Below are 72089 nucleotides of genomic sequence, written 5' to 3' on the forward strand. Positions count from 1 at the left end.
CTGTCTATGGATGATTCTGAAGCTCAAAAATCTCTGGCAAAATGTTTTATGACATTAAAACATTTTAAATGAACATTAACTTTGACAGTCCTGCTTTGAATAATGACTAAATTCTCTTCCAGCATCAACTACAACAGCATCACCTATTGTCTTCATAGATGTCCCAAAGATAACAGGTTCCTTGGTCCTCCTAATTTTGTCAATGTCTGTCCTGCTTTTACTGTGGAAGTACTGGGGCATCGTGAAACAAAGTAAGCACATTTTAGAGTCCAAATGCTTTGACTGATTTTGTTTTTAAATGTCAAATACACAATTACACTGATCTAACATTGATCCAATTGAATCCCGGCCTTACAATTACAATGTCAAGCTAAGTGACAAGGTGAACAAAAGGGAACTGCTTAAGGCACAAAGAGTCATTTCTTAAAACAATCCATTATTCATCTCTGTCTCAGTCAGTAATTTTATCAACACAACTAATCTATAAGAAAAGCTTAAACTTTTTAGAATGGTGCAATTAAGCAATTCCGTAATTCAAATCAGACTGGCTTTAGGACCACATGCAGGCACTTTGCTTTGAGGTAGCTGCTGGATACTGTGGGTCTGGTTACCGTAATAGAGTATGGCTACTAGCTCTTTAACGTGAACTTTGGGTAACCTAGCTGACATTACCTCTAGCTAATTACCTCCTGTAACATATGAGTAAGGGAGATATTTAACTTATATATCAGAGTGTTTTTCTAAAACTGGGAACCATGTATGGTGTAGTTAGGCTAACGTTAGATATGAACAATAGTTGCAAATTATATATTAGCTTGCTAGCTTATGTTTTGTTTGCTAGCTAGAAAACAGTCCACTTTTCACTATATTCACCTACTGTACTCTTGACTCTTACTCAAGTATTTATTTTTAAATACATTGTACTCTTTACTATGTTACATTTCATCTACACTTTTGTAACAATTTAGTCTTTAGTCGTTTGTCAGTTTTTTTGTTTCGTGATTTGATTTCAGTTTGGGTCTTCCCTCCCACTCCTTTAAATCTGCATCGGAGTGCGAGCACAGACATAGCTAATTAAATGACAATTTCTATTTGAATTTAAAACAGGCAACACAGACATCATGAAATGTTGTCTTTTTATTCCCAAAGACACAACCATCTATGCAAATAGAGAGTGCTACAACTAGCTAGCTATGAGACATTAGAAAATATAGCTAGCTAACTAACTTGCTTAATAGCTGATCTCTTAACAAATGGGCTAACGTTATACACCGATCAGCCATAACATTATGACCACTGACAGGTGAAGTGAATAATACTGATAATCTTGTTATCATGGCACCTGTAAGTGGGTGGGATATATTAGGCAGCAAGTGAACATTCTGTCCTCAAACTTGTGTTAGAAGCAGGAAAAATGGGCAAGCGAAGGCATCTGAGTGACTTTGGCAAAGGCCAAATTGTGATGGCTAGATGATTGGGTCAGACAATCTCCAAAAGGTCAGGTAAACCAAGAAAGATTTCAGCCAAAACTGCCAGAAGAATTGTTCGGGATACAAAGAAAAACCCACAGGTAACCTCAGGAGAAATATAGGCTGCTCTGGACCATGTGGTTGTTTCAAGGAGCACAATACGACGATACTTGAACACAAATGAGCTGCATGGTCGTGTTGCCAGAAAGAAGACTTTACTGCACCAATGCCACAAAAAAGCCTGATTACAATATTTCCGACAACACCTTGGCACGCCTCACAGCTTTTGGCACACTGTAATTTGGACCAGTGACGAGACCAAAATAGAGCTTTATGGTCACAACCATAAGCACTATGTTTGGAGAGGGGTCATCAAGGTCTATAGTAACCAGAATACCATCCCCACTGTGAAGCATGGTGGTGGCTCACTGATGTTTTGGGAGTGTGTGAGCTCTAAAGGCACAGGGATTCTTGTGAAAATTTATGGCAAGTTGAATGTAGCATGTTATCAGAAAATACTGGCAATTTGCATTCTTCTGCACGAAAGATGCGCATGGGATGCTCTTGGACTTTCCAGCACAACAAAGACCCTAAGCACAAGGCCAGGTTGACCCCCCAGTGGTTACAGCAGAAAATGGGGAAGGTTCTGGAGTTGCCATCACAGTCTCCTGACCTTAATATCATCGAGACACTCTATTTCAAAATAAAAAAACTCCCGATAACCTGGTTGCATAAGTGTGCACACCCTTTATTGAAGCACCTTTTGATTTTATTACAGCCCTCAGTCAAATTGGGTAGGAGTCTATTAGCATGGCATTATTTGGCCACTCTTCTTTGCAAAAGCGCTCCAAATCTGTCAGATTGCGAACACATCTACTGTGCACAGCCCTCTTCAGGTCACCCCACAGATTCAATTGGATTCAGGTCTGGGCTCTGGCTGGGCCATTCCAAAACGTTCATCTTCTTGTGGTGAAGCCAGGCTTTTGTGGATTTGGATGATTGCTTTGGGTCGTTGTCATGCTGAAAGGTGAACTTCCTCTTCATCTTCAGCTTTCTAGCGGATGCCTGAAGGTTTCGTGTCAAAATTGCCTGTTATTTGGAACTGTTCATAATTCCTTCCACCCTGACTAAGGCCCCGGTTCCAGCTGAAGAAAAACAGCCCCAAAGCATGATGCTGCCACCACCATGCTTCACTGTGGGTATGGTGTTCTTTGGGTGATGTGCAGTGTTGTTTTTGCACCAAACATACCTTTTGGTGTTATGGCCAAAAAGTTCAACCTTGGTTTAATCAGACCATAACACATTTTCCCACGTGTTTTTGGGGGACTTGATGTTTGTTTTTGCAAACTTGCTTGGATGTTTTTCTTTGTAAGAAAATAATCTGTCTTGCCACCCTACCCCATAGCCCATTCATATGAAGAATACAGGAGATTGTCACATGTAGCACACAGCCAGTACTTGCCAGAAATTCTTGCAGTTCCTTTAATGTTGCTGTTGGCCTGGAAGCCTCCCTGACCTTCTTGTCTTTTCATCAATTTACGAGGGACATCCAGTTCTTGGTAATGTCTCTGTTGTGCCATATTTTCTAAAAAAGATTTCAGTTTGTTTTACAAATGAATTGTTCACATTATAGGTCACATTAAAAGTAGAAAAATTATTTATCTTTGTCTCATTCTTTTACATCACAAAAACCTGGCATTTTACAGGGGTGTGTAGACTTTTTATATCCACTGTGGTAAGAATTAAGTAATAAACATACCAATAATATACATAACAGTGTAAACTAGCAGCAATTTTAAAAAGAGTGGGATGGAGAGTATGAACAATATAGGTAGTAGTACGGAATATTACCGATATAGCAAGTATAACAAATATATACTTTGTCCTGGTGATGTGTTTCAGAGATGGAACCATGAACTGACCGTACGGATATGGCAACGAGTGATACCTCAAATCTCCTTTCCCACGTCCCTTGTACTTTTCTTATGACCAGGGAATTTTCTACAATCACATATATTATTCTGATGTCCACCAATGAAAATGGGCTAGCTAGGCGAAGCAACCAAACTTCACAAAGCTCGTGGAGGTTAAAGTTCCCGCTCAACTCAATGACATCACTGCCGAAAAACAGAAGCTGTTTATGGCGGCTATTGGAAATTGTTTGTTAGTTTCAGTTTGAATACGGCCAATTGCGCAAGTTGTTTTGTCAGAATCCTGTTTAAATATCAATGCTAACGCGACAGATTAGCAAATGTAAGTTGAAGTGTTTTGGGGTTGTTTTCCGCTTGCATTGCAGCTTCAGTAGAGTGAGACACACAGTTTCCATTCATTAATTTGGATAATGCTAATAATGCTAATTAAGGACTGGGACAGAGCTTAATAATGGATTGTTTTAAAAAATGGCTCTATGTGCCTGAAGGAACAACGAGTGGTAAGTGGACTGTCACCCAAATATGATTTTTGGATGAATAATCCCTTTAATGTTATTCTAATTATTTTAGTAAATCCAGCGGTTGAGTAATTCCTTCATCTTTCTGTTACAGTGATAAGTAGTAACCATGGATCAAGGTAAAGAAAGCCCATCATATATAAAAGGTCATGCATCTTGATTTATCCTTCTAATCAATGCAGGTAAACATATTTTTTACTCTTTCTTTAGTGAAATACCAGACATGGCTCAATCCAACAGTGTAATCACTGTTGTACCAGGTACACAATATCAGTTAATATTTATAGTACCATTCAAAAGTTTGGGGTCACTTAGAAATGTCCTTGTTTTGAAAGAAAAGCAATATTTGTCCATTAAAATAATATCAAATTGTTAAGAAATACTGTGTAGACATTGTTGGAAATAACTAATGTAGCTGGAAACAGCAGATTTTATATGGAAAAACTACCTAGACTTACAGAGGCCCATTATCCACAACCATCACTCCTGTTTTCCCATGGCACCTTGTGTATGCTAATCCAAATTAATAGTTTTAAAAGTCTAATTGATCATTAGTAAACTCTTTTGCAATTATGTTAATACAGCTAAAAAACTTTCATGCTGATTAAAGATGCAATAAAACTGGCCTTCTTTAGTCTAGCAATTGTGGGTTCGATTAAAGTCTCAAAATGGTGAGAAACATAGAACTTCTGTAACTCATCAGTCTATTCTGAAGAATAAAGGCTATTCCATGCTAGAAATTGCCAAAAATCTGCAGTGTGAGGCCCTGGTGCCCAATTGATCAAGAGGACATTAGAGTATGTAGTCTGACAAATAGACGCCTCACAGGTCCTCAACTGGCAGTAACTGTAACACCAGTCTCAATGTTAATGAAGAGGCAACTCTGGGATGCTGGCCTCCTAGGCAGGGTTGCAAAGAAAAAGTAATATGTCAGACTGGCCAATTAAAAAATAAAGCAAAACACAGACACTGGACAGAGGAATATTGGAAAAAGGTGTTATGGACTGACAAAGTTTGAGGATTTCAGATCACTGTTGAAGTCTAACACTTCCCCGAGTTGGTTTGTTGGAAAGGAGAATAAAACACCAGGAGTCAGGTCAATTACCATACCGCATATTCCGTTTATTACAAAAGCTTTTGGAGACAAGTGTCGCCGCACAATGTCTAAGGATCAACATTCAACTGATCATTTTATACTTCTACCACGCCCAAAAGATAGAGGTGTTAACTTACAAAGTGTGTGCCATTGGCCCAATCCCAGTTCTATAGGATAACTGCAAGTATCCCCTTGCCCCCCTTGTGGTTTCTGTGTTGTCTGTCCGACTATGTGTGTGTGTCTCTGACCTGTGACCTGTTTCTCACAAAACAGACATACTAAATCTTTCTCTCCCCAGCAACCGCTTGAACAGGGTTTCCTATTCTCCTACTTGCTCCTTCAGTTTCAGCTCATATTACAAACAATTAATATTTTGTTTCATTGGTTACAACAGCTTACAACAGTTCACTAACTTATATAATCAATACATCTACATCACACAGAGGAGCATTAGTCAGAAGCAGTCTGAATGAAAAGATGCTGGAGGCAATGTAATGGTCTTGGGGTGCTTTGGTGGTGGTAAAGTGGAAGAATTCTACAGGGTAAAAGGGATCTTGAAAAAGGAAGGCTATCATTCCATTTTGCAACACCATGCCAAATCCTCTTGACGCCATTTAATTGGAGCCAATTTCTTGCTACAACAGGAAAATGACACAAAGCTCCAAACTATACAAAAACTATTTAGGAAAGAAGCAGTCAGCTGGTATTTTGTCTGTAATGGAGTGGCCAGCACAGTCACCGGATGTCAACCCAATTGACTTGTTGTAGGAGCAGCTTGACCGTAGGATAGGATGTAAGAAGTGCCCATCAATTCATTCCAACTTGTGTGAGGTGCTTCATGAAGCATGGGGTGAAATAATGTTAACATGTTATAATGTTCAAAACAGGCGAGGACATTGATAAATACGATGATTTGGGTAAGAAATTATTTCATAATATACAGCTCCATTTAAATATATATATTTATGCTAATTTAATACATATTTGGTTTTTCCAGACATGAAAAAAACATACATTAAAAGTATAAACATAAAAAGTGAATTAATGATATTGAGTTTTCTATTATTTTCCAATAAGCTGATAGAACATACCAACATTTGGGTGAGAATCCAATTTCTTAAAATAATTATGCTGCAAATAATATGTAGAATGTTGTATTTCTTTTTCTTTTGACATTTCTGATATATGCTATTATGCTAATTTAATAAATATTAGTTTTTTCTAGGCATGGAAAAATATATAAATGAAAAGTGTAAACATAAAAAGTGATTTAATCATATTGACTTAAAAATAAACACATTTTCTATTATTTTCCAATAAGCCGATAGAGCATACCAACATTTGGGTGAGAATCCAATTATTAAAATAATGATGCTGTAAATAACATGCAGAATGTTGTATATCTTTTGACATTTCTGATACTGAGTCATGAATGAACCAATGGAATTCAATGATTTTAAATGTTTGGTTAAATACAGTACATTTTTAACATGTTGCAATCTTCAAAACAGGTGAGGACATTGATACATACGATGATTTGGGTGAGAAATTATTTCCTAATATTAAGCTCCATTTAAATGCATATATATACACTCACCTAAAGGATTATTAGGAACACCATACTAATACTGTGTTTGACCCCCTTTCGCCTTTAGAACTGCCTTAATTCTACGTGGCATTGATTCAACAAGGTGCTGAAAGCATTCTTTAGAAATGTTGGCCCATATTGATAGGATAGCATCTTGCAGTTGATGGAGATTTGTGGGATGCACATCCAGGGCATGAAGCTCCCGTTCCACCACATCCCAAAGATGCTCTATTGGGTTGAGATCTGGTGACTATGGGGGCCATTTCAGTACATTGAACTCATTGTCATGTTCAAGAAACCAATTTGAAATGATTCGAGCTTTGTGACATGATGCATTATCCTGCTGGAAGTAGCCATCAGAGGATGGGTACATGGTGGTCATAAAGGGATGGACATGGTCAGAAACAATGCTCAGGTAGGCCGTGGCATTTAAACGATGCCCAATTGGCACTAAGGGGCCTAAAGTGTGCCAAGAAAACATCCCCCACACCATTACACCACCACCACCACCACCAGCCTGCACAGTGGTAACAAGGCATGATGGATCCATGTTCTCATTCTGTTTACGCCAAATTCTGACTCTACCATCTGAATGTCTCAACAGAAATCGAGACTCATCAGACCAGGCAACATTCTTCCAGTCTTCAACTGTCCAATTTTGGTGAGCTCGTGCAAATTGTAGCCTCTTTTTCCTATTTGTACTGGAGATGAGTGGTACCCGGTGGGGTCTTCTGCTGTTTTAGCCCATCCGCCTCAAGGTTGTGCGTGTTGTGGCTTCACAAATGCTTTGCTGCATACCTCGGTTGTAACGAGTGGTTATTTCAGTCAAAGTTGCTCTTCTATCAGCTTGAATCAGTCGGCCCATTCTCCTCTGACCTCTAGCATCAACAAGGCATTTTGGCCCACAGGACTGCCGCATACTGGATGTTTTTCCCTTTTCACACCATTCTTTGTAAACCCTAGAAATGGTTGTGCGTGAAAATCCCAGTAACTGAGCAGATTGTGAAATACTCAGACCGGCCTGTCTGGCACCAACAACCATGCCACACTCAAAATTGCTTAAATCAGCTTTCTTTCCCATTCTGACATTCAGTTTGGAGTTCAGGAGATTGTCTTGACCAGGACCACACCCCTAAATGCATTGAAGCAACTGCCATGTGATTGGTTGATTAGATAATCGCATTAATGAGAAATTGAACAGGTGTTCCTAATAATCCTTTAGGTGTGTATATATATTATATATGCTATTATGCTAATATAAATAAATATGTGTTTTTTCCTGATGTAGAAAAACATATAATTGAAAAGTGTAAACATAGAAAGTGATTTAATCATATTAACTTAAAAATACATTTTCTATTATTTTCCCAATAAGCTGATAGAACATACCAATATTTGGGTGAGGATTAAATTATTTTAATTATTATGCTGTATCTTACATATTAAATGTTGTATCTTTTTTTTTTTTTACTTTTCATATGATGAGTCATGAATGAACCAATGCAATTCAAATATTTTGTATATTTTCTTAAATACAGTAAAAAATAAAAGTATAACATTTAACGTTATAATCTTCAAAGCAGATGAGGACATTGATAAATACGATGATTTGGGTGAGAAATGATTTCATAATATACAGCTCCATTTAAATATATATATGCTAATTTAATACATATTTGGTTTTTCCAGACATGGAAAAATACATAAATGAAAAGTGTAAACATAAAGTGATTTAAGCATATTGACTTAAATATAAACTAATTTTCTATTATTTTCCAATAAGCCGATAGAGCATACCAATATTTGGGTGAGAATCCAATTATTAAAATAATGATGCTGTAATTAACATTTAGAATGTTGTATATCTTTTGACATTTCTGATACTGAGTCATGAATGAACCAATGGAATTCAATTATTTTAAATGTTTGGTTAAATACAGTACATTTTTAACATGTTGCAATCTTCAAAACAGGTGAGGACATTGATACATACGATGATTTGGGTGAGAATTTATTTTATAATATTAAGCTCCATTTAAATGCATATATATATATATATATATATATATATATATATATATATATATATATATATATGCTATTATGCAAATATAAATAAATGTGTTTTTTCCTGATGTGGAAAAACATGTAATTCAAAAGTGTAAACATAGAACATTTTTAATCGTATTAACTTAAAAAATAATTTTCTATTATTTTCCCAATAAGCGAATGGAACATACCAATATTTGGGTGAGGATTAAATTATTACTATTATTATGCTGTATCTTATTGAATGTTGTATTTATAAAAAAAAAAATACTTTTCTTATGCTGAGTCATGAATGAACCAATGCAATTCTAATCTTTGTAATATTTTGTTAAATACAGTAAAATAATTTTTTTTAACATGTTATAATATTTGAAACAGATGAGGACATTGATCCATATGATGATTTTGGTGAGAAATGATTTGATATTATATACCGTCATTTAAATGTAAATATGTGCTATTATGATAATTAACAAAATAAATGTTTTTTCCAGACTTGGAAAAAATTAATAAATTAAAATGGCATACATAAAATGTGATTTAATGATATTGATTTAAAAAGAAACTCATTCTCTTCCTAAGAAGCTGATAAAACGTACGAAAATTTGGGTGAGAATACAATTATTAAAATCAGTATGCTCTAAATTCTTTATTGCATGTTGTATTTCTTCTTTCTTTCGACATTTCTGATAATGAGTCATGAATAAACCAGTGCAATGCAATGATTATAATTATTTGGTTAAATTCACTAAAATGTTTTAACATTTTTTAATCTTCAAAACAGGCGAGGACATTGATACATACGATGATTTGGGTGAGAAATGATTTGATAAAATAAAGCTCCATTAAAATGTAAATAAAGTTGTGCTCAAATGTTTGCATACCCTTGGATAATATACAGCTCCGGAAAAAATTAAGAGACCACTGTACCTTTTTCTTTCCTTTCAAAAAAGGTTGAAAAGGAAAGTTTTGAGTGAGAAACAGGAGCGTTAAATTTCCAGTGGTCTCTTAATTTTAATCCTTCTGTTCCTCACTCAAAACCTTCCTCAGTTGTTTTGTAGCATTGGCACCGTAAAGGCTCCTTTCCGGCAAATCGACCATGCAACTCGTTTTTGTTAAAGTATCGTCGTATTGTGCTCCTTGAAATTACCACACCGTCTTTTTCCCCTGAGGTTACCTGTGGGTTTTTCTTTGTATCCCGAACAATTCTTCAGGCAGTCTTGGCTGGAATCTTTCTTGGTCTACCTGACCTTTGCTTGGTATCAAGAGATTCCCAAATGTTCCACTTCTAATAAGTACTGACTGGTATTTGCAAGACTTTGGATATCTTTTTATATCCTTTTCCATCTTTATAAAGTTACATTACCTTGGTACGTAGGTCTTTGACAGTTCTTTTCTGCTCCCCATGGCTCAGTATCAAGCCTGCTCATTGCACCTTTGTGTGTCACCTTGTGTGTCCGTAACAAGGCCAAACATTCAAGGGTATGTAAACTTTTGACCAGGGCCATTTGGATGAATTCTGCTATCATTATGATTTAAAAAGGAGCAAAACAGCAATGTGATAATAAATGTATGATCAGTCATATTTTCAAAATCAATGCCAAAATGTCACAGTTTCTGCCAAGGTATGCACACTTACCAACTGTATATGCTATTACGCTAATTAACAAAATATATGTTTTTTCCAAATTTGGAAAAAACATGTATTACAAGGGTAAACACAAAATGTGATTTAATGATATTGATTTAAAAAGATTTCTATTCTAATCAAAAAAAGCTGATACAACATACCGCCATTTGGGTGAAATAACCATTATTAAAATAATTATGCTGTTTATTGCACAATGAATGTTGTATTTATTTTTCTGATAACTATTTTCCGATACCTAGTCTTGACTGATCCAATGCAATGCAATGATTACATATATTTGGTTAAATAGAGTATTTATTTCAACATGTTATAATCTTCAAATGAGGTGAGGACATGATACATACGATGATTTGTGTGAGAAATTATTTTATAATATAAAGCTCCATTCAAATGCAACCATTATATTTTAAAATATTCAGTACTTGCACCTACAAGTTCTTTGGGGGCTTGGTTGCACTTTAGAGTTGAAATTATACTATGGTGTTGAAGAGCTGTCATTTGCTGCTATCTTCATTGATATTGTATGAACCATTTAGAAAATATAGCCCACTTTCAATTAGCCCCAGTAGTTTGGACAGATTAACATTATGTACAAGGCAATAATCATTAGATACTAATGATCTGAACAAAACCTGTTCATGTAGACTAATCTGTATGTCTAATCTCTCTAAAATAAAGGCAACTGGCCAAATACTAAAACAAGTACTGTAATTAATAAAGGGTTAACCCAATATGGATGAAAATACCTTCAAATTAAATCAGCACTTTAACTTTTCAGTCATTGTATCATTCCAAATACCTGGACAGTGTTTTTTTGTTTTAATTTACGTATTTCAGGTCTTCGGTGAAAACAATTGGCTAATAAATTGTTTTCATAAAATACAATCCTGTTTCCAAAAAAGTTGGGATGCAGCGTAGAGTGCAAATAAAAACAGAATGCAATGGTGTGCAGATCATTTAATCCCTGTATTTAACTGAAAATAGTACAAAGACAACATATTAAATGTTGAAACTGAGAAAGTGCATTGTTCTTGGAAGAATACATGCCTATTTTTTATTTGATGCCAGAAACACTTTTCAAAAGATTTATGAAAGGGGCAAGTTTACCAATGTGTTGAATTACCTCTTCTTTGTAAAATGTTTTTCCATTCTTGCTTGATATAGGATTGTAGCTGCTCAACAGTTCAGGTTCTCCTTTGTCGTATTTTTCATTTTATTATGTGCCAAATGTTTTTAATGGGTGACAGTTCTGGACTGCAGGCAGGTCAGTTTAGTACCTGGACTCTTTTACTATGGATCCATGCTGTTGTAATACATGTATAATGTGGTTTGGTATTGTCTTGCTGAAATAATCAAGGCCTTCCCTGAAAAAGACGTTGCAAGGGTGGCAGCATAACATGTTCCCCCAAAACCTGTATATACACTCACCTAAAGGATTATTAGGAACACCATACTAATACTGTGTTTGACCCCCTTTCGCCTTCAGATCTGCCTTAATTCTACGTGGCATTGATTCAACAAGGTGCTGAAAGCATTCTTTAGAAATGTTGGCCCATATTGATAGGATAGCATCTTGCAGTTGATGGAGATTTGTGCGATGCACATCCAGGGCATGAAGCTCCCGTTCCACCACATCCCAAAGATGCTCTATTGGGTTGAGATCTGGTGACTGTGGGGGCCATTTCAGTACAGTGAACTCAATGTCATGTTCAAGAAACCAATTTGAAATGATTTGAGCTTTGTGACATGGTGCATTATCCTGCTGGAAGTAGCCATCAGAGGATGGGTACATGGTGGTCGTAAAGGGATGGACATGGTCAGAAACAATGCTCAGGTAGGCCGTGGCATTTAAACAATGCCCAATTGGCACTAAGGGGCCTAAAGTGTGCCAAGAAAACATCCCCCACACCATTACACCACCACCACCACCAGCCTGCACAGTGGTAACAAGGCATGATGGATCCATGTTCTCATTCTGTTTACGCCAAATTCTGACTCTACCATCTGAATGTCTCAACAGAAATCGAGACTCATCAGACCAGGCAACATTCTTCCAGTCTTCAACTGTCCAATTTTGGTGAGCTTGTGCAAATTGTAGCCTCTTTTTCCTATTTGTAGTGGAGATGAGTGGTACCCGGTGGGGTCTTCTGCTGTTGTAGCCCATCCGCCTCAAGGTTGTGCGTGTTGTGGCTTCACAAATGCTTTGCTGCATACCTCGGTTGTAACGAGTGGTTATTCCAGTCAAAGTTGCTCTTCTATCAGCTTGAATCAGTCGGCCCATTCTCCTCTGACCTCTAGCATCAACAAGGCATTTTGGCCCACAGGACTGCCGCATACTGGATGTTTTTCCCTTTTCACACCATTCTTTGTAAACCCTAGAAATGGTTGTGCGTGAAAATCTCAGTAACTGAGCAGATTGTGAAATACTCAGACCGGCCCGTCTGGCACCAACAACCATGCCACACTCAAAATTGCTTAAATCACCTTTCTTTCCCATTCTGACATTCATTTTGGAGTTCAGGAGATTGTCTTGACCAGGACCACACCCCTAAATGCATTGAAGCAACTGCCATGTGATTGGTTGATTAGATAATTGCATTAATGAGAAATTGAACAGGTGTTCCTAATAATCCTTTAGGTGAGTGTATTGTTCAGCATTAATGCCTTCACAGATGTGCAAGTCACCCATGCCATGTGAACTAATGCACCCCCATACCATCACAATCACAGATGCTGGCTTTTGAACTGTGCACTGATAACAAGCCGGATTATCCCTCTCCTCTTTTGCCCAGAGGACACAGCGTCCAAAGAATCTGAAATGTTGATTCGACATTCCACAAAATAGTTTTCCACTTAGCCTCAGCCCATCTAAAATGAGCTCAGGCCCAGAGAAGGCACTGGTGTTTCTGGGTGTTTTTTATGTATGGTTTCGTCTTTGCATGATAGAGTACTGATAGGTACTATTTGCCCGTGTAGTCTTTCACAGAGTGGTGAACACCTCCCCATCCTGATTTCTGACAGGCCTATCCTCTCTGGAATGATCTTTTAATACCCAATCATATTACTGAGCTGTTGCCAAATGACTTAATTAGTTGTGTGAAAAAATATATTCATGCAATTTGCAGTAATTGTTTAAATCTTACTGAAACATACACAAATACTGTACGTACAATGGCTTTGGCACGTTTACAGACCCCTTCACTTTCACCACATTTTGTTGTGTTACAGACTTTATTTATGCCTGATCAAACATATTTAGCATTTCCATAAATTGGGTGGTCCCCCCAGTAAGGGGATATGGGCAGAGCCACACTTGCGATTATAAATGTATTTTCTTGTAACCATGTTATAAATTCTCATAAAACTGTTTACCTTTTACTGATTAAACTCTGTCAGGAGCAGTTCTGGCTGTTGGGAAGAACGCCCAGCACTTGTATTGGATATCAATAGCTTTCCTATGGGGAGTACTGCACTAATGGGATATGAAGGAACTGTAACGTTGCAGTTGTGATGTAGTGTTGGTTAAGGAACCAGGCGCAGGCATTTCTCTCGTTCGTGGAGTTTAATCAAAAACAAACAAAACCGAACACGAACGGACAACGATAACTAATATACTGATGAAAAGAAAGGTGCGCGACAACGCGTCTTAACCAGCAAACTTCAACAGTACAAACTAGCAACACTCACAGAGACATGAACAAACATAACAGCAACAATGATCCACAATGTGGGGAGCAGAGGGGAAACATTTAAACACACACAAACGATACAAATTGGGATCTGGTGTGAAAGATTGGAGACATGTGACAGTCTGGGATGTGTTTGTGTGATATGGGAACTTGAGAATATATGGCACGGTGGCGCTGCTGCTCACCGCACCATGACAGGAACTGGATTTTGACCCGTTTTTGATTAATTTCAAATTGTCAATGGATTAATGTAACAAATTAATTTAATATCTACAGAGAGTATTACAATTGTAGTACAAGTATCAAAGATAAATGTTCTCTGGAGATTCAAGTTGTTTGCAAGAGCAAAGATGCAGGCAGAAGTGAGGTATATGCAGTGAGAGTGCTCCCTATACCCCGCTCTGGTTTATATCCCAAAACTAAAGGCATGGGGGTTGGTTTACTGACCAAAGGATAGCAAACTAGTCCAGAAGAATAGACCCCTTCACAGTTAAGAACACAATCTGTTCTGGGGCCATCTCATAAAATAGTGGATGTGACGTCTGCTCCACATGGCACTGCAGCTCCTCTTCCAATCCGGCACTCCACCTCGTCGGTGTACTAACCACTGTCCGGAGAGTAATGGCAGCAACGCACCCTGACGATGCACCTGTTTTCAATTGGTCATTAGTTCAGTATATATTGGTTCTGTTAGTCACAGTGCAGCACATTTTTTTGTGTTTATAAAGTTAGATAAAGTTTGGAACACTTTTTGCTTGTGTTTCGTCTCCTTTTTTTTCACTGCTTTATTTTTATGCACACATTACACTCGCACCGTCACAGTGGTGTTCTCTCGAGAAGCAAGCAAGCTAGGCAATTCAAGCAAACCTTTTTGTCCCAGCATTCACACCTTACAGAAGCATCTATAAACCATTAACATTTCAATGATTGCCTACTAGGACAGAAATTAAGTACATAGGTATACATGTCTATACTAAATAATGAATATGTAAAATAACATAGAATTTACGTTTTTCTGTAACTTCAGATACTAGGGTTTTCATCGCATTACTTTTAAAGCACAGTGTTAATGGAAAACTTGGAAGTTGAAATGAATGAACAGGTTTGTTTGAATTCTTGAAAGTGTTCTCTATATCAGGAATTGCATAGATGGTGCCAAAGTGTAGGCAATATAGGCACTCATTCACTGACATCATGCCAATACCAAAGGGCTAGAAAAAGACAGATTGATCATTTAGACTAGGATGGAAAAAGATTTCTGAAACCAAATTACTATCAAGTTTCTCTTTTGATCTGGCAGTTGGGGTGCAAGGAAATGAAGAAATAGAGAATCTGGACTTAAAGTGCAAGCTGGGCTGTATTCTCAGCATAATGCAAGGTAATAACTCAATTTGTAACTTTCTGAGTTTTGAGAAATATACTTTAAAGCATATTTTGATGAGTTTTGTGTGTTTGCTGTACTACATACATTTTGCAAGAACTGTACTCCCATGTTTCTCAACTGACCACCTGTATAAGCTAGAGAATATCTTTGGTGGTCAGTGAAAGTAACTGCTATAGCTATAGCTATTACATGAACTTGATGTCTAAAAAGAAACTAGTGAGGTAACAGGCTATGTAAAATTAACTATAAAGATGTGGGCTAATAGCATAATAATTGTTCCCCAAGAGTTGGTTCTTGGAACTTTCCTCTTCTCTCTATACACCAATTCTCTTGGCTCTGTCATATCCTTGCATGTTTTTTTCTATTGCTGTTATGCAGATGACACAGTTTTATTCTCATTCCCTGCTTCTGACACCCAGGAGACAACATGCAACTCTGCGTGCCTGGCCAACATCTCCACTTAGATGATGGCCCACCACCTCAAGCTTAACCTTGACAAGAATGGCACCTCTTCGGAAATTGTGGGGGACCTATAAATCCCAATACTCCATCATAACAGATTAGGGAGTGCTCATTTATTGACAATAAAGAACAGCATTTTCCGGGATAGAATTGTGTTGAGGAATAGATCTGGGGAAGGTTATAAAACAATTGCTAAAGCATTGACATTTCTCAGAAAAACTCCATCATTGTGAAATGTAAAATGTTTGGAACCACAAAAACACTTCCTAGAGCTGGCTGTCCGACCAAACAAAGTAACTGAGCATAAAGGACGTTGGTGAGGAAGGGGACCAAGAAGTAAACTGCCCCGCTAACAAAGCTTGGGTGGCTGACCATAGTTCCATGAGCAGCACACTATTCAATAAATCAAACAGAAATTACAAGATCCCTAGTCAACGACTGTATGTTTTGTGATTCTTTTTAGTTCTCCAAACAACCTTGGATTGTTCTCTGAGCTTCACCGTTTTGACAGTGGTACAGAAAGCAGAGTGTTCTGTTTTCTTTTCCTCAAACCCTGTTGACTGGCCATTGATTCCCTGTAGGCAACTGGGTATCAACTTATCACACGTGAAATAAATAACCCAGGAGATATTTCTGTTACTTACAGGTTAACACATTGGAAATACATATTGTATTACTTTACCATGGTGTTATTTTTGTTTGTTAGACATGTAAGTATCAGTTTGCACAGGAAACCACACACTCATTCTGTTACATTTGTTCAGTCATTCACGTACAGCCATGAGAACCAAAATAAAAGTGGTTCATACTGTGCATCCTTCAGATTTGGTTAACCTACATTTACATATTGTGTCTTTATTTACCTTGAGGGTGTAGTCTAGATCTGTGATGGGAAACATCTTCTAAAATGTTGCATCTAACTGAATAAGCAACAAATATCACAAATTCATTACAGTATTTACTTTACGTGCCTGATATTTCCTCTAGCTTTAATGCAACATAATCTAACTTTTGTATGATTTGATACCAGAATATAAGCACAGTAGACTGGAGTATACATCATTCGGTTAGAGCTTCTTTATTTCTGGTTATAAACATGCTGGTGTGAATCCTGGCTGCTGATTGGCTGACAGTCGTGGATTATGAGGCCATATACCATGGGTATGGAGAAGTTTTGAATTTTTTTATATTGGTTAATATATTAGCCAACATATTGTAGTTGCCCAGAACAAGTGTTGGCACCGCCAATGTTAAAGTCAATGTAAAAAGAGAGTGCTCAAAATAGAAACTGCTACTTATTCACTCTTAACCTTCTGGGATGGAAAGAGTTGTATGAACAGAAGGGTCACACATATCTTGTAGCTGATATACTCTTGCAAATACAGGGAATTACATAATTTGTGTAAACTAAAAGAAGTCTAATAAAATAATCCCTGTCTAGTTTCAGGTAAATACCACAAAGGTTAAAAGAGTACAACAATTTGTATGACACTTTAACACAATAATTATGTTCACACTCTCTGAAGTCAGAGGAAAAGGAGTGAATTCCATTTATATTAAGGTGATCGGTAAGGATCTGTTAATTCTCTATATATTATCGTTATTAGACATTTAATTAACATAATGGAAATTATATGATGGCTTTTTGTGATTTATAGTACATATTTTTATGCAAAAAAAAGTACTGGTCAATTGTTTTGAATTAGAAGGGAAGATCTTTGCTTTAGTGTGCAGGGAAAATGTCTGGCCGTTACGCTGCAACTACACAAAAAATAAAAACAACTGATAAATTGCAAGGTAATAGGAGAGAAGTGTCAGGAATACACGGACAGGGGAGAGGATCCAAGTGCAGAGTACTCAGTTAAATAACAATCCAAATCCAGAATCCAAAAATGTAGAGAAATAGGTCAAGCAATAGGTCAGTACACAGGCAGGTCAAATCAGGCAGAGGTACAGAAGGACTAGAGCAGAATCAAGGTCAATATACAAACGTACAGGCAGTGGTCTGTACTCAGGATTACACTTGAATAGACAAGAAAGGGCTCAGTAGAGTGGCGCAAACACATTACCACACAAGGACGCTACAAACAGGACTGAACTATATAGGAACTGAGAGGGGGCAGATGAACAGAAACACAGGTGAAACTTACACAGGAAAGAAGGTTATGTTCAAAACAATACTGAACCAACGTTACAAAATAAAATCAAAAACATAGTCAAACCCAGCCCAGGAAGATCTTTGCTTTAGTTTGCAGGGACGATGCCTGGCCATTACTCTGCAAATACAAAAACATTTAAGTTGAAACTAAATGAAAAGAATACAAATACTGGTAAATTATAAGTAATGGTAAGTAATAGGAGGACAGACATTTGGAGGACAGGAGGACAGACTTACGAACACATCCCGGACTGTCAAGTTTCCCATCTTCCACACCAGGTCCCAATTTGTATCGTTTGTATGTGTTTAAATGTTTCCCCTCTGCTCCCCACATTGTGGATCATTGTTGCTGTTGCTGTCTGTATTCTGGTGAGTGTTGTTTGTGCTACTGTTTGCATGTTAGTTGTTAAGTCGTGTTGTTGCACACTTTATTTTCATTCAGTAGGTTAGTTATTGTTTTTCGTTCGTGTTTGGTTTGTTTGTTGTTTAATAAAACCAACGAACGTGATATCTGCCTGCGCCTGGTTCCCTTAACCAACACGACGCCAACAGAAGTGTTTCAGGGGAATTCAACATTTGAATTATGCTGAAATAACAGTAATGTCTGGAATGTAATGAAATACAGGAGTGCAACATATCCACTGTTGTTGGGTAATTGCCACATTCTTAGGTGGTTACGTGGTTGCTGTCTTCATTCTGTACTGTTTTTTGGAACTTTCCTTGAAGTTTCCTTGTTATTTCAGCAAAAACAAACGATTAATGGGTAACTAGCATGCCCCTACCTAGTGTTGCCCTCTCATTTACAACGCTTTTCCCCCACAACATTCCTAGCAGTTACCTACTAATTTCTGCAGAAATATGCATACAACTGATATGTAGTTACCATGTTGTTGTTCAGTTGTTTCCTCTTTGTTTCTATCTTGTTTCCTACAAATAACCTAGTTTCTAGTTAGTGATCCTCTTTACAGGAAGAGACTGTTGCAAAGCCACTTTAAAATGTCCGCTAACCAACTCAGATTTTAGGTAAAGTGCACATATATCACATCTCAATACCGTGCAACAATACATTGTAGCCACAGGTAGAATCGTTGGACCAGGGCAACACATCTGACAGGATAACCGATTGCAACACGCCGGTATCTCTCAATGTTGATAGCAGTCTACGTCCTGGAATTGTCAGTTAGGGACACTGATCCAGCGAATATGGTCATAACCAAGATCCACCTTTTGATTACGGAACATCACTGTCTTCTGAGCAGTAGGTAGTTTTAATCAACCCTACCAACTGGGATGGCCGATGAAAGGGGCTGGTAGTAACTTGCATTTGCTGCAGCTTCAAACAGTCTGCTATGACTTGTCCCTGTTTGTGACAATAAAAACACATTTGCACCTCCCTGGGGCAAGTCAGAGGAGAACCTGAGGACTTCCTGACCGGCAATGTTTTAGCTGGCACCACACTCCGGAACTAGGTATGGGGCATATTGCAGGGCACTTTGTGATGGGCTCGCTCTGGAATGTTCTTCAGTTACTTGTGAGATCCACACTGGAACATGTGCATTGTTTTTGGCACTTTTAAGACTCACAAGTGTTCTTGGCTTGTGCCAACGTTGTTCTGTCTCTGTGCAGCTGTGAACAAGTGGTGCAGCAAGAGTGTTGGGTAATGAGAATTGTCCCGTCTGGTAAAGCTAACCAACAAGGTGGTTGCACATAGAACTTCTTGCAACTCAAGAGCAGTGGCTTCAAACCACTATCACTGGTACAGAGTGCTTTAACATCAATGAAGAGAAAAAAAACAACAAGTGCAGAAGTGAAAATCCCCTGTAAATTACCACAATGTATCCAGGTTATGACTAACGAGGTGCACAACTCAGGCCCTCAAGGTAGGCCATAAAGACAACTGGAGCAGGTTGTTCAACAACCCTCAGTTATGTATACTCATGAGAGTGATACAATAATCTAGTGATGAGATAAAATGTAAACACTGTCTTGTATATTTGTTAGATACTGTGCAGAATATGGAATAAAACTTTTATGCATAATAGCTCGTTGGCATAATTATATTGCATGCGAACACAAATACAAATACTTTCTGCTAGATTCCCTGTAAGATAGTTAACATGAACTAACTAACGTTAATGTTACATTCGCTGAGTAGCTAAGTAGTTCATTGCTAAACTGTCATTGCCGTGGCACTTACCTCCTTAGTTATGTAGCTTCCTATACAGCTTGAGCCCGTTTTCCTTCTTGCTAGCTGGAGTCTCGGAGGCGGATTTGAATATTCAATGTACATCACCTGGATACATTGTGGTAATTTACAGGAGCTCAGAGTAGAGCCGCTGCTCCTCCACATCGAGAGGGGTCAGCTGAGGTGGCTTGGGCACCTGTTTCGGATGCCTCTGGACGCCTTCCCGTCCCACCGGGAGGAGACCCCGGGGAAGACCTAGGACACGCTGGAGGGACTATGTCTCCCGGCTGGCCTCGGAACGCCTCGGTGTCCCCCCGGAAGAGCTGGAGGAAGTGTCTAGGGAGAGGGAAGTCTGGGCATCTCTGCTTAGACTGCTGCCCCCGCGACCCGGCCCCGGATAAGCGGAAGATGATGATAGAAATCAATCTCCATAGTAACAGACCATTACCACGTGAACACTTTCACTAAATTATGTATTCTCAACATCAACCAAGTAAATATAGTTTTGTATAATTAATACGTTATGGATTAGCAATTATAGTTCCACTCTGGTCATGTCAATATTGGTCCCATCTGTCTTCAATATATATTCCCAGAACTCTGTGTAACTGTCCCAGCCTGAGGGGACCGTTCCACTTGGTGTTTTCTGTTTGTCCCTGTCTTGTCTTTCCTGTTCTTGTTTCAGTTAATCGTTCATTTCACCTGTGTTTAGCCCCTACCTGTTTCTGTTCTCCTCGTTTGTCTGTGTATTTAGTTCGACCATTTTCTCCCTGTCTTGGTTGGTCATTGTGTGTCTGTGTGCCATGTTGTCTGAACTCCTGAACCCCTAAGTATTACGTAGTGCCCGGCACTCTTTGTGTTGTTGCTTTCGAGGTTATTAAAAGGAAACTCTTCAATTCTGTTCCTGCCTCCGTCTCCCTTTATGAAACGTGACACTCAGCAGTTGCTTTATATTTTTAGGGCATCCTGTCCTTCAGGCTAATTAGCTTTATTGTCCAGAACTTGTGTGATTGTCGAAATACATTTGGACTTCACAGATAAATAATAACTTGATCATGTTTCAAGTCCTATGGGAATTTCCATCCATTTTACAAGGAGGGGGAGCTACAGCACCGCTGTTTTGATGTTTCTTGAACCCCTATTTTGCAGCACTTACGCACTTACACAATACATGCATACCTTGTATCTCTGACAGTGTCTTCATACCACAAAAGTCTCATCCTGTCACGGCTGTGGTGGGAGAAGGACACAGGCGCAGACTCGAGATCACAAGGATAATCCAGTTTTAATGAAACAAAAAAGGACTCCAACAAAACAAAAAAGGACTCCAACAAAACAAAAAGCAGCAACCACTGACATGGGCTTAACTGAAAACAGGCAAACCAAAATGAACCACGTTGGCATGGCCAACACAAAGAACTTAAATAGGGTCCCCAATTGGAGGCAATGATCAACACCTGCCTCCAATTGGGGAGACCAAAGAGGATTAGAGGTGGCTAGATGCCCGGAGCTGCCGGCACAGGCCGGGGAGGCGGAGGGCCAGGAGACGGGAGAGCCGGCGGAGGGACAGGAGCCGGCGGAGGGACAGGAGCCGGCGGAGGGACAGGAGCCGGCGGGAGAGCCGGCGGCGAGTCAGGAGCCGGCGGGAGAGCCGGCGGCGGGTCAGCAGCCGGCGGAGGAGCGGGAGCCGGCGGAGGAGCAGGAGCAGGGAGAGCCGGGAGAGTGGCCGGGACCGGCGAGGGCTGCAGGGCAGGAGAGGGCGCCGCGGGACGAGGCGGCGGCTGCAGGGCAGGAGAGGGCGCCGCTGGACGAGGCGGCGGCTCCTGGGCAGGAGAGGGCGGGTAGTCCACGGCGGACTTCCTCCACTCTCTCATACACCACCTCCTTGTCGTCCGAGGAGAGGGAGTCAGACCCCCAATCGTTGAACGTTTATAAGCTATGGACAGTGATCGACTTGGACCTGATAAAGCACATGAGCTGTCTTTTCCAAGTTGGTCCCTTACACCATGGTGTCAAGGAACTTAAATGAACTTTGCTTTTTAAATTTTTTTTGCACATCCTGTCTTTTAGGTTTATTAGTTTCACTGTCCAGGACTTGTGTCACCATCCACATACTTATATGAACTGCACTGTAAAAAATAATGTGATCATGTTTCAAGCCCTATAGGCATGTACCTTCATTCTAACCAGGAGAAGGAGGAGCAACAGCCCCACTGTTATCTGATCCCCTGTTTTGGAGCCACTGTCGCAGCCAACATATCATGGCAGCTTTAAGACTTATATGGCTTGGCATTTGTGAGTATTTTCAAATTTCTAATATTACCAAATAAAGATAAATTAATGTAATTTTTCTAAACAAAATTATTTTACTAAGAAGTTTTTTTTCCCCATGCAGTATCAAAATACATCCTTGTTGAATGTCAAAACAAATGCGAAGATACAGGTAAAGTATACATTTTAATGTTAATGAAAAAACATGGAATGATGAATAGATTACGTTTTTGGTAAGCATGGCAAGAATTATTACCTTAGTTCAACACTTGCAAAATATAAATATAAGTTTACTGCATTGTGAATGCAATTTGTTTTTTAAAGGTAACTTTGTCGAGATCCCTTATTGAAAGCTTGTCTACGCAGGGTCTGAGTCACGTCTCAGAAAAAGAAGTTGTGTATCCATTTACAAAACCTTTCAAAAGTATTCACACCCATTTGACATATTATTGTGTTTCAACGTGATATAAAAATTAATTATATTAGGAGTTATTGCCACTGATCAACACAAAAAGTCCATTATCTCAAATTGAAAAATAAAACCTGTAAATTGTGAATCCTTTTGAAAGGCACTGTAACAGCCTTTAAACAGTACATCAATGTTGTATGGTCATATAAAGTGTACTTTTATAGCTATGTATGTGAAAAAACAACCTATTAAGCTTGGTATCAATATTAGGCTATGACACTGTGTACAATGCACTTATAAAACAAAAATGGTATTCTTAATAATTAGCATACTAATCCTTAAGGCTTTATACTTCATTCAATTAAAACTTAATGGTGGCCTCTTACTGAGTCATTTGTTATATTTAGAGATGTACCCTGCAAAGCCCTCTGGACCATCTAATGTGACTGAAGGGACCACAATACATTTCAAGTGTCAAACTAATAGCATCACTATAAGCGGGGACATGGTTCATTTTTACCTTTGCAAGGATGGAGTTGGGATACAAATGGCACCAATGAAGAAAGGTGCTGAATCTATTTTCTTGTTAAAAGAAGTAAAAAAACAAGACTCGGGCAAGTACAGCTGTGTGTACAGCAAATGTAAACACCCAGTCAGTCAAGTGAAGTCAACAGGGGATTATCTGGTCTTATGGGTCAACAGAGACGAAGATGTGGAAGGTAAGATCATGCCAATATTGTGTGTAGTGTATGTTTTAATGGTTGGATACATGGATTGTTACAGTCTATATTGTTACAGTGCAGTTTACAAAGTTGTTGATAATACAGGTTCTGCATATTGCTTTGTGTTTCATCTTTCAAAACAATTTCAATTGTGATTGACTTTTTAATCAAGCGCAGGAGCTGTCTTTTTCCAAGTTGGTACATTACACCATGGTGTCAAGGAGCTTAAATGTTGTTTTGTGTCAACTTGTAGCTTTTGTAGTGTCAGCTTGTAGTCCATATCAGTTGAATTGGAAAGTTGCTGGTCTCTGATCCCATTGTTCTACCATGTCCTATGACTGCACTCATGATCAAGGCACAAAATACAGTAACTGTTAGGCTACTGTATAAGTTGCATAAGGATGTACGAGCTGCATAACATGCACATAATGTACTTTCATCAAACATGCATACTCCATTGTATGAAATAATCTTAATTTCTACAAATGTCGAATTACCATAACCAAAAGTCTTCTAGGAATAGGGCCACGGTCAACTTGTTTTGAGTACTTAAAATATTAAAAACAGTAGACACAATCAAGTTTCTATTTCATACAAATATTATCTCCAGAAAGGGTGACATTTATACAGCTCCAGAAAGAATTAAGAGACAACTGCACCTTCTTCTTTCCTTTCCAAAAAAGTTGAAAAGGAAGGTTTTGAGTGAGGAACAGAAGGTTTAAAATTAAAAGACCACTGTAAATTGAATGCTTCTGTTCCTCACTCAAAACTTTCCTTTTCAACTTTTTTGAAGAATGTATTCTTAAGTTGTTGGATATTCACAAAAACTTGTTCAGATTTAGTAGTATATTAAAGTACAAGTTAATTTGGTATATACAGAATATCCAGATTTTTTAAACCTCAAAATAATTTGTTTACATTTATCTATCTGAAGAGCTGTTGGTTGTGCAGGCATTTGATCCAACCCTGGATCACACCTAGGCTTGTCAAGTTATTGTCCTATAACTTATACAATGTGGTTAGAGGGAGGTTCAGACAGGGGCCTGTACACCGTAGCTCTCCTGATGGATGGTTGCCACCTTTGATGAATGCAACATTACAACCAAATATTTGTGCCGTTATTTAATTTTTCCCAAATAAAATTACTGAGAAACCAAATGTGTAAGGTGGGATAATTCAAAGCAAAGTGTCTAGAGATGTTTATCTATGAATATTAAACAGGGGAGATCAGTAATATAGAGCACTGCTTGAAATTTGTGAACACTACAGGAATGGTCATTATATTTTATAACATTTAAAAATAAACTCACAGAACCATTACCTAAGCCCCAATATGTAATAAAGTCATTCGAAAGAAAGGATGTTGGGTTTTCACCAAACAAAGCAGTTTCACTGGTGACCAAAATTGTACATTCTGGACTCAACTGTCAAGAATAATATATTTTTTGACAACAGAGGCTTCTTCCTAGCAACACTCCCAATAATGGCCATTTTCATTCAGTGTTCTTGTTAAAGCATGCACAGTAACCTGAGATGCAGCAAGGAAGGTCTGAAAATATCCAAATGTCATGTTTTCCACTACTAAGACTGTTGAGCAACCAGAGTTGCTGTAAAGTTAAAAGTTAAACTCCTTTTGTAAATAATTTGTTTCACAGTGGACTGATGAAACTCAAATCATTTTGAGAAGGTTATATAGACTTCCCAAGACTGATATGATCTCACTACGCTTTTCCTAATGTCCTCTAAGATCTCCTTTCCTCTTGGCATGATGTGTTTTGCATTCACCTGTAAGGGTAACACTGCACCAAACCTCTTTCCTATAGATCTGTCATGTGATCGGTGCATTTGGTACTCAATTATTTTCCCACCAATTTTTTTTTTTGCCTGTAATGCGTAAGCATTTGCTCTAAGGAGAGCAAATGTCTCTGAGTGAGTGTCTGACTGCCCATTGTTATGTAGCATTGTGGTTAGACACAGTCTGCCACACAGGAGACCAGGTATTAAATCTGGCCAGGGACAAAACAAATTAGGATTAGTTGAGGATAAACTAAAACTTCACTGGCTACAAGCTTCAAACCAAAACGTAAACAGTTAATGGTTATGTTGCTGTTGACAAACTGCAACTGACACGTACTGTATGTCATTTGTATCTTTATAAACCTGTTTGTCAAATAGAAAGCTCTGGCTCGGGTTAAATTAAGATTTCAGTGTGAATTTTATTTTTATTTTTATAATTGCAAAAAGGGTTCACATAATTTCAAGCAGCACTGAATGCACAGCATGAAAGTTGCTTATTACCAGAAATTCTGTTTTGGCAGGAACATGAGTGGTGATGACAATAATGGTTGGTTGAGGTTAGCAAAAAAAAAAAATGATAATTTACCATGCTACAAGCTAGGTGTTCAAATAGTTATCTAGTTAGTGTATTTTCTATACCTGATACTGAAGTCACAAACTAAAGTCCCACTCTGTTTTTCCTCTGGTATCAACATACTTGCATACTGGCAAACAAAATGCAGGTGGATTTGCACACACAGAATCTTGCGGGGATAAATTGGAGAAGAGGGTTAGTTGGGAGGCATCTCTGGCCTTCTCGTTTGCTGGGTTTTTAGAGGAAATACAGATCGTTTTGATGTGACATCATACTCTTACTCTGTGCTCAGACTATTCACCCGAAAGCTAAGCTATGCCTCACAAGCATGGGAGTGAAAACTAAGCTCTGGCCCTGTAGGTAACTCCAGCCATATATGCTCACTGGACAGCTCCGGCCCAAGTCAATCACTGACTATGGAAGTTTCTGAAGCTCGAAGAAGCATCATTAGTGGCAACATTTTGTACAATATTAAATATTTTAAATTAATGTTAATTTTGACAGCCCTGCTTTGAATTAAGGCTAAACTCTCTTCCATCAACTAATACAGTGGCACCAATTATCTTCACAGGTGGACAAAAGACAAAAGACGTTTTCTTTGTCCCCATATTATTGTCAGTGTCAATTCTGCTTTTAGTTTTACTCTGGAGTTGCTTGGGCATCGTGAAACAAAGTAAGGAAACATTTTAGAGTCTAACTGCTTTGATTGTTTCAGTTGTAAAATTTCACATGCACAATTACACTGATCTAACATGGATGCGATTGAATCCTGGCCTTACAATTACAATGTCAAGCTAAGTGACAAGGTGAAAAAAGGGAACTGTTTAAGTTTAATGTAATGATTTATGTCTAGAAACACAGCGGTTTGAGTAATTCCTTCTACTTTCTGTTACAGAGATATGTAGTGACCATAGACCAAGGTATAGAAAACACATCATATATAAAAGGACATGCTTTTTTATTTATCCATATTATCAATGATGTCCAACACATTTTTCTTTAGTGAGATTCAGGATATGGGTCAAACCTACAGTGGAATCTCTTCTGTACCAGGTATGCTATATCAGTTCACATTTATATAAAAAATATTTCAAATTACATAACGTTTATTATCTTTGAAGTTCTTTGAGATCTTACTAATATGTTTATGTTTTTTATTTTTATTTGCTGCATGTTTATGTCACAGTTGATGTCACGTAAGTTTCTCTTAAATAAAATTACAGTATGCCAATTCAAAGTATGCCAATTCAAAATTATACTAAATTTGAAGTATTTCAATAAAAAGGTTATATGCCTGAATTATTCATTCTATTTTTGGGTCGAAAATATCTGGTATGCTGTATCATTCATAAAACAACAAAGTTACCAGATGAAGTAGATTCAGTATGCATTAATCTAGGATTTGTAAAACAATAACATTTATTTCTGTTCAGTAGTGAGATCCCTCTTGATGTTGAAGAAGCAGCCTATTCTGTGATAGATAATTGGAGAGGTATGGTGTGTCTAAAAGTATGTATAAGAAGTTACATACTGTAACTTCTTAAAAAAAACGTAAAAAACATAATGTATAAGAAATATGCAAAAAGGTCCATAATTCATGATATATTATTATGAAATAACATTATTTCAAAACAGGATTGAGACCATCACTTACACAAAGGTAAGACATACATTGTTTCATTTTTTTATGACTGAATCTTTCACTGTTAGTTGTTTGGACGGCAATTACTGTGACCAACACAAAGGAGGCTTAAGTGTTGTGTGTCACAGGATTGGAAGCACTATCAGAAAAGGTTGAAATCACCATTCTCTTTTTATTCCAAAATAATTAGATACATTCTGATTTGAAATTGTTTCTTCACACTAAAGCTTATAATCACCAATATTTTAATTCTCTTGAGTGCAGTGTTAGATCACTTGTTCTAGAGTAGTGTAATAATTAACATTGATTTGTGTATCTAATAAGTTGCCAGCTGTTTTTATTTAACAGTCATTGTTGAGCTCCTTTACAAAATGTAACTTACAAAGAAACCGTTGTACAAACCCGATTCCAAAAAAGTTGGGACAATGTACAAATTGTGAGTAAAAAAGGAATGGAATAATTTACAAATCTCATAAACTTTATAAATATTTAATTCACAATAGAATATAGATAACATATCGAATGTTGAAAGTGAGACATTTTGTAATGTCATGCCAAATATTGGCTCATTTCGGATTCCATGAGAGCAACACATTCCAAAAAAGTTGGGACAGGTAGCAATAAGAGGCCGGAAAAATTAAATGTACAGATAAGGAATAGCTGGAGGACCAATTTGCAACTTATTATGTCAATTGGCAACATGATTGGGTGTAAAAAGACACCGGAAGTAAGGGATGCTGTCGAAGAAGGAGTCCTATCAGGCCTGGTTGGCTTGTGGGATTCCTGAGGCAGCTGACGGGTACCGGCAGGCCAAGCGGACAGCAGCCCGGGTGGTTATGGAGGCAAAAACTCGGCCTGGGAGGAGTTCGGTGAGGCCATGGAGAAGGACAATCGGCTGGCCTCGAAGAGATTCTGGCAAACCATCCAGCACCTCAGGAGAGGGAACAGTGCCCTACCAATGCTGTTTACAGTGGCGGTGGGCAGCTGTTGACCTCAACTGGGGATGTCGTCGGGCGGTGGAAGGAGTACTTCGAGGATCTCCTCAATCCCGCCGTCACGTCTTCCATTGAGGACTGTCAGGTCCCTGTACGACCGAAGCAGGAGCTTGGTCCGCATTGCCGGCAGTAAGTCAGACTTGTTCCCGGTGCATGTTGGACTCCGGCAGGGCTGCCCTTTGTCGCCGGTTCTGTTCGTAATTTTCATGGACAGAATTTCTAGGCGCAGCCAGGGGCCAGAGGGTGTCAGGTTTGGGGACCACACGATTTCGTCTCTGCTCTTTGCGGATGATGTTGTCGTGTTGGCCCCTTCAAATCAGGAGCTTCAGCATGCACTGAGACGGTTTGCAGCCGAGTGTGAAGCGGTTGGGATGAAAATCAGTACCTCCAAATTCGATGGTCTTCAGTCGGAAAAGGGTGGCTTGCCCACTTCAGGTTGGTGGAGAGTTCTTGCCTCAAGTGGAGGAGTTTAAGTATCTAGGGGTCTTGTTCACGAGTGAGGGAAGGATGGAACGGGAGATTGACAGACGGATCGGTGCAGCTTCTGCAGGAATGCGGTCTTTGTATCGGTCTGTCATGGTGAAGATAGAGCTGAGTCGCAAGGCCAAGCTCTCGATTTACCGGTCAATCTACGTTCCAACTCTCACCTATGGTCATGAGCTTTGGGTCATGACTGAAAGGACAAGATCCCGGATACAGGCGGCCGAAATGAGCTTTCTCCGCAGGGTGGCTGGGTGATCCCTTAGAGATAGGGTGAGAAGCTCGGTCACCCAGGAGGAGCTCAGAGTAGAACCGCTGCTCCTCCACATTGAGAGGGGTCAGATGAGGTGGCTTGGGCATCTGTTTCGGATGCCTCCTGAACGCCTTCCCGGGAAGGTGTTCCAGGCCCATTCCAACGGGTGGAGACCCCGGGGAAGACCTAGGACACGCTGGAGGGACTATGTCTCCCAGCTGGCCTGGGAACGCCTCGGTGTCCCCCCGGAAGAGCTGGAGGAAGTGTCTAGGGAGAGGGAAGTCTGGGCATCTCTGCTTAGACTGCTGCCCCCGCGACCCGGCCCCGGATAAGCGGAAAGAAGATGGATGGAAGGAAGTCATTAAAACTTCTCCATCCGGGTTACGGCACCATGCTGTTAGAAATCAGCCGTTTTGTATTGTGGTTGAAATAATCATTGCGTACCATGGGAGAGAGTAATTCAATTATTTATTGCAGCATTCGATAGTCAATTGTTCATGATGTTACAGACTGTATTAAAACTTGATCTCATCTCACTCAATCTCAAAGAACATACGGTTGTACCTCTACTTTATAGATATTGCAACCTGGAATACACATCACAGTACTGTAAGCCCATTGGCTAGTTACTGTAGCGCTTTGAATAAACATGACTTTCCGTGTACGGATTAACAGATCCTTTGTGAACCTGTTGGTACTCTGAAGAAAGACAGTGATTACACGTGGTAGAGCTGTCAGGGAATATGCTTTGAAGCTTAGTCCTGGAATAGTTTTGTCCATGTAAGATCGTAAAAATATGAGACAATATAAAATGTATACATGCCTGTAAAATTTGCCTTAAACAGACAATCTGGACCCATGGATTCACAACATGTGTCAGGTTTGTATGCAATCTCACAGTAAATCCTCTCTGGAGTTCCTTATACATTACAAACAGTAACACTGATCCTTGTTTTATTCCCAACAGTCATGGGATCGGATGTGCATCAGTAAGTCTGAATTTTGCTTTCACGTTGAATTCCATTTAAGAGACATTAATAACATGCATTGTATACATATTTTCTCATTTCATATTAACATGTACACCTTCTGTTTGTTTAGCTCTCAAAAAGATCCTACAGGAGAGGAGGCAAAATGCAGTTCACTACAAACTACAGGTGGGAACACAAAGGCTATCAAGTTAAACAGTAGATTAACATGTATTGTATGATGGTACAAAGGTTGTTTCACATTATCCTTATTTTTATCTGTTGTCTGTCGTACTAAGGCAGCCCTGAACATAGCACATAACCAGAAAGAGATCAACAGGCATTTATACAGAGGAAGCCAATATGAGGAACAACTCCCATGTCTATCCAAAATCAAACAAACTCAAACCACATTGCACTAAGCTACCTACATGTATATTTATAAAGACACACTAAACTGTAATAATTTGTTTTTTTTTATTTAAACAGGTACATAATTTTCAGAACACAAAGTAATCCTTCAATATTCAACATTTGACTAAATCAACCAATCTCTTCTTCTCAGCGATAAGACCAGAAACACAAGTTGAAAATGCCACCTATGCCCAAGTGATCAAAACCAAGAAGAAAGGAAATGAGCCTGTGTACAGTCTTCTGATGAAAAAATAGAGGACATTGTGCTACTGTCAACTTTGTCATTCCAGTTTATAAAATAGTATTCAGTGTGCCTTGAAAGGATGTAAACACCTTGTGCAATTATAGCTCTTTAGTTTTCAACCGTGAAATGTTTAATTGATGAGAACCTTTTTTCATCTGACAAAACAGCTTTATAGTTACCTATTGCATTTGTTGGTTTATAGGAAATCATGCATTTAGTAGATAAATAAAATACAAAATTAATTAATGTAGATGCAAAAATAAATATAGCTCAATCTGAAGTGGTTAAATCCAGTAGGTAAGTAGAATCAGGTCTGTAATTAATTGGGTAACAAATGAACCCATCGAAGTAGGGATCTGTAGGAAAGAGTTTAAGTGGGACATGCAACCTGGTCAGTTTGGTGTTACCCATACAGGTAAATGCAAAAAAACACCATGCCAAAGTAAAGGAGTTCTCTGCGAACATCAAGAAGAGGGTAATGTGAGCAAATCAGTCTGAGGAAAGCTATACAACCATCTAAAAAGGTATGCTCCAGTAGTCCACTGTGAAGCAATCATTTACAGATGGAAAGCAATTAACATCACCGCAACTCAGCTTAGAAGTGGATGTCCTTCCAAAATATCCCCTAGAGCCCCTGGTCAACTGCACGTCATCAACTTTATAATGAATTCTGAGGTTTCCCAGGAGTTTCTTGAACAGAATGTAAGGCCATCAGTCAATAATGGATGGCCTTACAAGACAATGACGAAACTATTTGTGTTTTGGATTGGCCAAACCATAGTTCTAACCGTAATCCAATTCCAATGGTTTGGCAGGATTTGAAGCGTGCAGTAAATGCCAGACAACCCTCAAACCTCACCCAATTGGTGGAGATCCATAAAGAGGAGTGACCAAAAATCTTTACCAGAGACATTAAATCAAAGTTATCACTGCTAATTGAGGTGACAAAAGCTATTAAATTAAGGGGTTTCACATATTTTTGTACACATTAAATCACTTTTGTAAAATGAACAATGAACATATATGCTTTTGTTTGTGTCCTTTATTTGTCTTTATTACAAATTAGGGTTTCACAAAGGTTTTTGGGAGTTTATTTTAATATGTTATACCAAAATAATGACCATATTGTAAATAAATGTTACCATTGCATTTTACCGTTATTTACTTTACATTTGACATATATTTTTCAGAATGACAGTAAAATTTTGTTTTAAATAAGAAATAAAACCTTCATCTAATATTTGTCCTGTAAATCAACCGGAAAAGTCTGTTATGAGTAAACCCAAGAAGTTTCTCTTTTTCCACAGAATTTGATTTGCTGTTTACAAAAATAGACTGCATAAATAAGGAGTATTTCCTTTTTATTATCAGCTGTGTCTCCCCATCCACCCTAAAGCACTGTTCAGATCAGCTTTCTGCTGTGGTTACAAATATCTTCAACACCTAACTGGAGACATGCCGCATCCTGGCCTGTTCCAAGTCCTCCATCATTATCCCAGGCCCCAAGAAGCCAATGATCACAGGACTTAACAACAACAGACCTGACCTCTATGGTTATGAATACATGGGAATCCCTTGTGCTGTCCCACCTCAAGACCATCATCGACCCATTACTAGACCCAATGCAGTTTGCCTACAGAGCCAACAGGTCTGTAGACGACGGGGTCAACATGGCTCTTCACTTCATCCTCCAACATCTGTACTCCCCAGGAACTTGTGCCAGAATCCTGATTGTGGACTTCAGTTCCGCATTTAACACCATAATTCAAGCTTTGCTCCAGGATAAGCTGTCCCAAACGGGGATTGCCGGAGTCCACAAGCAGGTGGATCACAGCCCTTTTCTCCAACAGGAGGTAGCCCATGAGGCTGGGGAAGCACTGGCTCCCCTCAAGGGTCCTGTCATCTCTAATCTTCTCCCGGTACATCAACAGCTGCACCTACAGTCATCACTCTTGTCAAGCTCCTGAAGTTTGCTGATGACACCACTCTCATCTGACTTATTTCAGATGAGACACCCCAGTCAAGCCTGTTGAGTCCTTTTGCATTCTGGGCACCATCATTGCCCAGAAACTCAAGTGGGAGCTGAAGATCTCGCTTACAAAGAAAGCACAGCAGAGGATTTAACTCCTGCAGCAGCTGAAAAAGTTAAACCTGCCAAAGACTATGATGGTGCACTTCTACACTGCCATCATAGAGTCCATCCTGACCTACTCCATCACCATCTGGTATGCTGCAGCCACTACCAAGGACAAGGGCAGGCTGCATCGTCCGCTCTGTAGAGAGGGTGATTGGCTGCAATCTGCCGTCTCTACAAGACCTACACACCTCCAAGACATGGAGGCGAGTGCCAAAGATAGGGGCTGATCCTTCTCAACCTGGAAATTAACTATTCTCGTCTCTGGTAGAAGGTTGAGGTCTATCAGGACCAAAACATCTCACCACTAGAACAGTTCTTTCCTACAGCAGTAGGCCTCATGAAAATGCCCCTGGAGCCAAACTGACTATAGCCCGCTCCCTACATAAACACACAACCCTCAACTGGACAAATCTACACAAAGCCCTGAACTGGACAAATCTTGCACCTTTTATATTTTTGCCGGACCGCAAAAATATAAAATGCAATATAATTATGCAAAAATATAAAATATAATTATGCATTAAGTTTTGTTCGTATAGATAAAATCTTCGCTGGCTATAACCTTAAGTATCTACATTATAGTAAGCCTGAAATAAAACTGTTCACAGTTATGTTGTGACTATTTCTGGTGGATTTTCTAAGTATGCATCCGTGCATGCTTTTTGGGTCAGAATAGACAAAAACTTTGCCGGCTGCGTCCTTCAGCGCTACGTTTTAGTAAGCCTAAAATGAAACTGTTTATATTGCAACTATTTCTGGTGGATTTTCGAAGTACGCATACATCAACATTTTAGCGGTAATAAAGGCTAGGTCAAAACCCTTTGGGGAAGTAAAATAGTAGGGGTTTCCATGATTCTCTCACCTTTTCACTTGACGAAAAAGTCAGTTATCGTCACCTATATTGATAGTTACTGTATTAATGTAATTCACGAAAGAAAGGAAAACGAACAATTTTGCGCCTTGAAATAACTTTGGCTGTGTTAAATTAAAGTATTAAGTTAGATACTAGTGAGCCTATAACTGGCTAATAAGCTGTAAAAAAACGGCCTGTGACAGAAGCCATACATTTCAAAGATGCTACTTCTGGTGGAGGTAATGAGAAAAGAAATATTCAAACTTGCCATGATAAAATTATCTATATAAATATGATATAAAGAATTAATTTGTTTTCCAATTCCTTTACAACAGTACTAGTCTAACCACTACATTTAGTAGTCTACAAAAAAAAAAAGCTTCTGATTACGTCTTCACTTCCGATGGCGGCCCATCTGCATTTTGCTGCTGGCAGGCCGCAGGAGGCTATAATGTCGGACAGCCAGCGGCCACCAGCTTTTGCCTCTTTTCTCAATTTGCATAAAACCGCTATTTCTCAATTTGCATAAGCTCAATTGCATCTCAGGCGGCTTTCCACCTGCCCGACTGCTTGCACTGTGATCTGCTGTACCTGCTTGTGTTGCTATTTTCTTCCAGCAGAGATGCTATAGTACCCCTTTTATTCTTGCACTGATTATTTGTATTAACTTTACTTTAATATTGTGAAATCTTAGTGGACAGAATTTTGATCAACATTGGTAGTTTATAAATAAAATAAACTTTGACTTTGACCCCCGTCTCAGTTTCCAAGGTGTTACGCTGCTATATTATTGTGCTGGGGGACATGAGGGATGTACTACTAACTTTTCTCAGTTTCCTCCAATTTTAAATTTTAGAAGGAGATGAGGTCCTGGTCCACACCTGCGGATTACCTGGTTTGGGGGGACCGTTGCTGTTCCTGTCCTTGTCCACCTGGTCATACTTCTGACCTAGTCTAAAATCAAATATACTCTGGATTTAGCCAAGAGAAATTTATTTATTATTCCAATTGGACTCTTAATATCTCACCCGGCACAGCCAGAAGAGGACTGGTCACCTCTCTGAGCCTGGGTCCTCTCTAGGTTTCTTCCTAAAATTCGACCTTCTTAGGGAGTTTTTCCTAGCCACTGAAATTCAACACTACTGTTGTTTGCTCCTTGGGGTTTAAGGCCGGGTGTCTCTGTAAAGCACTTTGTGACAACTGCTGTTGTAAAAAGCGCTTTATAAATAAATTTTGATTGATTGATTGATTGATTTTGACTATTGCACTATTGCTTGTGTAAAGGACCTGTAGACATGTACAGTAAACACATAGAAACAGCCATCTTTCACCATTGCTTACAATAATATTTTCCCGAACTAATGGCCATTTTCCCCTGCATGGTACCAGCTCAACTACTCGTCTATAGCCTCGACTTTAATGCTTCATGGGGGAGAGTTCTTTACTGTGTTCAAACACCGCCCTTTCCGTAGATGGCGCTGTAGCGAATGTGAATTGTGCCTACAGCCTCTTCCCCCCCCCCCCCCCCAACGAATGCTCATCATCATAATGCCGTTTACGTGTCTTCCCTACTTAAGCAAACACTTGTTTTACTCTATGATCATTGAGTTGTCTTTATCATTACAATCAAAATAAAATACTACATTTACTGTAGGCTATGCGTATTTTCTTTGAGAACGTAACAGCTGTTAGACAGAGAGTAGGCTTCTGAGCTGGAAGCCAGCGGTCGGGGGAGAAACAACCGTTCAATTGAACGATAAAACTGACCGAGTCAGTCGTTCGCAAGTCTTTTTTAACTAGGCAAAGGCTCAGTGTACGATTTCATCGTACCATACCATACCATCTTCTTCCGCTTATCCGGGGCCGGGTCGCGGGGGCAGCAGTCTAAGCAGGGATGCCCAGACTTCCCTCTCCCCAGACACTTCCTCCAGCTCTTCCGGGGGGACACCGAGGCGTTCCCAGGCCAGCCGGGAGAAATAGTCCCTCCAGCGTGTCCTAGGTCTTCCCCGGGGTCTCCTCCCGGTGGGACGGGACCGGAACACCTTCCCAGGAAGGTGTTCAGGAGGCATCCGAAACAGATGCTCAAGCCACCTCAGCTGACCCCTCTCGATGTGGAGGAGCAGCGTCTCTACTCGGAGCTCCTCCCGGGTGACCGAGCTTCTCACCCTATCTCTAAGGGATCGCCCGGCCACCCTGCGGAGAAAGCTCATTTCGGCCGCCTGTATCCGGGATCTTGTCCTTTCGGTCATGACCCAAAGCTCATGACCATAGGTGAGAGTAGGAACGTAGATTGACTGGTAAATCGAGAGCTTCGCCTTGCGGCTCAGCTCTTTCTTCACCACGACAGGCCGATACATCGACTGCATTACTGCAGAAGCTGCACCGATCCGTTTGTCAATCTCCCGTTCCATCCTTCCCTCACTCGTGAACAAGACCCCTAGATACTTAAACTCCTCCACTTGAGGCAGGCACTCATCGTGTTTATCATTAATCAAAAATCAACTACATGAATTTAAACCTACCATGTGTCCAACTATTTGTTACAAACATGTCTTTATTATGCTATTGTCTTCATCTATTTTTCTTTGCGAACGTAAAACTAATAGATTATTCCGTGGTTGGGTAAAACTCCGCTGCCAGTCGTTCAAATGAACGAAACAATCGTTCAATTCAACAATAAAAATGACCAAGTCAGTCGATCACAAGTATTTTTTTACTTAGGCAAAGGCACCGGGCATCTGTTTTATTTTCATGGCCTCAGTAAACAACTAATTATATTAATTATAGCCTGCGTTCAATGATCAGTTATAAGCATGTCTTTATGATGTTTCTGCCTTGATCTATTTTTCTCTGCAAATGCGCATAGACGTTGATCAGAGAACTGGGCTGGAGGTGTGAAGCAAGTGATCATGTTGTAGAAATCCGCTGTCAAACATCGTTGTGACAGGGTTGAATGTTTGACACCTCTTTGTAAATGAATTAATTGTAGACTTTGATTTGAACTGTCTGAAATAATACGTAACTCTATTTTATGTTCAAAATTTCCAGACATCACAATGGCAAAAACAGCAGCAGAGAGGCAAAGAGAGTACAGGGCAAGAAGGAATGCAGACCCAGAGAGGAGGGAAACATATCTCAGGAGTGAGCGTGAGAGGTGGAAAAGGGACACTGAGGCAGGGAAAAAGTAAAACATCAGGGATCTGAGTGATAGAGCAAAACGTAATAAGCGCAAGAGTTGGAGAAATGCTAAAAAAAGACAGAAGTTAAGGGATGCTTTGAGGAATATCAACACCCCTCCACAAAGTCTTGATTATCAATATGCAGAGCAACCCAAATCTGGCTCCTCAAGGTCGCTTGTTAGAAGTTACTTCAGATAAATTAGAAAGTATAACAAGCCATTTTATTAGGGTGTGATTAAGTGTATAGGGTGTATAGGTGTTGGTCCATGTGAGATTCTTATAAGTTGTTTGCAGTTTTGGTGGTTATTTATTGCCTGAGTTTGTTTTAGGCAACATTTGGAGGGCAAGAAATAATCCCAAAGAGCAAGACACAAACTGTACAAAGAAATAACACAACTCAAACATGAACTCAAAAAGGAGAGAAAACTTCCACACAATCCTCAGCAAGTTCAAGAAGCATTTCTTTAATATTAGGCAGCAGTATGCCTACTACCGTGAGCTGAGGAAGAGCATGGCCACTGATGAGTGCTTCATTCACATAGATTGTTCAGAAAACTTTACCTGCAAGTACAGTTCTGAGATCCAAGCAGTGCACTTTGGATCTTGTTACTAGCAGGCAACACTACATACAGGGGTTGTTTATGTAGATGGTAGCCAAGAACTGACCTGCTTCAGCACAATATCTCCATCAAAGCATAAAAGCCCAGCAGCTACAGTGGGGAGAACAAGTATTTGATACACTGCCCATTTTGCAGGTTTTCCCACTTACAACGCATGTAGAAGTCTGTACTTTTTTATCATAGGTACTCTTCAACTGTGAGTGATGGAATCTAAAAGAATCCAGAAAATCACATTGTATGATTTTTAAGTAATTAATTTGCATTTTATTGCGGTCATGTTTTTTGAGTTCAATGTTACGTAGCCTGCTGAATACTAGTTTTAATTCAAATGAGATTCCAGCAAGTTAGTTTTCTTCAATGTAGCCTGTGGTCTACATTTTATAAGGTATTTTTTAACTGCCGACCATATGGACAGATCCATTCCATTGATGTGTGTGATTAATTTATGCTTGATGTTTTTAATTTAATGTAAAGTACGTTTTGATTGTTTCATGTTTTTTCATATGACGGTTGAAAAATCTGATTGTTGCCCTCTGTCAACTGTTAACAAAATTCTATTAACATTTTATTGCATTGCATTTATTGCAATTTCACAGGTAAATAAATCATACCATGTTGAAAAATGGATTGTCAATGCAACCCTGTTATAATTTTCAACCCTGTCATGCTGAGTTCCACCCTGTTATTTGATCTGTTTTTATAAATATTTTGATGATAAGAAGAAATATGAGGTTAATGTATGTTGAAGTGTGTTTACAATTTACAGGATGATCAGAAAAAAAGATGAAAGCCTAATCAAATCCTTATGTTAATGCATATTTCTGATAAAATATGAAGGCCGATGTCAGATAAAGTTCTCATGACCTGCTTTGGCAGTAGAATAAGTGATTTTAAACAAGGAACATCTTATTATTAAGGATCTACAATAATTTACTTTATTTGTTCAAATCATATTCACTCAGGGTCCAAGTTGTCTGTGACGGGGTTGAACTCAAAGCGACTTTTAGTGAGAAAGAAATGCCTATTAATGAAAGGAATTTCATGACTGAGGTGGGAAAATGTATTTTCTCAAAGGTTTAACTAGTCCACTATCAGATGTAATGATCAGAAATACAATTATTTGAGGTATATAAAAAAAAAGTATGATCCAAAAGGCACCCGTCTCAGAGAATCCCCCATATAGCTATGGTGAGTTCTGTTCTGCTATTATAAATAACTAGCGTTAAGTGTTGTTAGGTTACTGAGTAAGAACGTAATTACTGTTTTGTATTAAACAAGGACTGTTTGCAATATTTTATTAACATTCAAATTATTTTGTCAAGTCACTGGTAGCTGGATGCAAGTTCTAAACCATTGGCGGGAAAACAAGTTATAGAAACTGAGTTTGAAAAAAACAGCATTGGCCTGAGATGAAATACCTACAGTAACCCTTGTTTCTTCATGTGTCCACAAGTTTGGTTGCTTACTATTTTTTGTTTTTTCGTTTATCCTCAAGTTCGGATGTTTTGTGCTTCTTCGCATATCAACAGTTGAACAAGTATTGTAACATCATTAGCTAATTTGTCTAAATCGTGTTTCTTAGTGTATCAACAAGTCAGAATGTTATAATATGTGCTTACTCCTTGTAACTTTTATCAACTAATACGTAACATTAGCTAAATCATGTGGATAACGTTACTCTTGCCAGTAAAAATAGCTAGACTAGTTACTAGACCTGCACTTGTTACAATTCTGTTACTGAGGTGTCTTTGTGTATCCACATTGTTCTTAGCTAGCCTGTGTGTGTCTTATGCTGCCGTTTTTTTAAATGTCTTTTCTAAACATTGCTTTCAGGTGATGACGTTTTCTGTAGTTTGGTTCCCAGAGGAGGATGACTGTGTGGCAGTAGTTCCACGCCTGTGGCTCAAAGGGGGACTTTGCTACTGGCCACTACACAGCATCACCAGCAGGAAGTCCTTCATCCACGACAAGTTTGCCAGAACTAGTGTTTGTTCAAAACCGTAGTACTCCAAGGCACCAGAGAGGTACTCCACACCACCATGTAGAGGATACATAGGTAAGTGTGGGTTCATTCACTTAACCCAGATGCTTAACTTATTATTAAAGCATGTTGCTTCCAATTTTATTTGTCAATTTCAATTTATTCTTAAGGGCAAGAAGGCTAGGTAGTGGGATTTTTTTTGCGATTTGAGTTGTGATTGTAAAATAACAAAATATTTAGGATTGAATAATTAACTCTCTGTCTTTACTTTCAGAACACTTGGAGAAGATCAAGCGGCTGACTGAATAGAAGGTCGAGCTGAGGGCACAGCTGGCTCTACAATCAGGTAAAAACAAGACTATAGTTACGCTAGCATCTTGTCTTCATGAAACTGCATTTGTCTGAACGTGTGCCCTTTACTAAAATGCAATACTGTACAGCCTTTCTGAAATTACATGTATATGGCAGTTTTTTTATTTCACTATTAAGCTATTGACATTTCATTGTGCTTTTTAACTTCTGATAAATGTCTGACTGAAGAGAAAGTCAAGCTGAGGACATAGCTGGCTCTACAATCAGGTAAAAACAAGATTATAATTGCGCTAGCATGTTGTCTTCACGAAACATTTCATTGGTCTTTAATGTCATGCAATTCTCAAAATCATGTCATACCATTTAAGTACAATATCTGATTACTGTATTACAGGAGCCTTAAGGAAGAATCGAGGCTGTCCGGAACCAAGTCCCCAGGTACCAGAAAGGGGCAGCTGACCTTGCAGGTGGGAGAAGACGTCACGGCGGTACATTCACCTGCCGTGAATATGAATGCCATTTCCAGCACAACCAATATCGCTGCCAAGCTACAGTACTGTTTTTTAAACTGCTGCTATGTACAGTGTTATATACATGATCGCATTATCCTTTTAATATATTTATAGCTCTGTGTGAATGTTCTTAATTCTGACTGTAGTTGTAGTGTTATGCCACCATTCATAAGCTTATTGCGCTGATGTATCTATGATATTCAATAACTGTCGATTGCTGCTAGGTCAAAATTATTTATATTACTGCCATTCTAGCCCTTGTTTATTTTGTATTGTATTATGTTTATTTAGTACTTTCACATTCAAATACTGTAATTTTATTATATCAGTTGCTGGTTGCTGGTTTTCTTGCACTATTTGATTAAAAAAAAAAATGCTTGCTGTATATTGCATGTTTTATTGTATGCATCTTGCACTATTTGAAATAAATTGTTTAGATTTTATTCAGTTCATTGTCATTTGTGATTATTATAAATAAAACCTAATATTGGGGCGTGAGGCATCCAGCTGGGTTTAGTGCATAAAAGCGGCTAGCCGCCGTCAGGCCCCTGGTGAGCCGCTGATCAGGGTATTGTTAGAAGGCATTGTAATGAAATTGGCCCACCGGTGGCCTGACTGCGACACACGCTTTGCAGAAACGCTAGGTGGCCGCAGCGGCAAAAAGCTATTGGGCCGCCGGTGGGCGTGTTACTTGCTGGGTTCCCGCTATATGCAAATACCTGTCCGTTCAATTACAGTGGAAAATACCTGTAAGCAGTTGCCAACAATTATATTTATCCTAGAAGACATGCAGCTACATGAGATGCATGCACAAAAAACTGTTAACAAACCGCACATTTTAGAAAATATGAATAGGATTTTACACACATTATACATACATCTCTTTTGGTTTTCTAATATACACTTTGTTTATATTGTAGCCTAATTGATAATGCTTTCCTACTGAAAGTGACAGGAGAAGAAAAATAGAATAGAATAGAATAACTTTGACTATCTGCATCATCTGTACAATACATGATGCGCGCAACATCGGCGGGAGACCAGGGTTAATTTGATTTCATGTTTGATATTCAGAGTTTGCTTAAAAAACGTGCAGTGGTCTCTAAATGTCTTCCGGGGCTGTATATACAGTGGGGAGAACAAGTATTTGATACACTGCCGATTTTGCAGGTTTTCCTACTTACAAAGCATGTAGAGGTATTTTTATTATAGGTACACTTCAACTGTGAGAGACAGAATCTAAAACAAAAATCCAGAAAACAATTAATTTGCATTTTATTGCATGACATAAGTATTTGATCACCTACCAACCAGTAAGAATTCTGGGTCTCCAAGACCTGTTAGTTTTTCTTTAAGAAGCCCTACTGTTCTCCACTCATTACCTGTATTAACTGCACCAGTTTGAACTCGTTACCTGTATAAAAGACACCTGTTCACACACTCAATCAAACAGACTCTAATCTCTCCACAATGGCCAAGAACAGAGAGCTGTGTAAGGACATCAGGGATACAATTGTAGACCTGCACAAGCCTGGGATGGGCTACAGGACAATAGGCAAGCAGCTTGTTGAGAAGGCAACAACTGTTGGCTCAATTATTAGACAATGGAAGAGGTTCAAGATGACGGTCAATCTCCCTTGGTCTGGGGCTCCATGTAAGGTCTCACCTCGTGGGGCATCAATGACCACGAGGATGGTGAGGAAACAGCCCAGAACTACAAGGCAGGATCTGGTCAATGACCTGAAGAGAGCTGGAACCACAGTCTCAAAGAAAACCATTAGTAACACACTACGCCGTCATGGATTAAAATCTTGCAGCACACGCAAGGTCCCCCTGCTCAAGCCAGCGCATGTCCAGGCCCATCTGAAGTTTGCCAATGACCATCTGGATGATCCAGAGGAGGAATGGAAGAAGGTCCTGTGGTCTGATGAGACAAAAATAGAGCTATTTGGTCTAAACTCCACTCGCCGTGTTTGGAGGAAGAAGAAGGATGAGTATAACCCCAAGAGCACCATCCCAACCGTGAAGCATGGAAGTAGAAACATCATTCTTTGGGGATGCTTTTCTGCAAAGGGGACAGGACGACTGCATCGTATTGAGGGGAGGATGGATGGGGCCATGTATCGCAAGATCTTGGCCAACAACCTCCTTCCCTCAGTAAGAGCATTGAAGATGGGTCATAGCTGGGCATTCCAGCATGACAACGACCCGAAACACACAGCCAGGACAACTAAGGAGTGGCTCCGTAAGAAGCATTTTAAGGTCCTGGTGTGGCCTAGCCAGTCTCCAGACCTGAACCCAATAGAAAATCTTTGGAGGGAGCTGAAAGTCTGTATTGCCCAGCGACAGCCCTGAAACCTGAAGAATCTGGAGAAGTATGGAGGAGTGTGCCAAAATTCCTGCTGCAGTGTGTGCAAACCTGGTCAAGAACTACAGGAAACATATGATCTCTGTAACTGCAAACAAAGGTTTCTGTACCAAATATTGAGTTCTGCTGTATGTCACACTGTATGTTACAGATGTGACATATAGATGTGCAGTGTACAGATATGCAATAAAGGCAATTCTAAATGCCACTAAACTTCCGCTGCAATTAATTGTAAATGAAACTGGCAACCAGATACATTTAGAGATCTACATGTTATTACAGTATTAGTTAATTATTTAAAGCCTTCTTGGATATTATTTTATTGTCATGGATTTTTAAAGGCACAAGAACAATATTTATGTAATCGAAGAATATCCGATCAGCCGTTTTGAGCTAGAAACCAGAGTTGTTATTGGGATTGTTATTAACCCATTTAATCCCATCAGTCACAATAGTAATAAAAAACATTTTCAGTTATAAGGCTCTAAACATTTTACTGAATGATGTATCAATGCATTTCCAGTGCATTTCCAATATTGAAATAATAAAGGGTCTGAATGAAATATGTGCAGTGTCGCATTGTCACATGACCAGAGGTGTTTACTGGCTGTCTGCACCAAGAGAAGAGGATAGCAGCATCAAAGCTCCCAAACAAAAGGTTAGTAAAGTATGTTAACATATAGATAGGACGAGGATTTTTGGTCCACATCATCTTTAAGGTGTCCAGTATTGACATATACATTTGCAATTACTCAACTTTGTTCAAAGTGGTCACAAAATGAGTAAACATGTTGACGGCAACAATAGTGACCGGCAGGATAGCACAGTGCATCTAGGTATAGTGATATACTTATACACATACAGTTGATATAAAAAGTCTACAAACCCCTGTAAAAATGCCAGATTTTTGTGAATGAGACAAAGATAAATCATGTCATAAAATTTTTCACCTTTAATGTGAACCATAACGTGAACAATTCAATTGAAAAACAAACCTGGTTGCATAAGTGTGGACAACCTCTTATAACTGGGGATGTGGCTGTGTTCAGAATTAAGAAATCACATTCAAACTCAAATTCTATGTTAAATAGAAGTCATTACACACCTGCCATCATTTAAAGTGACTGATTAATCACAAATAAAGTTCAGCTGTTCTTGTAGGATTTTCCTGACATTTTTGCATTGCTTAAGTTAGTTGCATCTCAGAGCAAAAGCCATGGTCCGCAGAGAGCTTACAAAAGAGTACTAAATAATTTCCAAATTATTAGATATACCACGGAACAGAGTGAAGACAGTCATCATCAAGTAGAGAAAATATGGCACAACAGAGACATTACCAAGAACTGGACGTCCCTCCAAAATTGATGAAAAAATGAGAAGAAAACTGGTCAGGGAGGCTTCCAAGAGGCCTACAGCAACATTAAAAGAACTGCAGGAATTTCTGGCAAGTACTGGCTGTGTGCTACATGTGACAACAATCTCCCGTATTCTTCATATGAATGGGCTATAATGGGCTTTTGTTAGATTTTTTTATTTTATTTAATTTACATTTTTTTGATGTGCACAAATAAGTGACAGGAAATATAAGATTTTCTTCTTTCTGTGCTTTCTTTTTGTTGTTGTTTTCTTTTCTTCGTTCATGCAATGCGTGTGAATGCGCATGTTTATGAATGAATTAATGGATAAGCATTAACATTTGTATGTATGATTTTGTGCAATAAATAAATAAATATAAGGTAGGGTGGCAAGACGGAAGCCTTTTCTTACAAAGAAAAACATCCAAGCCCGGCTGAAGTTTGCAAAAACAAACATCAAGTCTCCCAAAAGCACGTGGGAAAATGTGTTATGGTCTAATGAAACCAAGGTTTATTTTTTTGGCCATAATTTCAAAAGGTATGTTTGGCACAAAAACAACACTGCACATCACCCACAGTGAAGCATGGTGGTGGCAGCATCATGCTTTGGGGCTGTGTTTCTTCAGCTGGAACCAGGGCCTTAGTCAGGGTGGAGGAAATTATGAACAGTTCCAAATACCATGCAATTTTGGCACAAAACCTTCAGGCATCCGTTAGAAAGCTGAAGATGAAGAGGAACTTCACTTTTCAACACGACAATGACCCAAAGCACACATACAAATCCACAAAAGCATGGCTTCACCAGAAGAAGATTAATGTTTTGGAATAGCCCAGCCAGAGCCCAGACCTGAATCCTATTGAACATATGTGGGGTAATCTGAAGAGGGCTGTGCACAGGAGATGTTCTCACAATCTGACAGATTAGGAGCGCTTTTGAACAGAAGAGTGGGCAAATATTGTCACGTAAAGATGTGCCATGCTAATAGACTCCTATCCAAACAGACTGAGTGCTGTAATAAAATCAAAAGGTGCTTCAAAAAAGTATTAGTTTCATGGTGGGCACACTTAGGCAACCAGGTTATTGTGAGTTTTTTATTTGTTATTTTTCCCCCTCAAAGATTTCAGTTTGTTTTTTAATTGAAATGTTCACGTTATGGGTCACATTAAAGGTGGAAAAGGTTCCGACATGATTTATCTTTGTCTCATTCTTTTACATCACAAGAACCTGGCATTTTAACAGGGGTGTGTAGACTTTTTATATCCACTGTAACCTGATCTGTAACCTGATTCTTACCAGGAGAAGGAGGAGCAACAGCCTCACTGTCTTGCAGTTTCTTGAATCCGTGCTTTGGCACATTTGATTCACATAATACGTTCTTACCACCCATCTCTGACACCACAACTTCATGCCACTAAAGTCTGAACCAAAATATCATGGCAGCTATAAGACTTATATGGCTTGGGATTTGTGAGTATTAGACAATTTTTCAATTTACACCAAAAAAGAGAAATGTACTTCATTTTTATGAACAAAATTATTGTGCTGAAATTGTTTTGTTTTCCATGCAGCAGCAAAATACATCCTTGTTGAATGTCAAAACAAATGTGATGATACAAGTAAAGTATAAATTTTAATATTAATGAAAGGAAATAACTTTAATGACTGATGAATATATTCCTTTTTTGTAACCAAGGCAAGTGAGCAGAAAAATAAAAAAACCTCAGTTCAAAACCTGCAGTATTTTTGAAGCATTTCATGTATTTTAGGAAATAATATAAGTATACTGCATCCTGAACACAATTTGTTTATTTAAGGGAACCCCTAATTGATTGCTTGAGTCATGTCTCAGATTATATCATTTAAAAATATGTTGTGCACCCATTTATAAAGCTTTTGTGAAGTATTCACACCTATTTGACACATTTTATTGTGTTCCAAATTGAAATCAGAATAGGTTAATCTAGGAGTTATTGCCACTGATCCTCACAAAAAATGTCCATAAGGTCAACATGAAAAATAAAACTTGCAAATAAGTCTATTCACAGACTTCTACTAATCACCCTTAAAAAACTGAAATTCCATTCTGAATAATTAACACCTTTTATACTGTGTTTAACAGAAGGTTAAAGTTTGCTTCTCATTGTGTATTTTGTTATATGCAGAGATCTACCCCACAAAGCTCTTTGGACCATCTAATGTGACTGAAGGGACCACAATACATTTCAAGTGTCAAACTAATAACATCACTATAAGCGGGGACATGGTTCATTTTTACCTTTGCAAGGATGGAGTTGGGATAAAAATTACACCTCTAAAGAAAGATGCTGAATCTGTTTTCTTGCTGAAAGAAGTTAAAAAACAAGACTCGGGCAAGTACAGCTGTGTGTACAGCATATGTAAACACCCAGCCAGTCAAGTGGAGTCAACAGGGGATTATCTGGTTTTACAGGTCAACGGAGATGAAGATGTGAAAGGTAAGATCATGTCAATATTGTGTATGTTTTAATGTTTAGATACATAGATTGCTACACTGTATATTGAAACAGTGCAGTTTACATACTTAGCAATACAGGTCCTGCATATTTATTTTTTTATTACAACCCCATTTCCCCCAAAATTGGAATGCTGCATGAAATGCAATATATATACCAAACATATTTAAAATGATTTCATTTAAACTTTGCACTCCTGTTACTTTTATTCAGTCCTGTTACCCTTCATATAAGTAACAGGACTGAAAGTAACAGGACTGAACATAACAAATAAATGAAATGTAGCTATATGGCATAAATGATAGTATCATGAGAACATATAACACCTTGAAGTGGTTTACCAAAATTATATTTAAAAAAAACACAACATCTAAGAAATAATTTGGACAAAGTGCAAGGCACTTTGCTTGATAATATCATGTAATACCTGGGGACGTAAATATAATATAATGCCTGGGGGCGGAAAAGGCACTGATTCTTGGGCGGAATAGCCCAAGTACCAAGATCTATTGACCAACTACTTACTAGCTGCTGCACACTCTTTTTATAAATCACTGCAGAGTGAATAATTTCTTGTTATACAAAGCTACATAATTAACAGTTATTTTTTCTGTGAGTATATGATCCCTTGAACCTGTATAGTATGTAGAATCTGAAAACATTTCAGAAGATATGCTGACCAATTGAAGAAAATGAAATGTATAGTAGGTGTTGTCTATGTGAATCCATTTGTGTATGATTTGAACCAGCAAAATGTGTTAAATTAATTGAAAACCCTTTTTCCCAAAAACTTGTGATGCTCTGTGAAATGCAAATAAAAAAAGAATGCAATGATGTGCAAATAATTTATGCCTACATTTAATTGAAAATAGTGCAAACTGTTACCACTGTGTTGCATCTCTTCTTCTTTTAACAATACTCTAAGTGTTTGGGAACTGAGGAGACCAATTGATGTAGTTTTGAAAGTGAAATATATTCCCATTCTTGCTTGATAAAGGATTTTTCGTAGTTTTCATTTCATACTGCGCCAAATGACAGGCCTGGACTGCAAGCAGGCCAGTTTAGCACCTGAACTCTTTTACTATGGAGCCATGCTGTTGTACACTAATATATGCAGAATGTGGTTTGGCATTGTCTTGCTGAAATAAGCAAGGTCTTCCCTGAGAAAGATGTTGTATGGATGGCAGCATATGTTGCTCCAAAACATGCATATATTGTTCAGCATTAATGGTGCCTTCACAGATGTAACAGTGCCTTCACAGAAGTCACCCATGCCATGTGCACTAATGCCATTATGGATGCTGGCTTTTGAACTTTATAAAAATCATTGCATTCTGTTTTTATTTTTAAAAAATGTAAATCGGGTTGTAGTTCTCTCAAACAATTAAACATTGTTAATGTTTGTAAGCTATGGACAGTACTTGACTGGGATTTAATTTAGCGCAATAACTTTCTTTTTCCTAGTTGGTCCATTACACCATGGTGTCAAGGCACTTAAATGTTGTTCAGTATCTACTTGTAGTCTATGTACATTTAATTAGGAGGTTGCTGGTCTCTGAATTGATCTACCATGTCCTATCACTGTACTTGTGAAGCACAAAATACAGTAACCATTAGGTTGGCTAACTTTGAGGAAGTAGTTAAGATAACTTTTTAACTTAAAATGCTAGGAGTAAATGTTATTGTTACAAAAGACAAAGTTGTACCCAACCTGACAATTCTTCTGGCCATTAGCTCTTTACTTCCTTTGTAGTAACATGGGTCCTTACTGTTGCTCGGTGAAGTGTTAGAGTGTAGCAGATGATGGAGAGGTTATTCCATGCCAGTGACCACATGGCTAAACTTAGATTGAATAAGGTATTTTAAATAATAATGACTTTCTAAATTTACTCTCAATATTAGAGGCTGCGAATGATGTGCTACTGATCAATGTAATCCAAATAATGAGTTAGGCTGTTGTGGTCATACTGCTTCTGATTGTAGTGGTTGTCGGCTCCTGTTGTTCCAAAACAGGTAATTATGATGATTTTCCAATATTGTTGATACTGAGTTTTCAACTACCGAGTGAAGAATACTCTCTTTATAATGCATTACACACACAAATAGCGTTTTGGGTCCCTGAAAAGCGCTATATAAATATAATGTATTATTATGATTATTAAATATTATATTATAATGTGCATATTTAACACATTATAATTAATGCCCTTTGGACTAATAACCTCTCATGAACATGCATTACTACATTTAAAAGGCCTTAACTATGTGCAAACATTACATTTTCTGCATTCCTGTATCATATGTTTTTGTTGACATGCTAATTTACTGTATATGTTCATATATTGTAGACAGGAGAGCCAAGCAGCGATTACCCAACGGAGATCTATGAGGTTTATTGTAGTCTCCATTCTAATGTGGCACGAAAACATTTACTGCCTTAATTCTACGTGGCATTGATTCAACAAGGTGCTGAAAGCATTCTTTAGAAATGTTGGCCCATATTGATAGGATAGCATCTTGCAGTTGATGGAGATTTGTGGGATGCACATCCAGGGCATGAAGCTCCCGTTCCACAACATCCCAAAGATGCTCTATTAGGTTGAGATCTGGTGACTGTGGGGGCCATTTCAGTATAGTGAACTCATTGTCATGTTCAAGAAACCAATTTGAAATTATTCGAGCTTTGTGACATGGTGCATTATCCTGCTGGAAGTAGCCATCAGAGGATGGGTACATGGTGGTCATAAAGGGATGGACATTGTCAGAAACAATGCTCAGGTAGGCCGTGGCATTTTAATGATGCCCAAAATGGCACTAAGGGGCCTAAAGTGTGCCAAGAAAACATCCCCCACACCATTACACCACCACCAGCAGCCTGCACAGTGGTAACAAGGCATGATGGATCCATGTTCTCATTCTGTGTACGCCAAATTCTGACTCTACCATCTGAATGTCTCAACAGAAATCGAGACTCATCAGATCAGGCAACATTCTTCCAGTCTTCAACTGTCCAATTTTGGTGAGCTTGTGCAAATTGTAGCCTCTTTTTCCTATTTGTAGTGGAGATGAGTGGTACCCGGTGGGGTCTTCTGCTGTTGTAGCCCATCCGCCTCAAGGTTGTGCGTGTTGTGGCTTCACAAATGCTTTGCTGCATACCTCGGTTGTAACGAGTGGTTATTTCAGTCAAAGTTGCTCTTCAATCAGCTTGAATCAGTCGGCCCATTCTCCTCTGACCTCTAGCATCAACAAGGCATTTTCGCCCACAGGACTGCCGCATACTGGATGTTTTTCCCTTTTCACACCATTCTTTGTAAACCCTAGAAATGGTTGTGCATGAAAATCCCAGTAACTGAGCAGATTGTGAAATACTCAGACCGGCCCGTCTGGCACCAACAAACATGCCACGCTCAAAATTGCTTAAATCACATTTCTTTCCCATTCTGACATTCAGTTTGGAGTTCAGGAGATTGTCTTGACCAGGAACACACCCCTAAATGCATTGAAGCAACTGCCATGTGATTTGTTGGTTAGATAATTGCATTAATGAGAAATTGAACAGGTGTTCCTAATAATCCTTTAGGTAAGTGTACATTTGCAATTACTCAACTTTGTTCAAAGTGGTCACAAAATGAGTAAACATGGTGATGGCAACAATAGTGCAGGATAGCACAGTGCATCTAGGTATATACATACTTATACACATACAGTTGATATAAAAATTCTACACACTCCTGTGAAAATGCCATATTTCTTTGAATGAGACAAAGATAAATAATGTCAGAACATTTTCCACCTTTAATGTGAACCATAACGTGAACAATTCATTTGAAAATAAAACTGAAATCTCAGAGGGGGAAAAATGAAAAATATAAACCTTACAATAACCTGATTGCATAAGTGTGGACAACCTCTTATAACTGGGGATGTGGCTGTGTTCAGAATTAAGAAATCACATTCAAACTCATGTTAAAGAGAAGTCATTACACACCTGCCATCATTTAAAGGGACTGATTAATTACAAATAAAGTAGGATTTTCCTGACATTTTTGCATTGCTTACGTTAGTTGCATCTCAGAGCAAAAGCCATGGTCCGCAGAGAGCTTACAAAAGAGTACAAAATAATTTCCAAATCATTAGATATACCATGGAACAGAGTGAAGACAGTCATCATCAAGTAGAGAAAATATGGCACCACAGAGACAATAACAAGAACTGGACGTCCCACCAAAATTGATGAAAAAATTAGAAGAAAACTGGTCAGGGAGGCTTCCAAGAGGCCTACAGCAACATTCAAAGAACTGCAGGAATTTCTGGCTGTGTGCTACATGTGACAACAATCTCCCGTATTCTTCATATGAATGGACTATAAGGTAGGGTGGCAAGACGGAAGCCTTTTCTTACAAAGAAAAACATCCAAGCCCGGCTGAAGTTTGCAAAAACAAACATCAAGACTCCAAAAAGTACGTGGGAAAATGTGTTATGGTCTGATGAAACCAAGGTTTAACTTCTTGGCCATAATTCAAAAAGGTAGGTTTGGCACAAAAACAACACTGCACACACCCACAGTGAAGCATGTTGGTGGCAGCATCGTGCTTTGGGGCGGTGTTTCTTCAGCTGGAACCAGGGCCTTAGTCAAGGTGGAGGGAATTATGAACAGTTCCAAATACCATGCAATTTTGGCACAAAACTTTCAGGCATCCGTTAGAAAGCTGAAGATGAAGTTCACCTTTCAGCACGACAACGACCCAAAGCATACATCCAAATCCACAAAAGCATGGCTTCACCAGAAGAAGATTGACCTTTTCACGCGTGAGTTTCAAATATGCCTTAACGGCCCCCCAGAGTGAGTTTTTTTGCGCGTGAGTTCAGCACTCACTCAGAGTTCCAGAATTTGATTGTGACGTCACAATACATTTAATCTGCAGCTTCCCAAAAACACCATGCTGCTTACTAGTTATGCATCTATTTTTTTATTTAAATTATATTAACAAACTTCTACCGGTAGTAACTGTTAAAAATGTATATTGAATAATTATGAACCAATCTTAAAAATGCTGTCCTATTTCTAAAGATCGCGGCGAGAAAGATACTGAAACGCTTCTCTTGTTGTATCAATAAAACATACGCAATCTATCAGGCAATAGGTGGTGTTTAAATTGTTTTACGTAATTATTCAGAAGCTCTCAAAAAATTATAAATTCCGATTCTTGCATTTAGTAATGGACAAATGCGATCAGTGAAAAGGTAGATTTTTTTAAGATTACGTTGAACTTTTTTCTCAACAAAAGTAGTAATACTGTTTTAGTTTGCGCCATCGGTTCGCTGCTAGATCTGCCAATTGAGCTATTGTGCATGAACCCTACCAAAACAAACTGACTGGATTAACCCCACGTTAGCTACATGCATTGAGTGGCGTTCAGACGGTTGACATGAACAGTCACTTTGCCAGCCAGGTAAGGAACACTAAATACATTTCATTGCAAGCTTCTCTTTTTGACTCAAATTCAAAGAGCTGCAGAAGCTGGTTTATGTGTAACTGTAGCTAGCTAGCAAACGTCAGCTAACCGCTAGCTAACAAAGTGTGACCTGTAATGCAGTGCAGCTAAAATGAAGATCATAGTTTTCCCAGGATGGCAAATCTGTCCGAAAGACTGGCAAATGTAAATGACCATCAGGTCTTAGAGTTACTCACCTTTCTTTATCTTTGGTTGATAAAAAGCATAGCAGCACCCTCAACAGGTAACGTAACTTGAAACTTTTTGACCGGTTGTCAGTTCTTTCAGGAAATGGTTAGATGCTCTATAGTAGTCGCTAATATAATTCGTTTTTGCGTATTATGTTTATTGTAGAAAATCTAACTGCTAGTGTTGGCTGCCTGTTGGTACGTAAGTAACACTTTTTTATGCTTGCTCCCTGGTTAATATCATAGTTTGGTCTTGAAACAATTACAATCAGGAAATAAAGTTATAAATGCTGTTTGAGCTAAATGTGAGTAAATAACAGGGCGGTCTGACCAGCCATTGTTACGTCAAAAAAAATACGTTCTAAAAAATACGTTCTAATCACACCGGTGTGATCGTACGCTTCAAAAATGCTTTGGAATGGCCCAGCCAGAGCCCAGACCTGAATCCAATTGAACATCTGTGGGGTCATCTGAAGAGGGCTGTGCACAGGAGATGTTCTCACAATCTGACAGATTTTGAACGCTTTTGCACAGAAAAGTGGGCAAATATTGTCACGTGAAGATGTGCCATGCTAATAGACTCCTATCCAAACAGACTGAGTGCTGTAATAAAATCAAAAGGTGCTTCAACAAAGTATTAGTTTCAGGGTGGGCACACTTAGGCAACCAGGTTATTGTGAGTTTTTTATTTGTTATTTTTCCCCTTCAAAGATTTCAGTTTGTTTTTTAATTGAATTGTTCACGTTATGGGTCACATTAAAGGTGGAAAAGGTTCCGACATGATTTATCTTTGTCTCATTCTTTTACATCACAAGAACCTGGCATTTTAACAGGGGTGTTTAGACTTTTATATCCACTGTAACCTGATTCTTACCAGGAGAAGGAGGAGCAACAGCCTCACTGTCTTGCAGTTTCTTGAACCCGTGCTTTGGAGCACTTTTGCACATTTGATTCACATAATACGTTCTTACCACCTATCTCTGACACCACGACTTTACGCCACTAAAGTCTGAACCAAAATATCATGGCAGCTATAAGACTTATATGGCTTGGGATTTGTGAGTATTAGACATTTTTCAATTGACACCAAAAAAGAGAAATGTACTTCATTTTTCTGAACAAAATATTTTACTGAAATGTTTTGTTTTCCATGCAGCAGCAAAATACATCCTTGTGGAATGTCAAAACAAATGTGATGATACAAGTAAAGTATACATTTTAATATTAATGAAAGGAAAAAACTATAATGACTGATGAGTATATTACTATTTTGGTAACCAAGGCAAGTGAACAGAAAAAAAAATAAAACTCAGTTAAAAACCTGCAGTATTTTTGAAGCACTTCATGTATTTTAGGAAATTATATAGGTATACTGCATCCTGAACACAATTTGTTTATTTAAGAAAACCCATAATTGATTGCTTGTCTTGGCCGGGACTGAGTCATGTCTCAGATTATATCATTTAAAAATATGTTGTGCACCCATTTATAAAGCTTTTGTGAAGTATTCACACCAATTTGACACATTTTATTGTGTTCCAAATTGAAATCAGAATAGGTTAATCTAGGAGTTATTGCCACTGATCCTCACAAAAAATGTCCATAAGGTCAACATGAAAAATAAAACTTGTAAATTGCAAATAAGTCTGAGAGGCACTTTAAGAAGCAATTAAATCAATGTTCTATGGTAATATACAGAATATATTTATTGTTATTTATGTGAATAGATATACTATGACGTGTTCATCTATTCACAGACTTCTACTAACCAAACAACGACACAGCATGCAAAACCCTTAAAAACAGAAATTCCATTCTGAATAATTAACACCTTTTATACTGTATTTAACAGAAGGTTAAAGTTTTCTTCTCATTGTGTATTTTGTTATATACAGAGATCTACCCCACAAAGCTCTTTGGACCATCTAATGTGACTGAAGGGACCACAATACATTTCAAGTGTCAAACTAATAACATCACTATAAGCGGGGACATGGTTCATTTTTACCTTTGTAAGGATGGAGTTGGGATACAAATGACACCTCTAAAGAAAGATGCTGAATCTGTTTTCTTGCTGAAAGAAGTTAAAAAACAAGACTCGGGCAAGTACAGCTGTGTGTACAGCAAATGTAAACTCCCAGCCAGTCAAGTGAAGTCAACAGGGGATTATCTGGTTTTACGGGTCAATGGATATGAAGATGTGAAAGGTAAGATCATGTCAATATTGTGTATGTTTTAATGTTTAGATACATAGATTGCAACACTGTATATTGAAACAGTGCAGTTTACATACTTAGCAATACAGGCCCTGCATATTTTTGTTATTACAACCCCATTTCCCCCAAAATTGGAATGCTGCATGAAATGAAATATATATATACCAAACATATTTAAAATGATTTCATTTAAACTTTGCACTTCTGTTACTTTTATTCAGTCCTGTTACCCTTCATATGAGTAACAGGACTGAAAAAAACAGGACTGAGCATAACAAATAAATGAAATGTAGCTGTATGGCATAAATGATAGTATCATGAGAGCATATAACACCTTGAAGTGGTTGGCCAAAATTATATTTAAAAAAACCATAACATCTAAGAAATAATTTGGACAAAGTGCAGGACATTTTGCTTGATAATACCATGTAATACCTGGGGACATAAATATAATATAATGCCTGGAGGCGGAAAAAGCACTGATTCTACCAGTACCAAGATCTATGGACCAGCTACTTACCAGCTGCTGCACACTCTTTTTATGAATCACTGCAGAGTGAATAATTTCTTGTTATACAAAGCTACATAGTTAACAGTTATTTTTTCTGTGAGTATATGATCCCTTGAACCTGTATAGTATGTAGAATCTATTCAGAAGATATGCTGACCAATTGAAGAAAATTAAATCTATAGTAGGTATTGTCTATGTGAATCCATTTGTGTGCTTTGAACCAGCAAAATGTGTTAAATTAATTTACAACCCTTTTTCCCAAAAACATGTGATGCTCTGTGAAATGCAAATAAAAAAAGAATGCAATGATGTGCAAATAATTTATCCCTACATTTAATTGAAAATAGTGCAAAGACAAATTTTGAAACAGGGAACATTTATAGTTTTTTGGAAAAATACACGCTAATTTCAAAAAAGTTGGGACAGGGCCATGTTTACCACTGTGTTGCATCTCTTCTTCTTTTGACAATACTCTAAGTGTTTGGGAACTGAGGAGACCAATTGATGTAGTTTTGAAAGTGAAATGTATTCCCATTCTTGCTTGATAAAGGATTTTTCGTATTTTTCATTTCATACTGCGCTAAATGTTTTCAACGGGTGACAGGCCTGGACTGCAAGCAGGCCAGTTTAGCACCTGAACTCTTTTACTATGGAGCCATGCTGTTGTACACTAATATATGCAGAATGTGGTTTGGCATTGTCTTGCTGAAATAAGCAAGGTCTTCCCTGAGAAAGATGTTGTATGGATGGGAGCATATGTTGCTCCAAAACATGCATATATTGTTCAGCATTAATGGTGCCTTCACAGATGTTACGGTGCCTTCACAGAAGTCACCCATGCCATGTGCATTAATGCCATTATGGATGCTGGCTTTTGAACTTTATAAAAATCATTTCATTATGTTTTTATTTTAAAAAATTGCAGCGTCCCAACTTTTTTGTAAATGGGGTTGTAGTTCTCTCAAACAATTAAACATTGTTAATGTTTGTAAGCTATGGACAGTGCTTGACTTGGATTTAATTTAGTGCAATAACTTTCTTTTTCCTAGTTGGTCCATTACACCATGGTGTCAAGGCACTTAAATGTTGTTCAGTATCTACTTGTAGTCTATGTACATTTAATTAGGAGGTTGCTGGTCTCTGAATTGATCTACCATGTCCTTTCACTGTACTTGTGAAGCACAAAATACAGTAACCATTAGGCTATTGTTTAAATGTTAGGTTAAAATAGAAAATGTCAAACCATTTGTATACCCACTGCTTAAAATAATGCACTGATTCTACATATAAAGTATAGTAAGGCAACTTAATGAGGTTGGCTAACTTTGAGGAAGTAGTTAAGATAACTTTGTATCTTAAAATGCTATGAGTAAATGTTATTGTTACAAAAGATAAAGTTGTACCCAACCTGACAATTCTTCTGGCCATTAGCTCTTTACTTCCGTTGTAGTAACATGGGTCCTTACTGATGCTCGGTGAAGTGTTAGAGTGTGGCAGATGATGGAGAGGTTATTCCTTGCCAGTGAACACATGGCTAAACTTAGATTGAATAAGGTATTTTAAATAATAATGACTTTCTACATTTACTCTCTTTATTAGAGGCTGCGAATGATGTGCTACTGATCAATTTAATCCGAATAATGAGTTCCGCTGTTGTGGTCATACTGCTTCTGATTGTAGTGGTTGTCGGCTCCTGTTGTTCCAAAACAGGTAATTATGATGATTTTCAAATTTTGTTGACACTGAGTTTTCAACTACCGAGTGAAGAATACTCTCTTTATAATGCATTACACACACAAATAGCGTTTTGGGTCCCTGAAAAGCGCTATATAAATATAATGTATTATTATGATTATTAAATATTATATTATAATGTGCATATTTAACACATTATAATTAATGCCCTTTGCACTAATAACCGCTCATGAACATGCATTACTACATTTAAAAGGCCTTAACTATGTGCAAACATTACATTTTCTGCATTCCTGTATCATATGTTTTTGTTGACATGCTAATTTACTGTATATGTTCATATATTGTAGACAGGAGAGCCAAGCAGCCATTACCCAACGGAGATCTATGAGGTCAGAAAGTTTATTGTAGTCTCCATTCTAATGTGGCACGAAAACATTTAGTGAAACAAAGGGCTGTTTCATTTCCATTGAATATTAAGTTGTCCTCTGGGACAATTAGCTTTACAGAGAAAAATGATTCATAGAAAATTTGAGAAATACATTAGCAATCTATATTCAAACACCAATGTTACTTTGTTCAATGGCAATTTGTTTTGCTATAAGTTTTGTTGTAATCGTTGTAACATTTTGAACCACATTTGCAAACTGGTTATGACAATTAGCATCAGTCAGCTCTTCTTGAAGGCCTACATCAAAAGTCACCAATGTCAAAACGTTTTCATCCACAGAACATTGCAAGAACACGAACAATGCTGTCAAAAATGTCCGCTAGGTTACTCATCAACGCTCACATCTCATCCCATCTGGACTACTGCAAGGCCTTTTTTTTGGCACATCTGCCTATTGCCTAAAAAGGCTACAATATGTCCAGGACTGTGCTGAATGTGACCTCACATACAACTTCCTGCATGAGGTCATTCTTTTGTTCAACCTCCAGGAGATCCACATTGACTCACATTTCCTTGTTCACACCAACCAGACTATCCACAACTCTGAAAACTTTCAGTCTCCCCAGGCCATCTGCCAAAATACTAAGTGTTTCAGAGATAAGTCAAAGTACTTTGTTTAGGATTGTTCTCTGGTCAACTAAATCTGGACACATGAAGTCCAGTTGTACAGTTGTGCTCAAAAGTTTGCATACCTTTGGAGAACTGTTAATATTCAGCTCCAGAAAAAAATTAAGAGACCACTACACATTTTGCTTTCCTTTCCAAAAGAGTTGACAAGGAAGGTTTTGAGTGAGGAACAGAAGGGTTAAAATTAATAGATCACTCCAAATTTAACGCTTCTGTTCCTCACTCAAAACTTTCCTTTCTAACTTTTTTGGAAAGGAAAGAAAAAGGTGAAATAGTCTCTTAATTTTTTCCGCAGCTGTATATATATATAATTCAGCTGTCATATAGAAATCACATTCAGTAAGTAATGTTCAGACAGTTTTACAAGCAAGTCAAAAACAAAGAAGTAGTCGTTAACAAAATGAAGGATGATTAGAAAGTACATGTAAGACAACTGTTTTATGTTCAAATATATTGAAAATGTCATGGCATTTATCATTTACATTTTATATATTAGTGATTGCATTGCATTTGTAAGGAGCCTTACATATTTGTGAGTTGCTCCACATATTTGTGAATGCTGATATATTTGTGAGTGGCCTTACATACTTGCGAGTTGCATTTAACGGATACATTTGACACATGGAATCCTGCTTAGGAATGCCTTAGTTCTGTTTATGCTTAGTCTCCATGTTTATAACATGCTTTCAAAATAACAAAACATAATTATTTGTATGAATAAAATATTGTGTAATAAGTATGATTTATTTTTCCACATTTTACAATTTTACATGTATTTGCATATACATGCTTCCCTATACAGTTTCCACTGTGGTAAGACAAGTGTGCTGCATTTGTTTAGTTTAATATACCTAAAGGACATCGCAGACCAAAACCTGAGGCCACTGTAGGAAAAACACCAGTGTTTAAAGCAATGTACTTCATCTTGTCTGTATGTTTAAGACGTGCTTTCAGAATTACAAATGACAATTGAATGAATTATGGTGTATGTTAACAGAATGATTTATGTTCACACATTTTACAATTCAGCATCATTTTAGGCTGATGAACTGTCAACATAGCAGAGGGAAGATGGTTGCAGATGAGTTCAAGTTTCAATCATCCAGTTAGCGAAATGAATATTGGCAGTATTTCTACACAATCAAGTTACCTAATAGATATATTTAATTTCACTGTGCAGGTCAGTCATTAATGTCAACCAAGTCAATTAAATTTTTTCTACTCATTAATAGCAACATTTCTGCACCAACGCTTTTTTCCCTTTTTTTCTTTTTCCAATACAGAATTTCAAACTCATTCACAAAAACAAAATAGACACAAAAAGACTCAAAATACAGACTGACAAACACAATATTATACACTCACCTACAGGATTATTAGGAACACCATACTAATACTGTGTTTGACCCCCTTTCGCCTTCAGAACTTAATTCTACGTGGCATTGATTCAACAAGGTGCTGAAAGCATTCTTTAGAAATGTTGGCCCATATTGATAGGATAGCATCTTGCAGTTGATGGAGATTTGTGGGATGCACATCCAGGGCACGAAGCTCCTGTTCCACCACATCCCAAAGATGCTCTATTGGGTTGAGATCTGGTGACTGTGGGGGCCATTCAAGTACAGTGAACTCATTGTCATGTTCAAGAAACCAATTTGAAATGATTCGAGCTTTGTGACATGGTGCATTATCCTGCTGGAAGTAGCCATCAGAGGATGGGTACATGGTGGTCATAAAGGGATGGACATGGTCAGAAACAATGCTCAGGTAGGCCGTGGCATTTTAATGATGCCCAAAATGGCACTAAGGGGCCTAAAGTGTGCCAAGAAAACATCCCCCACACCATTACACCACCAGCAGCCTGCACAGTGGTAACAAGGCATGATGGATCCATGTCCTCATTCTGTTTACGCCAAATTCTGACTCTACCATCTGAATGTCTCAACAGAAATCGAGACTCATCAGACCAGGCAACATTCTTCCAGTCTTCAACTGTCCAATTTTGGTGAGCTCGTGCAAATTGTAGCCTCTTTTTCCTATTTGTAGTGGAGATGAGTGGTACCCGGTGGGGTCTTCTTCTGTTGTAGCCCATCCGCCTCAAGGTTGTGCGTGTTGTGGCTTCACAAATGCTTTGCTGCATACCTCGGTTGTAACGAGTGGTTATTTCAGTCAAAGTTGCTCTTCTATCAGCTTGAATCAGTCGGCCCAATCTCCTCTGACCTCTAGCATCAACAAGGCATTTTGGCCCACAGGACTGCCGCATACTGGATGTTTTTCCCTTTTCACACCATTCTTTGTAAACCCTAGAAATGGTTGTGCGTGAAAATCCCAGTAACTGAGCAGATTGTGAAATACTCAGACCGGCCCGTCTGGCACCAATAACCATGCCACGCTCAAAATTGCGTAAAATCACCTTTCTTTCCCATGACATTCAGTTTGGAGTTCAGGAGATTGTCTTGACCAGGACCACACCCCTAAATGCATTGAAGCAACTGCCATGTGATTGGTTGATTAGATAATTGCATTAATGAGAGGTGTTCCTAATAATCCTTTAGGTGAGTGTATAAGCGTCCCTTGCTTTTATATCCCGGAGATGTGAGGGTCAATGCTCCAGAAAAACCACAAAAATAATCGGCATGTGGGTTGGTGCACCAATCTCCAGTGAGAATGTACAAATGTGTGCAGTTGGGAATCCAGTGCATTTGTCTGAGTGACATTCGAAAACTTCCCTGGACTTGGAAAGCACCAAATGTTCTTGGTCTTGTGCTATTTGTTCAGCACAGTTCCCTATTCTGGATTATGTAAACATTTACCTCGGGTATGTATATTGTGACCAGATGCACAACTGTGCATGTCTTAGATTGTCCCGACATCACTGTTGGGCTCTTACCCATCATTGGCTAACAAGCCCTCTTCGGCCACACCTCAGGTCACATATCGGGGAGGATTGGAGGATGTAATATATGTCACAATACTTCTCCAGCAGTCCATAGCAGACAGCAGTTTTATCATATGTTACAATAAAAGAAGGTGCACCACCCACAAGCCACACAATCTGAGGTACCCCAGAGCACAAGCCATAACCACCACCGGACTAGATAGACATTTGTTCATTACCAGCTGCAATACATTTCTCGATCTTACTATGATTCTTTACAACACATGAGGAATGAGAAAATGAACGTTTTACCAAGGAGAAGAATCATGTTTTCAATTGATTGACCATTGCCTCTCAGGTCACCCAATATGACTCCCTGTAAACTCACTTCCAGGGTGACTCTGTGACAGAAAAACCCATTTTGAACTTGAATCCTGAATTTTGCGACCATAGGACAGTACCAAATAGATGACCTATGGTTTCTGTTTCGTCCTGACATAGTCGGTACACGGGCGACTGCTCAATTCCCCATAATCTAAGAATTCTTTGGTGGCCAGAATTCTGTACAACAATTTAAACTGAAAGTCTCTCAGATACACTGAAAGCACACATTTAGCACACATTCCCCACACATTTAGCCTAGTTTATACAATTCTTAAACTTCTATCCACAGATTGCATTGGGAAAGCAGTGCATGGAAAGGCTTTGATTTTCACCTTATACTGGTGTGATTCATGGCTAATCAGGTGGGAGAATTCAATAACCAGATAAAACCCTGCCTCCATGCCAATAGATGCTCAAAACTTGGTTTTGAAAAAACACAATTTGAACAAAGGTGGGAAGAAATTGTAATCGTAAGAAGAAGCGAACGTGGAGAAAACATGTTTGAATGAAGACATTTTAAGATCGGACGTGAAAATCGGTTTAATTATTTTAGCATACACTTTATCCATGCTTGAATCTATTTCTTTTTATACGATTGAATATTTTTTTTCGTACAATGAAATATTTCAGTAACGATTTTATTTTCTTACAGTCAATACTTTTGGACTTTTGCTTTTAATCCATGGATTTCAAAACCCTAAATTTTGTTATTTGTTCTAATTTTGATTTATATGGCCATTATATGGCCATGGTCCTCAGTCGGAAAAGGGTGGCTTGCCCACTTCAGGTTGGTGGAGAGTGCTTGCCTCAAGTGGAGGAGTTTAAGTATCTAGGGGTCTTGTTCACGAGTGAGGGAAGGATGGAACGGGAGATTGACAGATGGATCGGTGCAGCTTCTGCAGTAATGCAGTCGATGTATCGGTCTGTCGTGGTGAAGAAAGAGCTGAGCCGCAAGGCGAAGCTCTCGATTTACCAGTCAATCTACGTTCCTACTCTCACCTATGGTCATGAGCTTTGGGTCATGACCAAAAGGACAAGATCCCGGATACAGGCGGCCGAAATGAGCTTTCTCCGCAGGGTGGCCGGGCGATCCCTTAGAGATAGGGTGAGAAGCTCGGTCACCCGGGAGGAGCTCAGAGTAGAGCCGCTGCTCCTCCACATCGAGAGGGGTCAGCTGAGGTGGCTTGGGCATCTTTTTCGGATGCCTCCGGAACGCCTTCCTGGGAAGGTGTTCCGGTCCCGTCCCACCGGGAGGAGACCCCGGGGAAGACCTAGGACACGCTGGAGGGACTATGTCTCCCGGCTGGCCTGGGAACGCCTCGGTGTCCCCCCGGAAGAGCTAGAGGAAGTGTCTGGGGAGAGGGAGGTCTGGGCATCCCTGCTTAGACTGCTGCCCCCGCGACCCGGCCCCGGATGAAGCGGAAGAAGATGGTATGGTATGGCCATTATGAATAAATACGAGGATAATGGGCATCCCTGCTTTACTCCCCTACCTTATCTAAAACGGTTTGAAAGAAAACCATAATTTATGATTCTACATTTGGGGTCACAATACATCACCTTCAACCATTGTATAATAGATGTACTTAAATTGAAATACGTCATACATTTATAAAAAATCGAAATGGACTTTATCAAACACTTTTTCAAAACTAGGCCAGGCCTTTTTGATTTATCTTACAGCTCTATTATTTTTCCATTAATTTCAGATAATTTAGACTTGATATGAGTAGTTAAAACAAGCTAAATAAAATTATGTTGAGTTCCTGTGTTTTTCACTGTTTTCCACCAAGGTGGCTTTGTTTGTATAATATGTTATGTTGAATCATTCCTGAATTATAGAAACCATTTCAGTTTGTTTCAGTTCTACTTTGTTCTGTATACTGTCTTGATCATTTCGACTACTATCTAACTAAACTATTAGATTCCCTGTGTCACAAAACCTTCAGGCGTCCGTTAGAAAGCTTATGATGAAGAGGAAGTTCACCTTTCAGCACGACAACAACCCAAAGCACACATCCAAATCCACAAAAACATGGCTTCACCAGAAGAAGATTAACCTTTTGGAATGGCCCTGCCAGAGCCCAGACCTGAACATATGTGGAGTGATCTGAAGAGGGCTGTGCACAGGAAATGTCCTCACAATCTGACAAATTTGGAGCGCTTCTTGCCACGTCAAGATGTGCCATGCTAATAGACTCTTACCCAAAAAGACTGAGTGCTGTAATAAAATCAAAAGGTGCTTCAACAAAGTATTAGTTTAAGGGTGTGCACACTTATGCAATCAGGTTATTGTGAGTTTAATCATTTTTATTTTTCCCCCTCAAAGATTTTAGTTATTTGTTGGTTCACGTTATAAGTCACATTAAAGGTGGAAAAAGTGATTTATTGTTGTCTCACAAGAACCTGGCATTTTAAGGGGTGTGTATACTTTTTATATCCACTGTAAATACTCTAAATGACAATATCTCTAATTGGAATTTGGTGGTAATGTTGTCAGTGGTATATAGAATAAAACAAAACTGTTAATTTTACTCAAACACATAACTATTTTACTCAAACACAGAAAAACTGATAATTATGCATTTGTCTCTTAATTTTTTCCAGAGCTGTTTTTGGTACTGGCTACAAAAATGTTTAAAACATTTTGATAGAAATCAATCTCCTCAGTAACTGACCATGTAAACACTTCGTAATACTTTATGTAGTATTAATTATAGTTGCACTAGTCTTGTTAATATATTTGTCTCATCTGTCTACAGTACATATTCCCAGAACTCTGCAGTAACATTTTTATATTTTTAGGGCGGCCTAAATAAACTGCACGCTAACTAGTTTCACTGTCCAAGACATGTGTTACTGTCCAAATACAAATGGACTGCACTGTAAATAATAATTTGATCATGTTTCAAGTCCTATAGAAATGTACCTTCATTCTTACCAGGAGAAGGAGGAGCAACAACACCACTGTCTTGCTGTTTCCTGAATCTCTATTTTGGAGCACATTTGCACCTTTGATTCAGACAATACATACATCAAGTATCTCTGACACCGTAGCCTCACACCACTAAAGTCTCAACCAACACTTAATGGCAGCCTTAAGACTTATATGGCTTGGGATTTGTGAGTATTTTCTACTTTTCGAATAACATAAAATAAAAAAATAAATGTATTTCATATATTTTTTCACAAATATTTTACTTAAATAGTTTTTTCCCCCATGCAGCAGCAAAATACATCCTTGTTGAATGTCAAAGCCGATGTGAAGATTCAAGTAAAGTATACATTTTAATTTCAATATATCTTTAATTACTGATGAATAGATTATGTTTCTGGTAATCGAAGAAAGCAAGCAGAAAAAAGATGACCTTTGTTCAACACCTGCAGTATTTTTAAAGCACTAATTTAAGAAATGAATCTTACAGACGAAGAACCATATATGTGACAATTTTTCCATCTTACGATAATCAGTCATTTTATTATTATTAATTGTGTGTACCACATTAGGTGTTTTATGGTTGAAAATAATTCACCACACTCATATCTTCCAAAAACAAATGATATTGTTATGTTATTTTGAAAAAAAGAAATGATTGCAGTTTTAATTTCTAGAATGTGGAAGCTCAGTGGATCTCCTGTGATAACTTTAATTTGTCTCATTATATATGTGACATTTGGTTTGATACTTCAACACCTGGTGTGATGTTTTTAAGTATTTTCAAGATAGATATCTTAAAGATAACTTGAAATAACTTAAATGCAATATGTAGTTAATGCATTTGTATGAAGGTTCATTTAAAGGCAGTCTATCAACTTCAGCACTGATTACCTTTTTTTAAAGTTGAGTCAGAACATCTTCTCATTTAAAATGTCCACAATTTGATCATACCATTGAATAACTACAAAATAGAGTACAATTGAATATGCAAGTCCAATATACAGGTCCAATATGCAGGTCCAATATACAATATATACATAATACATAATGTTTAGAAAACCATTCTCTTTGCATTTAACACTATGATCAGCAATTAAGTTTTGGCAAATATTGGATGGCAAATGCAAGTTGAATCTCTACCATACAAAGAAGAAACCATATATAAACATTATCCAGAATGACACAACGGCAAGCAAGCGGGGACCCAAAAGTGGACACAGAGGCAGAGTGCGAGTCATAGTATTTATTGCAGCAACAGGGACAAGGCGATCTCATAGTGGGGGACAGGCAGTGTTTGTTATCGGGCGATCAGATTGTCGACGGTACAGGTGAAGCAGACAGACTTGCAGTGGGAGACAGGCAGTGTTCGTTGTTGGGCGGTCAGATGGTCGAAGGTACAGGGGAGGGCTGGCAGGCTCGTTAGCCAGGAAAACAGGCAAGGGTCGCAACCGGGGAAGAGAATGACAGGCAGAGTGGGTAATAAGACACATAGAGCGTTGGAAATGACTGTACAAGACAAGACGGTCTGGCAACTGCCAGAACAGAGAACACACAGGGCTAATGGGGTACCGGGAAAGCCTGGCGAGGGGGTGGGAAAGACAACAGGTGAAACACATCAGGGTGTGACACAAAAATGTGAAAAAAATATTTTTGGGGAATCATGGCTCCAGGCTCATCATCCTCCAGGCTAAAAAGGGTAGTGACCATCCATCTGATTATAAGCACAAATTTCAAAAGCCAACATCCGTGATGGTGTGGGGGTGCATTAGTGCACATGGCATGGGTGACTTGCACATCTGTGGAGGAACCATTAAATGGATAGTTTGTCTAAAAATCATATTTATCAAAAAATTCACTTACCAAAAGTTAGTGCAGAATGGAAAGTCATTTTTTCCAACCATCCATTATTCCGCTTTGTCCCCAGCTGTAATTAGCGTTTTTAGCATCGTCCCAATTCATGAATGGAAACTTTTCTTCCCACTACCGAAAAGCTGCATTGCAAGTGGAAAACTCCTCCATTATTCTGCATTATACTGAAAGATAAGAGACTTGAACTGTCTTCGCTTGAGTTTCGTTTTTTCTTTCCATTGCCTAATTGTACGCACGCTTGGCACTCGCACCGCCACACAGTGGGGTGACATATCTTCTGAAATGTTTACAGAAGATATGTATAATAACATATTATACGGGTTCAGGGGATTATAAACTCAGAAAAAAACTGTTAATTATGTAGCTTTGTTTAACAAGAAACGATTCAGTCTGCAGTGATTCATAAAAAGAATGTGCAGCAGCTGGCAAGTAGTTGAGCATGGTCATCAGAGCTTGGCACTTTATTTTTTTAATGGGCAGAGGACTCATGCTCTTGGTAGTGGCTTGCAATGTAGGGGAAGTTGAGGTGTAGCTCCTTGTTTTGGTTTGGTGATCAGCTACGTTTTCTACCCCTCAAATAGACTGTGGCTCTGTCTGGCATACAGATCCCAAGGATGAAATTAAAACAAAAACATTATAAACAACTTTCACAGTCAAGCTTTAGGATATTTTATTTTCAGAACATGTTGCATGTTGAGGGGATGTTAGTAAATTATTCTCTACTGTGACTTTAAACCACCTCATTGTAGTGATGGGAAGTTTGATTCACTTTACTGATCCGGATCTTTTTGAATCGTTCAGTAAAAGGAACTAATCTTTCGACTCATTTCATTTGAGTCAGCCCCCCTGTCCCGCCCCAGCGGGCGGGACTTGACAGCTGAATAACAGCCTACTGTCCTAAAATGTATTGTTACTAACGTTTCTAACTTGGAAACGTTGAGGATGATAATATGAGATACTTGGAGATCAGAAAGATTGAAAGACATATTTCTTCGTCAGTTTGCCTTCCATCGTTCTCAGATGAAAGTGCCTAAAGATCATTGTTTATTTTCATCATCGTTCCTTCTGGTGAACAAGATTCAAAGATCCATAGATCACTGTTAATTTCTTCATTGTTCCTTCCGGTGAAAGAGATTTTGTTTATCGCTTCGTCCAATGAACAAGATTTGAAGATCCGTTGATCATCGTTCCTTCTGGTGAACGAGATTAGAAGATCCGAAAGTGCCATGGATCACCGGGTGTATGGACTGAGTTTTGTCTTTTCCCACTTCAGTATGCAGTTTACTACCTCAATGGACACTCGGTGTGCAATCTCTTCATTCCAAACACACATGTATGCAGGATCTTCTTTTCTAAGTTTCCGGAATGCATCACATTTGCCAGAGTTTTCACTCCTGGGTTGGCCAAAATTTGACAATGCTGTTTGAATATTTCCCTATCAACCCAGAATTATGCGAATTATGTGGTATTCTTCTCTATGTAGAGTGGGTATATTCACAACTGATTCAGGTCATGGCTGAGGTTTTCCCTGTGTACATTGCCCTTCATGTTGCTATAACTTGTGTACAAATCCCAGTCAGGCCATTGCCATTTGTAGCTGGCGGGGTCTTTCATGGGTATTAGGCCAGTGCTGTCTGCTTGGAGGTGGAAGGTAATCGGCACTGCAGTCCTTGATGTTCAAGATTGTTGTTGGACAGCTTAATCCACCATAATTTTGTTTAAAAGTAATAAACATTTGAATATTTTTCTTTCAGAATTCACATTTCATCCATTCAATACTCTTAATGTTTAGGACATTGTTTAGAGCACCGCTATAGTCAAATAATCCACACTGGAATCCATGGCACATTACCTATTGCAATGCTTCCTTCTTCCATCCTCTAACAAGATATGTCCCTGATAATCGTCTCCATATTAAAACAGCAATGCCATAATCGGCGTTCAGCATGCAATCCTGAAACCATTCCCTTTCTAAAAGACATTGGAAAAAGGAGCAAAACAACTTGTAGGGACGCTGATATTCTAATTTTCCACATGGATTGTTCTCTACATTCGGTAGCAACAACTCCTCCAACACACGATTATTTCCACTCAATGTTTCCCCCTATGGAACATCTCTCTTCAATTCCCTTTAATATTTCAGGACAATCTACAGCGAACAGATTCTGCTGCACAGAAACTCTTAGATTCTTGAGTAGAGAACTTAGTTCACGATTGTGGTCCTTCCGTAATTCTGCGATGCCATGAAGGTAGTTTTTTCAAGCCTTTTTTCCACTGTATAATGAGTTATATTCATGACATGAATATGCCAGACACATAGAGGGAAAGTTGCCATAGAAATAGGGTATGTTACACCAGTGAATACGTAAATTCCAATCGTCTGACAAATAAATACATTAAATGACCCTCCCTTGGATGTAATTAAAAAATCTGTAATCCATCCCCAAGACTGATATTAGAAAAGCATTACCCTCCTTTATATTCCTCTGTGTCTCATCATGTTTAATTTCAATCTCTCCCTAATGATTTTAAAAATGTTTTACATGTATGGTCCTTTGTCTGCAGGATTCAAATAATACAGATATACTGCATCCTTAATGCTATCTGTTTTTGTAAGTGTAACCTGGTCAGGACTATTGACTGAAAGCTTGTCTTGGCTGGGTCTGAGTCATGACTCAGATTCCATAATTAAAATAATATTTTAAAAGCCTTTCACGCCTTTCAAATGTGTTCAGACCCCTATTGCACATGTAATTGTGTTCCAGCTTGAAATCAAAATAGATTCAGTTAGGACATATTGCCAATGATCAACACATAAAAGTTCAGAATCTCAAAGTTAAAAGTTAATCCTAAATATTGTGAATCCTTTTGAAAGGCACTGTAACAGGCTGTAAACAGTAAATCAATGTTGTATGGTCATATACAACATAAATGTATAGCTATTTATATGGATAAACAAACTATGAAGTGTTGTCAATATTAGGCTATGACACTGCATAGAAAACACTTATTAAACACAAATAGCATTCCTAATAATTTTAAACTAACTCTTAGGACTTTGTTAACATGAAACTTAAAGTTTGCTTCTTATTGAGTCATTTGTTATATTTAGAGATCTACCCTGCAAAGCTCTCTGGACCATCTAATGTGACTGAAGGGACCACAATACATTTCAAGTGTCAAACTAATGACATCACTATAAGCGGGGACATGGTTCATTTTTACCTTTGCAAGGATGGAGTTGGGATGCAAATGGCACCAATGAAGAAAGGTGCTGAATCTGTTTTCTTGTTGAAAGAAGTTAGAAAACAAGACTCAGGCAAGTACAGCTGTGTGTACAGCAAATGTAAACACCCAATCAGTCAAGTGAAGTCAACAGGGGATTATCTGGTCTTATGGGTCAACAGAGATGAAGATGTGGAAGGTAAGATCATGTCAGTATTGTGTAATGTGTATGTTTAGTGTATTTTTAATGCTTAAATACATGGATTGCTACACTGTATATTGCAACAGTGCAGTTTATAGTCTTGTCAATAATACAGGTTTTACATAATTGTAATTCATCATTAACATGTTTACATTTGAAAGCTATGGACAGTGCTTGACTTGGATTTCATTATGGGCTGGAGCTTTCTTTTTCCAAGTTGGTTCATGAGTCACAGGAGTAAACTGATGAGTCACAGGATCTGATGAGTCACAGAAGTAAACAATATTGACTGAAGGTTAATTGAACTGAACATAGAACTGTGACAACATAAAACAATTGAGAAAGGAAAAATCTGAACAATTGCCAAAACCTCACCGACTATTGTATAAATGTTAAGCTACTGTAGAAAACACATATCAGGCATATGAATGCCTGAAATAATGTACCCAATCTACATATAACTAATGTTAAGGTAACAATTTCTATAAGCAGTTTGTGAATTTTCAAAGTGAGGTATATTTGATGTAAAGTCCTTCGCATGCCAGCCCAGCAGGACTTCTCCCAGAGCAGGTTGTGCCCAGGTCACCAACCGGCCCCACAGTCTTCGGAGCACGTAGGTCTTGTCTGGGGGCATGGCGGTAGTATGGGGTCCCATCTCCCTGCTCGACGACTGTTCTCGTCAATGTCCCAGGAGACAGGACCCACAGAGCGGGCAGGATTGGCATGTCCATTGGCAGTTCTGCCCTCGGTCAAGAAGGCAGGATAGTGCGTCCGCCCTGACATTCTTCATAACTGGTCGGTATGTCAGAGTGAACTGGAAGCGATCGAAGAACAGGGACCATCTGGGCTGGCGGACGTTGAGGCACCGCGCAGCCCTGACTTGTTCTAGGTTCTGGTGGTCTGTCAGAACAGCTCCCGGGCGCCCACCAGCCAGTGTCTCAACACCTCCAGTGCCAACTTCACCGCAGCTCACGGTCACCCACGTTGCAGCAGTTAGCTTCTGGGAGAAGTAAGTAGAGGATGGAGCTGGGGAGGGGTCCTGTGCTGCTGGGAGAGGACTGCCCCCACCCCAACTTGAGCAGGTCTGGATGGCATAGCATGAGATCGTTGGTGTACCTGCCCTTCAGGTTGAGGACGACCTTCTCTGCCTCCGGGGACCAGTAGGGGCGCTGTGGTTGGCCTTTCAGCAGCGATGTGAGTGGCACGGCGATTGTGCTGTATTCCCTGATGACCGGCAGTAGAAGTTGGCAAATATGATGAAGCACTGCATGCGAACATTTGCGTATGAGGCCCAGTAATGCCTACACAGACATTGTTGTGGAGCTATACAGGTGCCTTTAGGCCACCAAAAAAAATTACCATGAAATGACCATGCTACAAGCTAGGTGTTAGAATTAGTTATTTGGTTAGTCTGTTGTCTGTACTTATTTTCCTGATATAGAATTTTTGAACAGAAAGCTAAGCTATGCCTCACAACCATGGGATTGAAAGCTAAGCTGCGATCCCAACCAGGAGGACATTAAATTGGTCGTATTTTTATGCACCAGACAGCTCCGGCCCAAGTCAATCACTGACTATGGAAGCTTTTGAAGCTCAAAGATGCATTATCTGAAGCAATTTTTTTTTACAACTTTTAACATTTTAAAATAACATAAACTTTAATTGCATTGCTTTGAATAATGGCTAAACTCTCTTCCACCAACTAAAACAGCATCACCAGTTGTCTTCACAGGTGGACAAAACATAACAGTTACCTTGGTTCTTGTAATTTTGGCGGTGTCTGGCCTTTCTTTTCTGTGGAGGCACTGGGACATTGTGAAACAAAGTAAGGGCATTTTAGAATCCAACTGATTTGATCGATTTCGGTTTTAAATGTCAAATGCACAATTGCACTGATCTAACATGGATCCGATTGAATCCCAGCCTTACAATTTCATGTGAAGATTTGTGACTAGGTGAACAAAAGGGAACTGCTTAAATTTAATCTAACTATCTATGTCTAGTAACCCAGTGATTTGAGTAATTCCTTCTTCTTTTTACAGTGATAATTAGTGACCATAGACCAAGGTATAAAAAGCACATCATATATAAAAGGAGATGCTTCTTGATTTATTCTCGTAATCAATGAGGGTATTTTTTTTTTTACTATTTCTTTAGTGAGATACAGGATATGGCTCAAAACTACAGTGGAATCTCTTCTGTACCAGGTACACTATATCAGTTTGTATTTATTTACAAAATATTGTGCATTATATAATGTTTACTTTCTTTACTAACTAGTATACTTTTCTGTCTTTGATTTTTATTTGCTGTATGTTTCTCTATGTCACAGTTGATGTAACGTAAGTTTTTCTAAAATCAAATTACATTATGGCAATTCTAAATGCTACTGGAGGGAAAGTGTTTCTAGAAAACTTTTATATGCCTGAATCCCATTTTTGGGTCAGGAAATACAGTGAGGGAAAACATTATTTGATCCCCTGCTGATTTTGTACATTTGCCCACTTACAAAGAAATGATCAGTCTATAATTTTAATGGTATGTTTATTTGAACAGTGAGATACAGAATAACAACAAAACAATCCATAAAAAACACATCGATTTGAATTTTAATGAGTGAAATAAGTATTCGACCCCTCTGCAAAACATGA

At 38.6% G+C, this 72089-nt stretch overlaps 1 protein-coding gene and 1 long non-coding RNA gene across 6 annotated transcripts; both read left to right on the plus strand.

Annotated features, from left to right (window-relative positions):
• Positions 1–22391: 22391 nt before the first annotated feature.
• Positions 22392–32028, plus strand: LOC109616494. Of its 5 annotated transcripts, XM_020052450.2 has the most exons (13): positions 22392–22475; positions 22576–22623; positions 23268–23579; positions 26525–26626; positions 26849–26873; positions 26957–27006; positions 27140–27149; positions 27387–27445; positions 27589–27613; positions 30169–30203; positions 30291–30312; positions 30425–30480; positions 30857–32028. In XM_020052450.2, exons 1-13 carry the CDS (start codon positions 22442–22444, stop codon positions 30958–30960), a joined length of 882 nt encoding a protein of 293 aa, XP_019908009.1. In that variant the 5' UTR covers positions 22392–22441; the 3' UTR covers positions 30961–32028. The 5 variants fall into 5 exon arrangements, with proteins under 5 accessions (XP_019908009.1, XP_019908002.2, XP_019908005.2 ...); XM_020052443.3 differs by lacking the exons at positions 22392–22475; positions 22576–22623 and having other exon boundaries at positions 22771–23579; XM_020052446.3 differs by lacking the exons at positions 22392–22475; positions 22576–22623 and having other exon boundaries at positions 22771–23579; positions 27390–27445.
• Positions 32029–64232: 32204 nt separating this feature from the next.
• On the plus strand, positions 64233–70503 carry LOC117595401. Its single transcript, XR_004576651.1, has 3 exons — positions 64233–64327; positions 64431–64478; positions 69124–70503. It is a non-coding gene; the product is annotated as an uncharacterized LOC117595401 (long non-coding RNA).
• The last annotated feature ends 1586 nt before the right edge of the window (positions 70504–72089 follow it).

The sequence above is a fragment of the Esox lucius genome, chromosome 2 (genome assembly GCF_011004845.1).
Source record: "Esox lucius isolate fEsoLuc1 chromosome 2, fEsoLuc1.pri, whole genome shotgun sequence".
Classification (NCBI taxonomy): Eukaryota; Metazoa; Chordata; class Actinopteri; order Esociformes; family Esocidae; genus Esox; species Esox lucius.

Excerpts from the sequence above, each read along its gene's own strand:
- LOC109616494 (XM_020052443.3), top strand. The coding sequence starts at position 23,168 with ATGGTATTCTTAATAATTAGCATACTAATCCTTAAGGCTTTATACTTC. Across the intron at positions 26,874-26,956 it reads TGTAGTGACCATAGACCAAG|TGAGATTCAGGATATGGGTC; the intron begins GTATAGAAAACA and ends ATTTTTCTTTAG. Across the intron at positions 27,614-30,168 it reads AGACCATCACTTACACAAAG|ACAATCTGGACCCATGGATT; the intron begins GTAAGACATACA and ends TGCCTTAAACAG.